Source organism: Rutilus rutilus (genome assembly GCF_951802725.1).
Source record: "Rutilus rutilus genome assembly, chromosome: 15".
In the NCBI taxonomy this organism is placed as follows: Eukaryota; Metazoa; Chordata; class Actinopteri; order Cypriniformes; family Leuciscidae; genus Rutilus; species Rutilus rutilus.
Genome location: NC_140220.1, coordinates 4,418,805 through 4,479,927, shown reverse-complemented (window position 1 = coordinate 4,479,927; position 61,123 = coordinate 4,418,805). Strand labels below are relative to the sequence as shown.

At 36.6% G+C, this 61,123-nt stretch overlaps 2 protein-coding genes across 2 annotated transcripts; one reads left to right on the top strand and one right to left on the bottom strand.

The window, feature by feature from the left end:
- Positions 1 to 2,996: 2,996 nt before the first annotated feature.
- On the top strand, positions 2,997 to 5,563 carry nkx2.4b (NK2 homeobox 4b). Its single transcript, XM_084432274.1, has 2 exons — positions 2,997 to 3,377; positions 4,753 to 5,563. Exons 1-2 carry the CDS (start codon positions 3,035 to 3,037, stop codon positions 5,310 to 5,312), a joined length of 903 nt encoding a protein of 300 aa, XP_084288400.1. The 5' UTR covers positions 2,997 to 3,034; the 3' UTR covers positions 5,313 to 5,563.
- Positions 5,564 to 6,388: 825 nt separating this feature from the next.
- On the bottom strand, positions 6,389 to 38,431 carry xrn2 (5'-3' exoribonuclease 2). The gene is made up of 30 exons (XM_084432891.1): positions 38,203 to 38,431; positions 37,548 to 37,675; positions 37,056 to 37,167; positions 36,313 to 36,424; positions 34,478 to 34,536; positions 34,273 to 34,362; positions 34,105 to 34,177; positions 33,843 to 33,893; positions 33,097 to 33,254; positions 32,938 to 33,012; positions 32,260 to 32,393; positions 32,126 to 32,183; positions 31,771 to 31,878; positions 31,592 to 31,636; positions 30,717 to 30,854; positions 29,822 to 29,863; positions 29,584 to 29,678; positions 26,557 to 26,692; positions 23,073 to 23,180; positions 22,864 to 22,953; positions 22,306 to 22,378; positions 22,129 to 22,212; positions 21,169 to 21,266; positions 20,930 to 21,009; positions 19,443 to 19,499; positions 18,959 to 19,027; positions 18,684 to 18,815; positions 17,130 to 17,287; positions 8,193 to 8,232; positions 6,389 to 6,688 (listed from the first exon to the last, which is right to left on the bottom strand). Exons 1-30 carry the CDS (start codon positions 38,275 to 38,277, stop codon positions 6,538 to 6,540), a joined length of 2,829 nt encoding a protein of 942 aa, XP_084289017.1. The 5' UTR covers positions 38,278 to 38,431; the 3' UTR covers positions 6,389 to 6,537.
- Positions 38,432 to 61,123: the final 22,692 nt, after the last annotated feature.

Genomic DNA, 61,123 nt, shown 5'->3' with positions numbered 1-61,123 from the left:
ACGGTGCTTATGTAATAAATGGGGTGATGGTTCTGGTTTTTGTGCATTCTTTCGTGTCACACGCGTTTTGAACACTATGTTGCCTCGTAACGCACAGTGTATCTTGAGTGTTTTGTGTTTTACCTGACACGTCACTGTGGATAATTAGCATTTATATTAGAAATAAATAATTAGCCTAATTTTTAAAGATAAATGAGCGTGATAGAGCAAAAAAACAAAACAAACTGGGAACATATTTGGTTAGACTATTAAACATGTAAACTTTATTTATATGCAAGTTGCACATGTTATAATCTGTCATATAATTAGCCTATATATGACGTATTTAAGATGTATATATTTTTTACAAGGAAAGAAAAAACGTAATAACATGCACAAGTAAATAATAGCTACATTTGGAGTTCTGTGGCAAAATAAAAACGATGTTCCATTTAGCGATAAAGAATAAATTAATAATAATAATAATAAGAAGAAGAAGAAGAAGAAGAAGAAGAAGAAGAAGAGGAGGAGGAGGAGGAAGAAGAAGCGCAAGCAGAAATTAAATAGATAAAAGTCCTCTATTGTCTATTGACATATTTTGATTCCAGATCATTTCAGAAAAAAATATATAGAAAATATAAGTTTGATTTAATGTTTCCCATTTCAATTTCGTTAGAGTTTTGTTTGAAATCATTTTTGTCATGAAAAAAAAAAAAGGTTTAGAAATAAAACAATATTTTGTCTTTTTATAATTAATAAGCATGAAACTACAGGCCTATACAATTCAGTTGGAGTCTTTATGGAGCTCATAAAGAAATATGCAGAGATGTTAAAACAGTTAGGCAAAGGCTAATGATTTTATTATCTTTCATTTAGACCTCATCTCAGATCACTGCAGGGAATTCTTCAGATGCTCTTTTTAACTTACACATTTTTATAAACGCGATTCCATTCAAATGCAATGGCAAACTGATTAGATACATGTATTTCCACACAGCCACAGGCTTTCTGCCTAACTATTAGCATCATTTCAGTCCTTCAATAACATTAATTGCGGGAGACAGCAGAAGAAAGGCTGTTTAAGTGCTCTGTCACTTGCGTTGGACCTTTCACCTCATCACAGGCTGGAATGCGTCCTCGAGCGCGCCACAGAGCCACATGCACACCTGGAGATTCACACACAGCCTTTGAGGACCAAATCAAGCAGATTCAACAAAGAAACTCTCGCTGTTGCGCGCTTTCCGATGTGGAGCCACTCTGAGCCACAGATATCCTTATCACCACTTTTTTAGGATTTCATTACAAAATACATCCAATTGCATATTTTTAAAACACAATTCCTAAAGCTAACAAAATCATAATCATCAATAACACGAACAAAGTAATAATATAGGCAATACATTCATGTCAGTTTGTTCTGATTGTATTTTACGCAATGATTTAAAATCCGTTCTTTGTTGTTTTGGAAAGTCTGCTAAATCTGCACAATTCCAGTTTGCTTTTTCACATTAAATGAATTTAAAATGAAGTCCCTTTAGCCCTGTCCTGCGTTTCAAATGTAGATAACGCATAAGATTGATCTACATCACTGCGCGCCGTGCACGCGCTCCGCTGACCCTTTCCACATGTTTCATGGCGTATTTGGAAATAACGCAACTGTTCCAAGACTTGTACTTTCAGTGGCTTTTTAATCATGATTTGTTTTGCTTTTGCTTTTAATAAATCTGAATCTCTCAGTTCTTTACCGTGCGTGTTTAATAGGTTACACGGCCCAGAGAAAAAGCGGGAATATATTCGTCAGTTTACGAAAAAAAAACCCGTTTCTAATGTTTAATTGGTAATGCTTAATACTCTTCCATATGGACTCATTTGAATCACAAGAACGTGCCAAAGTTAAGATAAGATAAAACAGACTGAATTGAAATGATCAAGAAGGAATTCGAATAAACACATTTCTGACCTGCTTTGGTTTTGTGAGTTCACAGAACATTTGCTTATGTTATTCTAAAACTACAAACTAGCACATATCGATTGATTACCTGGTATATTTTGTGCGCTTTCATTTCGAACTTCTGCCTTTGACTCCTTTGACTCCAAGGCAATAAATGCAGGAAATGCGAATATTCACAAATGTATAAAGTTTTCCCTCACTCGCTCTTTTTTAAAGGTTGCTCTGTGCGGACTGTGGATCTGGAAACACACTGCTGTGTTTTGTGCTTGTTGGCCATGCCCTCTGACTTCATATTCCACAGGGTTAAGAGGTCCTCCATTTGCATACTGAAAAATACCACACGAATTTGAAATATAACTGATTTCATCTTGTAAGTAAAGCAAATACGCGTAAGCAATCATTTACTAAACCACTATAGTTTGTAAAAACGGATTTCAAAGTTTTCTATAGATTAAAAAATAAATAATTTAGACTTTGTCATTTAAATAGAGCTAATGGCCAATTAGCTTTGGCTTCGATTTAATAAGAACACACTGAATTATAGTTCACACTGATGGTTTGGCGCGGAACGAACAGACCTATCACATCCTTCTGATTGTTTAGCATAAACTGTGAAAATGAAATTGTAGCCTAAACTGACGCATCACATGTTAAACTGAGCCCTCAAGTTTGCCTAAAGAGAAATCTCCGACGTTTAGAGGAGAATTCAGGTTGTGAGCGCCACTTATCATAATGCGAAAGCTTGGATAGATTTATGTAAAAAAAAAAAAAAAAGCTGACGCCACGCACTTGGAAGCTCAAAATGATACAAATTTGCGTTCTGATGGCATTCTTTGTGTATCTTTTGCTCCGTGAGTATTTTCTTCAATTACTAGGATGTCAATGGCTCGTTTGGCTCGTTGCTCCGCCCCTCGTGTTTGTCGTACAGCAGCAGTCTGACGGGAATAAGGCAGAAATAAGAGCGTCCAGGACTCGCCTCTCTCCAGCGCGCACAGTCGGAGCTCAGAGAGCGCGGTTACGCACGGAGGACACTTGCGCGTCTGGCGGTCGCACATCATCCACGGGCCTGTGGCAGCTTCAGCAAACTCGCTCGCGGGCTGAACCATGTCCTTGAGCCCCAAACATTCAACGCCTTTCTCAGTGAGCGATATTTTGAGCCCGATCGAGGAGACCTTCAGGAAGTTTGCAGCCATGGAGAGCAGCGTGAGCCTGGCGTCTCCTCTGTACAGACAGACTCAGGTGTCTCAGGCGAATCTTCAGCAGCACAGCATGGGCCACAACACCTACCACATGCCGCACTCGCAGTTCTCGCACAGCGCCATGGGAGGATACTGCAACGGGACTATCGGGGCCATGGGGGACCTGCCGTCCTACCAGGAGAGCATGAGGACCGGCGCGACCGCCACGGCCTGGTACGGCTCGAACCCGGAGCCCAGATACCCGACAAGTGAGTCAGATGAAAAGAATCATTCATTCTGTATGCCTTATCAGACAAAAAAGCTGTCACGTTCATTTATATATATATATATATATATTTTGCCATTTAGAATAGCATATAGAGAGAAAAAAATCCATTATTTCACTGTAAAAAAATATTGTTGGATTAACTTAAAAAAGTAACCTGCCGCCTTAAAATTAGGAGTTCATTGAAATTAATACAATGAAGGATATTGGTTTAATCAATAGAAACTCTAAATATCTGAACCACATAAATTATTTACGTTGATTTAACAAAAAAAAAAAAAAAAGAAAAAAAAAAAGTGTTGTTTACATACTGTCAAGATGTCATATTAATGAGGCTTATGATATTTGGCTTGCATCATGCATTTCATTCTTTAGATTATATAACATAAATAATGCATTGATTGCTCACACATCAGAAACCTAAATAAATAAATGGGCCTATTGATAGATAGATAGATAGATAGATAGATAGATAGATAGATAGATAGATAGATAGATAGATAGATAGATAGATAGATAGATAGATAGATAGATAGATAGAAATATTATTTTTCGAAGTAAAAAATATTACGTTTTAATGTACGGTTTACAAGAAAAATATTATTTCAGTCTTTCTACTTCAAAATTTCACCCTTGATTCTAGCCGTTTCCTTTTTATTTCATTTTATGCATTTTATGAGTGAAAATAAGTAAATCGTATGCGTTTTTTCCAGTGTACAGAGATATAGAATTTCCTTTAATTCTTTTCTCTTCTCTTCTCTTTTAAATCTCTTTATTTACTTAATTCTTATTTGTATTCGATTTCATTTATAGGCCTAAATAAGTGGATGTTTTGTACTTACATCTTCCGTAAAACAGCAAATCATTTAAAAAATGCTACAGGCCTATATATACTATAGAAAATGATATATTTCTACCAAATAATGAAACTATTTTTTGTTTCATACAAAATAATAGGCTTTTATGAGTTGAACTGTATAATGCGTCAAACACTTCAGATGTGCTAGTATACACTTAGTATTTTTTTTTTAAAGAAACTTTACATCTGAATTGTGTTTATAATAAATCGTCTCCTATATATTTTAGCATTTCCTAGTTGTGTGGTAGCAGATTATTTTTACGTTCATGTTTGTCCTTCATATGTTTTAATATTTTATCCTGTATGTTGCATTTAATTTATTTGATCTCTTATGTTTGATGCACGTTTTTTTTATCGAATGTTAAAATGTTGCTGTTGATATTTGACTATATCCTTTTTATGTAAAGCACTTTGAACTGCATTTATGCCTGAAAAGTGCTATACAAATAAAGTTTATTATTATCATTAATACTAATATTACTGTGCTTGTTCTCTCAAGTCTCCAGGTTTATGGGTCCCTCAGCGGGCATGAACATGGGCACATTACCGGGCATGGACGCAAGTAAATCTATGGTGACTTTACACGCGGCGCCGCGCAGGAAACGGCGCGTGCTCTTCTCTCAAGCGCAGGTGTACGAGCTCGAGCGGCGCTTTAAGCAGCAGAAGTATCTGTCGGCACCGGAGAGGGAACATTTGGCCAGCATGATTCACCTGACCCCGACCCAGGTCAAGATCTGGTTCCAGAATCACAGGTATAAAATGAAGCGCCAGGCGAAGGATAAAGCGACCCAGCAGCCGGACACCGCAAACCTGTGCGCGCAACAGTCCCCGAGGCGCGTGGCCGTGCCAGTGCTCGTGAAGGACGGTAAACCGTGTCAGAACGGCTCCGGCACACCGACACCGGTCCAGAACGTGATGGGCAGCGAGACTTTAGCTTTGGGATCGGCGGAGGATCTGGAGGAGATGTCTCCCAGTCCTCCTCTCATGACTGACGCTGCGCTCATCGAGTACACGAACAGCATGGTGAGCTCCAACCTGCTGTACGGCAGAACATGGTGACACTCCACACGTCAATCACCTTCATCACCCGGGAAACGGATCAATACGTGCATTTACACAAAGACCTTTTTTAAAACGCATTTTTTAAACTGATGCAGGACCCTCATGTGAATTGTATGGATTGTAACTTTAAATCATTATTGAATGAAAAGCTTCACGCGGATGAGAGTGCGTGCGTGTGTGTGTGTGTGTGTGTGTGTGATGAAGGCTAGTTTAATCCGACATCATTTTTGTTGCTTTGTAAAATACAAGCTGTAGATGAAGAGATGTTTTGTGTAAATATCTAACACTGGACAAAGAATGCTTTCTTGAAGTCTTTTGTAAGTTTAAAAAGGAAAACAATAAATATGAGTGCTGCAAATATGAAAGAAACCTTTTTTGTTCCTCAAATAGTTTGAGCAAACCAAGCGACAATTATTCGCATTGCATTTATGAAATCTCAACGAGCAGACTTGCGGAGATATACACTTATTAAAGATCTTAGCTGAAGCGATTTAGATTAAAAATAGAAATTATTGTTAGTTCATCAGCCCGAATTCGTGTTATTGTTAGCCATCAATCTTGCGGCGTCAAAATAATGTGTCTCAATATACAGCAGGATTTAGTTTTCACCGTTCATGATGTGCATTTTTTGTTTTGTTAAACATTTAAGAGAACATTATAACCCAAATTAATATTAAAAGTGTTTTTATTAAAACGTGTAAATTGACCTTTGGGTTTTTGCGTTGCTCAATCAAATTGTGAAAATCTTTTCATTGGTCAAAAATTAAAACTGAAAGCTGTTTATATCACAGATTTACTCATCGTTGTCATATATTCCATTGGACTCTAGTTTATTAATGTTTAATCTTTTAATTAATTCAATTTAAACACTCTAAATGTCCATCTGCATCTATAATTGCCAAGAGATAAGCTATGAATATTAATTTAAAGATTAAAATACACAAAAAAAAATTGGGCTCACCACAGCTATGAATTAGGAGCAACATTAAAATAAACCATTAGAATTGAGAATCTAATGAATGCCTAACACACACACACACACACACACACACCAAATAAATCAAACTCAGCAGTCTTGTCTCTTATGTGTATTTCATAAGTTTTACAGGCATATTCTTAAAAATCAGTACATAAGAACATTTTGTCAGTAAAACAAGAAAAACTTTACAAATCAACAGCCCAAAAAAGACAATGTTATGTTGGAATAGAAAAGAAGCAGCGTTCAGCTCCAGTTGTAGCGTCCTCCTCCTCCTCCTCCTCCTCCGCGGTGGTCCTGCTGGCCGTGCGCGGGCCTCCAGCCTCCTCGTCCTCTCTGCTGGCTCTGCTGGTTCTGCTGGTACGACTGATCCCAGCCCTGAGCTCCCTGCTGGAACCTGTGGAGAGCAAACATGGGGCACTTTAAAGTAAAGTAAAGAGAGTTCGGGAAGCTTCAGAAAAAAATACAACCTGATAGAGCAGTAACAAAAATAATACAGGTATTATAAAGGTAAAGTAGCTTATAAATAATACTGTTCAAAAGTTTGGGGTCAATAAGATGTGTGTGTGAAGGAAATTAATACTTGTATTCAGCAAGAATGCATGAACTTGATTAAAAGTGACAGACATGTAACAAAAAAAAAGAAAATAAATGCTGTTCTTTTGAACTTATTCATCAAAGAATACTGAAAAATAAAATGCAATCATCGGTTTCACAAAAAATATGTAGCAGCAGAACTGTTATTAACTGAAAATAATCAGACATGTTTCAAAGCATTAAAAATGTATTTTATATACATACATAAAAAATGTTATTTTTTTCTATATATTTCTATATGTTATTTAAATTGCAATTATATTTCACAAAATTCATTTTTATTGTATTTTTGATCAATTTAATGCAGCTTTGGTGAGCAGAAGATATTCCGTTTGTCATAAGTTTGTTGTTATAACATGTCTTATGTAATCAACATTTTTATTATTATTATTATTATTATTATTATTGAACTATAGATATTCCCACAATTTTCTTGAGATTTGGATAATCATATTTTTGACATTCACTCATATTTCCTGTTTTTTTCCTGGACATCAGAAAAACCTAATCTTTCATTAGATCATTTGAAACTGCAAAAAAGCTCAAACCCAAGGCAGGACAAACAGGCGTTCAAGCAGCGTTTTAAAGTTCAGTCTTTGATTTCCACTTCGCTCCTCCGCATCAAAATTCAAGTCTCCCGAACGCTACGAATAACACGTCCGTAACCAGCGCTCACCTACCCACTCCTCCCAAACATCTATCGGTCTCTAAAGAAACCATCGGGACAGACAGGCATCCCTCATTACTGACGCAGGTCACAATCTTCCTGAGGAATCCATAATCCCTCCTCCAGGTTCCTTGTGCGTTTCATTCGGCTCCGTCCTGAACGGTTAAAGAAACTCTGCTCTAATAACTACTGACCTAAGGTGACACAGGGCCACAATGGGCTGCCGGGCCCAAAAAGTTGAACCAAAAGAAGCTGATTAGTCCCTGAAGTGGTCTGGAGCCAGAATCAATGGCGGCTCTGTGCGGCCCCTGCGCACAAGAGACGGTGAACTGCGCCCGCATTAGTGCTGCCTCATTAAGCCCTGCAAACCTCTTTACCAGGACATTTGTTTAGCGTGCAGAGAAACTAATTCCAGGCCGGCCCCCCCAGGAAGAACATCAATAACTCGTATCCTACACAGGAAGACGGCGAACGGCGGGAGGGTAAAGGTAACTCGAGTCTTGTTTTTGTTGCTCGGGATTCTTGAATGCATTAAGAGACGTATAATACAGACCGTCACAGGTGCATTGTGGGAGCACCTTGCAATGACCTTCGGGACTAAATATATGTGGCCGTGAGTGTATAGAAAACATCTTACCTGGTGTACGGTGTGGAGCTGGCCGGAGTCTGCCAGGAATCTGTGAAGATGAAAACAGGCGATTAGAGTTTTATTAGTGGCGTTTACTAAAGCAGAACACTAGTTCATGCACATCTGCGATCTAGACATGAAGCAATAATCATTCAAGATATATGGGACACGACCTATAGAACACCACAGCAATTAACAGAATACCTTAGCAACTGCATAGCACCTTAGAAACACCCTGGCAACCACATGGAACACCCTAACAACCGATAAAATACCTTAGCAACTGCATTGCAATGCTAAAAAAAACACACAAAAAAACAGTGACACTAAGGTCTCAGTTTACGTTAATGCTTTAACTGACAACAAGCAATGTATGTTACAGTATCTATTCAACTTAGTTAAAATAACGGTTAACAACAACTGTTCATTCTAACTTCATGTTCGCATGGATCCATTAAATATATGTTTACAATTAACAATATAAACCTTATTGTAAAGTTTTAGAAACACCCTGGCAACCACCTAGAACGCATACCAAGCAAACAATAGAATAACTTGGCAAATGAATAACACAAACTCCTTCGCAACACCTTAGCAACCACTATAAAACTGTGCTAAATTAAATAAGCATTCACTAACAACCACTGAAACACCATAGTAATGCCCTAGCAACCACTATAATACTATAACTACCACAACTAACAACCAATGAAACAGCTTAGTAATGCCCTAGCAATCACTAAAATATCATAGCTACCACATAGCAGCACTAACAACCACTGACACACCTTGATAACACCCCAGCAACCACTAGAATACCTTAGCAACCACAGGGCAATGATAAAACCCCACTGAAAACACAGTAATACTTCACAACAATGTCTCATTAGATAATGTTAATGAGCAAAACATTTGTTACAGTTTTTATTAATCTCAGTTACCATAACATTAACAATACAACTGTTTATTGGTAGTTCATGTTTGCGTGGAGCCATTACACATTAACAAATGGAAGCTTATTGTAAAGTTTTAGAAACACCCTGGCAACCACCTAGAACACCACAGCAAGCAACCAATAGAATACCTCAGCAAATGCATAACAAAAACACCTTAGCAGCACCCTAGCAACCACTATAAAACTGTGCTAAATTAAATAAGCATTCACCAACAACCACTGAAACACCTTAGTAATGCCCTAGCAACCACTAAAATACCATAGCTATCACATAGCAGCACTAACAACCACTGACACACCTTGATAACACCCTAGCAACCACATGGCAATGCTAAAAAAACACACAAAAAACACACAAAAAAAAAAAAAACACATTACAATAAAGGTCCAAATAGTTTAATGCATTCACTAACAATGAGCAAAATATTTGTTACGGTTTATTTTATTCATCTCAGTTAACATAACGTGAACATCACAACTGTTCATAGTTCATGTTTGCGTGGAATCCGTGGACCCGTTAAATATTAACAAACGGAACCTTATTGTAAAGTTTTAGCAACACCCTGGCAACCACCTAGAACACCAGCAAATGCATAACTAAAACACCTTAGCAACCACTATAAAACTGTGCTAAATGAAATGAGCATTCACCAACAACCACTGAAACACCTTAGTAACACCCTAGCAACCACTGAGACAACTTAGTAACACCCTAGCAACCACTGAAATACCTTAGTAACACCCTAGCAACCACTGAAATACCTTAGTGATGCCCTAGCCACCACTTAGCATCACTCAAAACACCTTAGGAACATCTAAATATTCAATTGATCACAGAAGCACTGGGATAAAAAGCTTATAGTTCGGATATTAACGCTGATGTCGGTGGTAGCGATCAAAATAGACCAAATCACCTTTTGAAAGCAACTTGGCGCTTCAAATAAAGATTGCATCGATTACACCATTAGTGACTAGAGTTCAAACAGATTTTTTAAAATAACTCTGATTCATTAAACATCTTAAATGGACTACAGCAATTAACATTTTGTCAGAACCACTAGTAAATTATATGCGATTTTGTTCAGTTGTCTGTTCAGAATCATGATCTCGGTTTGAAACAAACAAAAAAAAAAATCGTGATTCTCAATTTGTCTAGAATCAGGAAGCTCTAGTTTAAAATACACTTAATTTACTTGCTTTAATGTGGAACCTTGAATTTAAAACTCCAATGATTTTCTGAGGAGGTGCCACAACTGTGTAAACAAGATAATATCTCAAATGCTGTATAAAGCACTTTTGAGTGGGATGTTTTTATTAAAATCAAACTGATCCAATTCCACTGACATTAGGCAGCATTTTCAGGGAGGAAAAAAAACAAACCAAAGCAACTACCACCACAAACCAAGCTACAGCGAACAAATAAAATCAATAAAATAAAATGCATTAACCTAATTTGTATCAGCTTCTAACTTCAAGGAAAATGAAGTGAATTGTGTTGTTCAGTAATATGAACAAGATTTAGTGTTGGGGGGGGGGTGGGGGACGTCAAAAGTGGCACATTTGCATTTCTTCCCGTGCTAAATGAAATAAGCATTCATCAGCCGGCGCTGCGGCGAGCTCAAGTGCTCTAGTTCCAGCGCTGCAGGTCCTTCACAAAGACAGACTTTAAAAAAAGTAGCAAGCAGCTTCTTTCCTGATCCACCGTTGCCAAGGCGATCACCAGCTGCGGGGCTCCGAGCTGTTTGTTTTATAGGGGCAGGAGCAGGGATGAGTGTGTGTGTGTGTGTGTGTGTGTGTGTGTGTGTTTGTGAGTGTGTGTGTGTGTGTGTGTGTGAGAGGGACAAAGACAAGAACTTCAGCCCAAAAGAAAAAGCTGTCATTTACAAATGTAGGCTTGAAGGTAGAGTAAAAGATGAAAAAAAAAAAAAAAAAACCCTCTTTGGAAGCCAACAGGATTTTACGGCTTTTAAAAGAATGACCTAGGTGTCGATGCAAAGACATTTACCATAGAAAATAATAATAATTGCATTTATAGTAATGCACTTGCAAAGAACGACTATGGGGTAAGTGCACAGATGGCTTTAATAAAGGGTCACGGACACCTAAAGCTAAATTTTTTTTTTTTATAGATGTTATCATATGCACAGGTTGCACATCAATTAAAAACAACAACGGCATTAATTAATTATAGGGCATTTCGCACATGAAATGGTAAACCCTGGGTCATCTAAAACTCCAGGTAAATGGACTCACACTGTTTCATAATCGACAATAAAACTGGGTATTCATAGCCTGCAGTTTCACACTGTATATTCCTAAACACTCTTATTTGCATACTTGCTGTGTCATTGATTGGATGAACGCAGCACGCGACCAGTTTACATAAACACATTGCGCATCCGACTACTAATTTTTTAAGTTTATACTGAATGGACTTTTAAAACTACTTTATAAAAGGTAAGAATAAAACAGTCTCCACTTAAATTGTCATGTTCTCTGTCAGCATATGACATTTTTCTTCTGTCATTGCAGCTTGTGTCAGTGAAATCCCATATAGCTTTATGCAAGTCCCATATAGCTTCATCCCATATAGCTTCATGCAAGTCCCATATAGCTTCATCCCATATAGCTTCATGCAAGTCCCATATAGCTTCATCCCATATAGCTTTATGCAAGTCCCATATAGCTTCATCCCATATAGCTTTATGCAAGTCCCATATAGCTTTATCCCATATAGCTTTATCCCATATAGCTTTATGTAAGTCCCATATAGCTTTAGCCCATATAGCTTTATGCAAGTCCCATATAGCTTCATCCCATATAGCTTTTTGCAAGTCCCATATAGCTTTATCCCATATAGCTTTATGTAAGTCCCATATAGCTTTATCCCATATAGCTTTATGTAAGTCCCATATAGCTTTAGCCCATATAGCTTTATGTAAGTCCCATAAAGCTTTATCCCATATAGCTTTATGTAAGTCCCATATAGCTTTATCCCATATAGCTTTATGCAAGTCCCATATAGCTTTATCCCATATAGCTTTAAGTCCCATATAGCTTTATCCCATATAGTTTTATGTAAGTCCCATATAGCTTTATCCCATATAGCTTTATGCAAGTCCCATAAAGCTTTATCCCATATAGCTTTATGTAAATCCCATACAGCTTTATCCCATTTAGCTTTTCACCGACACAAGCTGCATTGAATGCAATGTAAGTCGCTTTAGAAAAAAGCATTGGTTAAAAGTATACAAAGCATCAAGCTCATAACAATCATTACATAATCTAATCAAGATTTAAAGTGATTCAAATCATGTGTACGCCACTGTCAAAGATTGTGTTATGGGATTGCCATTTATCGAATGGGATTTCTCTGACAAGCTAAAAAACACAGTACAAGTGCTTAAATTGGTCGTAATGGAGATGTAAAGTTGAATATACAGAGCATTTTTAACGACATGAATCTTATATTACCATAATGTTTTGTCTTGTGGCTATACTTCTGCATATTTCAGCTGCAGTGTCTTGCCTCATTGATGACGTCTGTTGTATATGCCGTACTATACAAAAGCAGGACGAGACCAAATTTACTGTGGTGATTAACAGCATGCAACAGATGCTGTCAGATGTACTAGACATTTAATTTGGCAGCCAATAAACACCTCCAAAATGCAGTGTGAGATCTAATGACCAGAGAGAGAGAGAAAGAGGCTGGACCACCCACTTACACCTCCATTATCAAGCACTAATTCATCCCAGCTCATCTCACAACCAGTCAAACGAAAGACAAAATTACAGCCAATTCATCCTGCTCTCAATAAACACCAACTGCAGTCCACACACACACACTGAATGTTGGGAAGTTAAAGCCAGTTGACACAAAGCCCAAATAGGATTACGCATTAAAAACAACAGTAAACAGTGTTCTCATTAACTTAACACAGGGATTACATCGTCCCAGAGCGCAGACGTACACACACAGATGGACCCTGATCTCTGTAATGAGCCCGTAATGAACCTCTACAATACAGCTTATCAATATCCATAGAATGAAGACCGCAGGACTGTAATACACTAGTTGGTCCTTTAGCACCAGCTGTTTTGATTAGGGTTAACAAAAGCCTTCAGCGCGTCTCGGGAACTTCGCATTGAGCCGACACCGCAGGAGGGAGAGGGAGAAGGACAGCGAGCTGGGAAAAGTTAACGAGGATTTGGTCTCTGGCACACAGACACACTCCACTAGAGAAACAAAGCTCCAGTATAGCAGCATGGGAAAAAAATGTCACGAGGTTATCGATGCAACTACCTGACTGATAAAACATAAATTGCGGGAAAAGTGTCATTTTTAGACGGAACACAAAAGGAGATGTTTGCGGAAATGCGCATGCTGCTCTATTCGATGAATAGTGAAGTGAAGAGAGACTGTGGCTGTTTTAGCTCCAAGGACAAAAAGCAGCACCATAAAAACTGGATACATGACTCATGGATTACATATTGAAGTTTTATAATATTTTTTGTAAATAATTCAAGTCATTAATCTCAGAAAAACCTGAAAAAAAAAATCTGTTTCCATTACAGATTTGCACAAAACTTTTGATTAAAAAAAAAATATATATAAAAAACTACTGCGAAATGACGGCGTTTCCATTAACCGATGTTATGCAACTAAAACGTAATTTTTTCCTCTCGCGACAAGTCATTACAAAAATAAATAAAATAAAAATAAAATAAAAATCACATTTGAGGTGTTTCTCAATTTCTCATTTCTGCTTCGAGGTCTTGCTTGTGGCACCTCTATGAGGTTTAGAATCCAGTATCTCTGTAATTCTGTAAATTATGTAAATGTAAATGCGCAAAAACTGTTTCCATTGCAGTTGCGTGAAATATTCCTTTTTCGAATTGCCTGAAAAACCGCCTCATGCGAGCGGAAAAACTTTAGCGATAAACGGGAGATTTTGCGAAATTGACGTGTTTCCATTGGGCGTATTTACAATTTGCACAATTTAAAGGGTAATGGAAAAGCAGCTAATGACATATTTATGTGCGACTGCAATAGAGATCTGCAGATAAAAGGATATTACAGCTTAAATATCAGACAAAGCTTTAATTACTTTATGGCGATTTTTTTTTGGTCCATTTTGGGGGCAAGAAGACTCGTCCGGAGTTTTACATAAATCTGTGACACATTCAGTGACTCTGAGCTGCATTACATGAGCGAACGAAACAGTAGCTAGCAGACAAAAACAATCTGTAGTGTTAATTTTGAGAAAAAAAAAGAAAAAAAAATGCGTGTGGGGCAAGTGGTTTGTTGTTGTCTCGCTAATTGCTTCAGGTTCCTATTGGTTTTTGATGTGACGGATGATGTAGGAGAAGCCAGACTACAGGACTGTGCGTCAAATCTTCTGACACACAACCAAATTTGATCTCCGATGAAATTCTGTCCAACTCATTAATCGGCCGTCGTTGAACATGTCAATCTAGTGATCAAAGACTTCATTGAATCATTCATTCAAACAATTCGTTCAAATGGCTGATTCATTTAAGAATGAGGCAGTCGTTTATGAATGGGTCATTGAATCTTTGACTCAACTGATTCGTTCAAAACGCTGAATCATTCAGGAATGAAACAGGGCCGAGTGTTGCTGTGAGATGCGTTATGGTTCCGCTGTGATCTTTGTTTGGAAATATTTTCACTGCTGAAATAGAACAAATTCAATATTACATCTAAAAATGTAAGTGGTATCAATCATTATGGTATTTAGGAAGACAGCACTCTTGGTCATGTGATGTTGCCTAACTGTATCATTTGTTATAAATTTAAAAACTCCACATTTTGATTTTTTTAACCGCAGTATGTTTAACCAAGTTTCTTTGCTGCGCTAATTTGTTTTGATTTCGTACGACCTTTTTAACGATAGTACATTATACGCTATCGATCGCCACTTACACTAAATGTAATAAAATCAGATTCATTATTGCATTTTGGTGATTTTTGTTGTTGTCATTGACGTTTTAATCAGGCCACTTGTCCGGTCTGGCAAGTAAAATTCTCTTTCGCTTTCCCCAGATTCTCAACATTTGTCTCAAACGGTCAAATCCCGGCCAAAATCGTACAGTGTGAACCCGGCTTTATTCATAGAAACACGAATGGCGTTGAGGACGGTTACTGTGTTGCATGTTTAACTGGAGGGTTTTGCATCAGGGCCGGAGTGCACAGGCCACTGAAGAGCAGCAGTGATCAGCAAAACCCCCCAAACATCTATTTGCATCAAGTGGCAGCAGGGCGGCTTCCATTCGCCCACAGATGCCATTATTCATCAGCTTGCAAATTGGCACATCAAAGTGACGGCGGAGGAGAGCAGCGCAGGAGGCTGCTCACGAACACAGATCACTGTACACATCAAGAGCGACTCCTGTCCCTTGGTGTCACCAAACGACTGTATTAAACGCTGCCCAGACACAAAGGCCTGTCTCTGGACCACTGGAATACAAGTGGACTGTGTGAAAAAGCCTTATAGTATGAGCAAGGCTCGACATTAAGCCTCGTCATGTGCTTGTCCTTCAAACAAGTAAATCGGTCATTCACTTGTCGGAGTAAAAATATTGCTTGTACAGACATTTTTTTTTTGTGGTGTAAATATAATCTATTAAATATTCTCAGTGTTCTATCAGCATATTTGTGATATTTACCCTGGGTGCATTTTTTTTTTTACTTTATAAATGACATTTTCTCCCCTAATCATATTAAATGTATGCATCATCTTTCATTACAAATACTTAAATTTGGTCAAATTCAATTAGACTTGCCCCTTCAGAAAATCCACTTGTTTCGGACAAGCGTTAATGTGGAGCCCTGATAAGGAATTGCGTTTCATATCAAGTTAAACTAATAAATGATCTTGATTGTGTGTGGAAAACAAAAACGTGTGCAAAAAGATTAAACTGTAGGCTCATGCTGCCATGATGATCCAAAAAATTATCAAGATTAGCGAACCACCAGCAAATATTTGGTAAACAAAAATATTTTATAGCTAATTATTAGGGTTGGGTACGTTAACATTTAAACCGGTACCTAAAATTCGGTACCTTTTTTTTTACTTGAGGCATATTTACCTCAATAACTGTTAAGCCATTTGTAGAAGTGTCATTGACATTATGCTAGAGCTGCCTTGTCTGCCATTGTCTGTGATGCTTATAAATAAATGAAGGGTTTTGTAACACAAAAATTCTGTGTTAATTTTTTAGTAATCAAATGAAGACATAAAACATTAATTTAATTGATCTTTTATATTAAATTAAACTATTTTTTGTCAAACATGCAGCACAACTGAGCTTTATACTGTTAAAATTACAACATAGAAGAAAAAGTGTGATTATTCCTTAAATAAATTTGATAATCATTAGTATTAGTATTAAATTGAGATATCTAAAATCTATTGTACAACAGTTATATATTATCAAGTAAAACCAAACTTTTATTTTGACGGGTTGTGGTGAAGACCTTTGAGCTTCCGTGAGTTTCCATGATATAACGATAGTTTTTCTTAAATGAAACTGTAAAATGCTGATAAACTTCAGTGACTCTCAGAGCGGCTCTAGAAATGCATTCACGTTCTCATATATTGAGACTGCAGAGGCTGAAAAACACTGCGAGCATCACGCGTGCCTCAGTGTGTGTGTGTGTGTGTGTGTGTGTGTGCGTGTGGTAAATGAAACCGCACGTCTGCACCACTCATTCACACAGAGACACGCAGAACATGCAGGATTCGTATTTAAATAGTCTCGCGCCCAGATGCGTTCTCAGGCACCGAAATTTGGCACCAATTGATTTAATGTGAATCGGTACACAAATACAGTACCGAGTTCGGTACCCAAACCTAATAATTATAGGCATCAGTTTAAAAAAAAAAAATTTAAAAAAAAAAAAGTGTTCATGTGATCGTTTTTCAATTATCTTAAGTTGATTTTACTCTAGGAAAGTTTAAACTCACACTGGTTTTGAGGGTAATTGCCTCGGGGTGGACGGTAGTTTCCTTGGTTGTAGTTTCTGGGTGGCGGGGCATTGCTGTACTGACCGCCACTATGCTGACCCTCGAAAGACTGGCCACGGCCAAAATGACCCGCCCCTTGATTCATGCCCACATGGTGACTGAAAGAGAGGGAGAAAGAGAAAAAAATTGACATGAGTTGGAAGTTTTTATATGTTGATGATCAGGGTTTTTAGCCCCTGGAGGTTACACTGCAAGGATTTCAAAATTGAATATAATTTAATAAAAAAATTCTACATTTATTGGAATGTATTAATGCATTTATTTTGATATCTCTGGTTCATGGTTGGCTGTCCCCAAGTTGGCAGAGGGGGTCTTTGGGTTATTGTTATCATTTAATAAAACAAAGTATTAAAAATTGTTTTTCGTTAAAGGAATAGTTCACACAAAAATTTTAATGATCCCTCAAGCCTTCCTAGGAGTTTGTAATGGCATTGAATAGATCCTTAGAGAAAAAAAAAAACATCCATTTTTCATAAAAGTAATGCTGGGTTCAGACTGTGTAGACTGAACCAGGCATAATCCAGTGGGTTTAATAAATGCCTTCTGAACACGAAGTGATGAGTTTTTGTAAGAAAAATATCAGTTTTTAAAACTTTATACCTTTCAGCCGAAACTCGACTCTCTCGTGAACACGTGTGCGGCCGCTGCTGGAACCAGTGATCATAGTTTATAAAGCTTTAAATATGGATATTTTTCTCACAAAAACACATTTGCTTTTTCAAAAGGCCTTTATAAACACTGGACCCATATGGATTATTTGTATGATGAATGGATGTGCTTTTTGGAGCTTCAAAAACTTGGGCACTATTCAATGCCATTATAAAGCTTGGAAGAGCAGGGGTATATTTGAATACAACTCTGATAGTGTTTGGCTGAAAGAGGACAGTCATATACACCTAGGACAGCTTGAGGGGGAGTAAATTATGGGATAATTTTCATTTTTGGGTGAACTATTCCTTTAAATGAAATAATGCTGAATTATTTAGCCTTGGCTTATCAATTATTTGATAAATAAAAAATAAAACGAATATAAATGACCACAACTTAAATATAAATAGTAAATAAATGCATAATTAAAACTGCTTTTGGTGAGAAAAGATTGATAACTCCTGAACTAAAATATTTAAATATCCCTTAAATGTCAAATATTCTGACAAAGAAACATTGAAAATTAGAGGGTTTAAAGTGTAAAAAATAAATAAAACCCTTCACAGAACTATTTGAAGTCCAAGAACACCTGTCTGTGCCATCCAATCAAACTGCTTTCATTAAGAAATTAAGTCTTTGGTGAGCTTTCATCTGCATACATCTCCCCTAAACACCATGCATAATTCATCTCTCCTCATTGAAGCCTGAATTCACCAGATGTTTAATTAGCCCGTTTTATACAAACTATTGCACTAATTTGGTTTCTTTTTACACAATACCACTTACAAACATTAAATGCAAGAATTCAACCAAATAAACTGATGGATTCTATGGGATTTTCTTTACTTGAGCTTTCTGAAACCGGATTGGTCCAGGTGGGCTTGTTGGCGGTTTGGGTTGAATCCCAGTTGAGGTCTCCATGATCGGCCACGGTTACTCTGTTCAAAGTCACCTGGTTTCAGAACCTTGCTAGGGATCCTGGAGTGAGAAATTGTAATACATAAATATAAAATATTCAAACATCATTGAAAAGCCCATTCGATATATTCAAACTCGCTTTTATGCGATTATTCAATAGGTCTTGATATTTATGCATTTTCATTGAATAGTGCAGCACTTACTTTGCCCCTGGTAGGATAACAGCCTTGAACACAAAGCCATCATCATACTGCGGATCCTGAAATTTGATTCTGCCAACCAGAAACAATCACTATTTAAGTACAAACTTTAAGTGGAAACATCTCATTGCAGAGCCATTCAGATAAACTGCATCAGTCAAGTCTCAAGTTTGTGTTGAACATCTCTGGGTTTCATGCAGCGTCTGACCTCTAGAGGAACCAGTAAATATCAGCAGGTTACACTACAAATGTACAACCATGTTTATTTGAGATGGTCATGCGTCTCTCTGGAAGGGCACAAATATGAGCCCTTGAGAAGCTGATAGGGCTTAAAAGAACCAGACTGATACACAGAATAGCAACTGAAAGGGAAGGGTTGAAAGATGCAGACGCCTAGCAATAAATCAATACTGATCAGATCTGTGAATCAGACGTTATTTGATGCGCATTGGCGGATAATTGGTTGATGCATAAAACAAACTCTTACCCGATAGCACAGCTGCTGCGGATGTCTCTCAGTGTTGGGATGGGTGACTCCACTGGTCTGAGGAAAACAAAAAGGATGTTGTTTCACAGGATTTGTAAAGCTTTAGTCTCAAGTGCCTCAACAGACATTGTCCAGGTAATGACTAAACTAGGGGTGGAAATCTTTTGGTCCCTCACGATTCGATTCAAATTGATTCTTGAGGTCACGAATTAAAAACAATAGATTCTCGATTTTTAATCCAATTTTAATAGTTTACGGTTTTGTGTTACTTTTCTTATTTGACTGCAGGTAAACAGTTTAATAGGTCTAAGAAAAAAAGAAAAAAAGGGAAAGAAAAAAATCTCTGAATTAATTGTAAACCTTGAAATGGATTTTGTTTTTTAAGCTGACTGCAATCATTACACACACTACTGGCAGTCTTCTGTAATAAAGGAAGGCAGCCCTGATACAGACAGAATATCAACTTAGTACATAAATAAAATTCCTTGATAGAAAAAAATTACTTGTGCAAATATAGGCGAAATGAGGAAAATACGTGCAATATATTGCTACCAGATGAGAGCATGGTGCTTATTGTAAACCTGTACATTTGATCCATGTGTTTTTATTTATTTTATTTTTTTACATTTATTATTGTATTTTTTTTTTTTTTTTTCTATCTGATTTCTATTACCTCTTTTGGCTTAATCCTTTTATTTATTTATTTTATTCAAAAGTGTATCATCGCTATGGGATATATGTTAAGATGTCAATTGTAATGTTGACTACAATATAACAGTGGTGTTCAAAAACTCAAAATACTAATTATAAAAAACTTTTGCAAATATTAAACTGGTTAATAAAATGAAAATAAAACAACAGGACAAATACTATAGAAAAAAATAATAATAATAATAATAATTTATTATTATATATATATATATATATATATATATATATATATATATATATATATATATATATATATGAAGAGTTCAGATGCAAAAGCCTCTAAGTGCCATCTGAAATTTACTTCTAGAATGATTCTTATCAAGCTTATATATTTAAGTTCAATAATTTCACTTAAATGGCAATGCAAATTACCTATTAATTGTCATTTAAGGGAAATTACTGACCTTAAATATACAAGCTTTATAAAAATGATCATTCTAGAAGAAAATTTCAGATGGCACTTAGAGGCTTTTGCATCTGAACCCTTCATATATACACATATATACAAATTAAATCAACTAAGTTTTTCAGGTATAGCATCCTAGTTTTATTTAAAATGTCTTAAGAAATACTACAAAAATCAAATTAATGAATTAATGAAACAGATGGCAACAGGATAATCTAATATAATGTTACACATCCGATTTGCTCCCAAATGTTTATATGTGATATGTTTATATGTGATTCATATGTGAATTGATTTCTCTCCCCCCCCCCACCCCTAGGCAAAACACAAAGTCATCAAGAAACAAAAGATAAACGTGTTGTCTCCTTACTTATCTGGTAGAATAGGGTCTTCATCTAGATTTAATATACCTTGGATTCCATGGCAAAATTCTGCAGGGATCTCAGTGGCCTTGAAGAGAGAGCATTGGACATTTACAGACTGAGAGAATTTAAATGAGAACATGGCAGAAACAGAATCTTGTTATTATAATTATCATGATTAATCGATCAAAAACTGTCACTTTTCAGCTGGACGATAAGTTTGGGTTATATAGAGGAAGACCAGTACCTCATGAGATTCTGCACGGTAGAGTTCCTGGATGAAATCGCACAGGGGGTGGGACTTCCCAACAAACAGGACATCACTTCCCAGACTGTTCCTTCTCACTGAAAACAACCATCAGATGGTACAGAAAGATTACAACACCAAAGATAAAACACTTTAAAGCAGAAAATAATTTAACTCTTTCCCTGCCAGGGTTTAAAAAAAAAAAAAAAAAAAAGTTGCCAGCCACATTTTTGATAATTTTCTCACACACACAAATTTCTGACCCCCAGAATATTTTGTTGTGTGAATTATCTGAACAAGCAATATATCAAAAGAAAGAACAGACATTCTGCTTTTCAACAACGGTTCATGCATTCTTTTTTTTAAATCAACATTTGAAGTTTCATAAACAAAAAGCAACATTTTAAACAAATCAAAGACACTACATCTGGATGGGATTAATACCAATGATGATCAAAACACAGCTGGAGTAGATTGAGTTCAAAGCCTCACAGCCCTATAGCTCATCCTCGGACGACATTTCATTCAGTAACATTAGGCCGTTTTGATTTATATTCTGTTTAATCTTGATGATCGCATTATTTTACATATGCATCTACTTACATATGCTACCATTTGTTTCTGATTCTTCTTTGCCTGTTTTGATCAGGAGATTCAGTAGCTTTTCTGTAGCTCAAACGGTGGAGCGTTGGCGCTTGCAACGCCAAGGTCATGGGTTCAATTCCCATGGAAAGCAAGAACTGGTAAAAATGTGAACCTTGAAATGTAAGTCACTTTGGATAAAGCGTCTGCCAAAAGGCATAAATGTAAAAAGTAAATGTCCTTTTCGGTCAATGGCGGAGAAGCGTCGTCTCAAATGATGGAAAATTCCATCAATGGCAGGGAAAGAGTTAAGGACAGAACATGATCCGCAAGTATTTCTGCTCGACTGCTTATTGGCTATGAAGGTATATGCCTTACTCTCTTCTGGGGTCAATTCAGGGTAGACCTCTGCTAATGCTGCGCGTAACCTCCGCTCGTCCACAAACGGTAACAAAGCAACACCTGTCACGAGGAGAAGACCAAAATAAATGACTGAAAACAATACAGCACTCATGGTTTCTGTTCAGACTGTGAAGCTCAAGGCTAAGCACTGACCCTGCCAGGCATATTTCTTCCCATTCAAATCAATGGCAAAGTCATCAGGGTAGAAATCAATGATTGAGGACTCCTGTTAAAGACAGTTACAAAGAGAAAGAACATTTAGAAATTAATGGTCTTTACACTCTCGAATGTCTTTGGTGTTACTAGGCATAAAAGAAAAAAATTTGTGTGCATGTTCGTTTAATCATTTTTAAAAGACATTTAAATCATGTATTGAATAAAAAAAGTAAACTTTTAAATCGTATTTTAAGTAGAATTTCCAATTGCTTGTCTCATACATTTAATGATAGATATAACTGAATTTAAATAAATGTATGAATATGTTGACTAAATCTGCTGATCCATGCCTCTTTCAAATCAAATTCCCAACAATCAAAAACTTTCACTTGAAAGTCCAGTCACTTGACATTTCTTTGTAATTATTTGTGAAATTTAATAGCAATTTGAGTGAAAATTTTTCCTGAGGAAATCCTACAGCGTATATGATGGAAGTTTAATGCACTGTGAATGCTGTTTCATGTATAAGAAGTCAGAGGTAAATCTGCCACTCACTGGGTCAGTCATCAGAGCTCTCCATGTCGTCGGCAGAAAGTTTCCACTGGCAGAGGGAAATACACTCATGAGCTGCTCCAAAGGTTTGAACTGCAGATGAATTATGATGACATTGTGCAAATCAAGAGTCAACACATCAGGAACACAAGGACAAAACAAAAATCACCCATAACAGAGTTTGTGTGACCATGCAATGCGTTTCAAATTACCGGTTTGGTCCCTTTCTCGAAATCGCTGAACATGCCCTTGATGTCTTTGAAGTCGGAGGCAAACGGAGCATAATGAAAGGGAAAATACCACTTCCAGGATGCGCAACCCTGTGACAAATAAAAAAAAAACCCAGACACTCAGAGACAGTCTGTCGTACCACACAAAGACAAGTTAAATACATCTTCAGTTACTTCAATCAGAAATGCTCGATTTTGAAAGACCTTCAACCCAAGTCATTTTTAAGACCTCTTCCATTAGCCCTTTCAATGGGAGACCTTGATACACCATCAAATTTGCAGCTCAATTAACACTCCAGAGGGCATATTTAGGCCAGACAGTTTAAGAGAGAACCAAAAGGGCTTTAACAAAAGACACAAACACACTCATGAAACACCAAAATTTGTGGATTTAGTCCATGTCTATTCCCTTTCAGGTCATTAACATGCTAGCGCACTCAAACATTTACAATTGTTATTTTTTTTTAAGTAGATCCTGCTTTTAAAAATGTACAATCCCCCAAAAACTGATCCAAAACCAACCAGAAAAATGCATTAAAGAAAAGAGGGGCAGTTTTGTCAGTGTCAGACTTCTGCCATTTGTTTTCTACTGAGGTTTACAGTCAGTTAATTTCTGAAAATCAGTTCTTTCAAATGGTACATTACAATGAATCTTTTCTAAAGACTCAATGATTCATCCGAGTCATCACTCAAAGCTGTTTATGAAGTCCATGTGAGGCATTGTTATATTCTGTAAACATATGTAGGTAAATATCGTTTATTCATTTCAATTTATTTGCATAGCGCTTTTTACAAAACAGTTTCAAAAGCAGCTTTATAGAAAATAATGTTAATTGCTTAATATCTTTGTGCCTTTGTCGCAGATAGATAGATAGATAGATAGATAGATAGATATTCAACAATCACAATTGTCAGCTTAAAGCTCAAAATAAGTATTTAAAAAAAAATACTTAGGCTTTACAATACAAGCTTTACAATACAAAATGAATTATTTTATTAAATTAGATTTTTAAAAAAATATTTATGCTTCAAACTGTATTTTATTTTTTTATTATTTATAGGCCTTTGCACTGTATAAACTCTATAATAGTTTATTACCTTATATAAAAAAACCTGACAAATAAGCTCTCCAGTAATGTCTTGCTTTAAAATATTCTAAAATAAATATTCCAATAAATTTATGTAAAAATTGTTAGTGATTGTTTTATGATGTTACGTTTGGGCCTTTGTGATCGATCTATCTATCTATCTATCTATCTATCTAAAATATAATATATATATATATATATATATAAAAAGGGATCACAAAGGGCCAAACGTAACATCATAAAACAATCATTAACAATTTTGACAAAAAAAATTGGATAAATCAAGTTTATGAGAGAACGCATTTGGAAATCTCTTTGGCGCTCTGGTGAAGTCAGTGGCAGCTTTCTGCTTTACAGAGTCAACCGATCTATTAATTTCCTGCATTGGAATTGACATTGTCAAGTGGCAAAAGGTGCACGAAATCCATGCAATAGAAATTATACTTGTGACACCTCAAATGAAAAAATAGACACCCTAATATGGGTAAATAAAGGCCATGTGGAGATCTGGCCCTGAACATCTACCATTTGGCAGCGTGTGTGTGTGCGTGCGTGCGTGTGTGTGTGAGAGAGAGAATCAGCGAATGTGTGGCAGAAAGGAGCAAACGCATCTCACACAGCAGCGAGACTCCATAACGAATCTGTTCAGCGGTTCCCGTGGGACGGCTCTCATCCGCGAGCACATGGAGCGAGTGCAGGCCACGCATATATATAGAGCTCCAATTACTGCGGACAAATCCCTGCACACGGAGCTCTAATCAACCAGAGATCTACTGAAGAGAACGGAGCTCTAATGACTGAATTTAAAGCTAAAGATCAAGACCCTGCATTAAAACTCAACTACATAACACTAACTGGCTCAAAGAGCAGCGCAAACACAGCGCAAAGCTGTTTGATCCTAGATCTGATGAACAAACAGATGAAGCAGGGGATATTCTGTAACATTTCCTGGATCTATTTTAAAACAGAATGTACAAACTCATAAGTGAAAAGGAGAAAAGAATAAAAGTTAGGAAATAAGTGTGTAATTAGTGATGCACCGATCATGATTTTTCATTGCCGATTCAGATAAATAAATAAAAAAGCAAATTGGCCAATTCCGATTGCCTATTTTTTTCTTTAACCAAAAGTATTTGTTGTTTATTTGCTCAAGAACACACCAAACTGACCTTAAACAAAAAAATATTTGTAGCCATTTAAAATTAGAGGCAACCACTGAATGTAATCATGATCCAAACAAAGATGCTACACACATGTAGTATGAGCAGTTGTTTTTAAATTAAATCTAATTTAAATTATACAATTATTATGCAAATTCACTCTGCCAGTAGGTGGCGCTTATGGAACCGCAAGTGTTTCTTTGGTACTGGTGCAAGTAAAAGCAGCTGCGCTTATAAACACTAATTTATATGGATGTAAGAGGAAAAGAAAATGCCATCATCAAACTGAAGACCGTTTCCTTCAGAGATACATTCATATAAACCCCCCCCCCCCCCCAATCAATATAATATTTGTCTTTAATATTTCAGGCATCGTGGACAGTGAGCTTGCGTCTCTTCTCTTCTTTGCATCTGTCTTCGGTGTGTCTCATTTCTGGCCTGTGTTATAGTCTAGGTGACAGACTTTGTAATATTTCCACACAAATTGCATTTTGGAAAATGATAGCAATGCAGTTTGTGCGCAAGTCCGGAATAGAGATCGGCCACAAAAAAACAACAACGTATTTTGGGCAAAACCCGGCCAGTTCCTATTTATGGCTGGCAAACCAGTGCATCTCCATGTGTTATATTCATGATGGCTTCAGGAACTGAAGCTGAGCTGTGGACCAGCCAATTGTGAGCTTGTTTGTTCACCCAAAAATTCTGTCATTAATAACCCTCATGTCGTTCCAAACCCATAAGACTTTCGTTCATCTTCGTAACACAAATGACGATCTTTTTGATGAAATCTGAGAGTTTTCTGTCCCTCCATTGACCGATACCACATTGATGCTTCAAAAGGTTCATAAAGAGATCGTAAAACTATTCCATATGAATTGAGCGGTTTAGTCCAAATTTTCTGAAGAGACATTATCGCTTTATCTGATGTACAGATTTAATTTAAGGTGAGTAATTGACGATTTTCATTTTTTGGTGAACTATCCCTTTAAGGCTCACAATTGCATAAACATTGTGCCTCTTACTTGGTCTAGGAACTTTTTAATCTTTTAATCCATATTTACACAAAAAAGCATGCATCCATTATATAGGCATCAATATGCACATGGAGAGCATGAAGCGGAATATCCATTTAATGTCATGAAAATAGATGTAATAACTGGTCAACTCTAAAGACCATAACCCTTCAGGTTCAGGTGTGTGTGTGTACCAGTGATTTACCTGATAGTAGTACCTGAGCACCCAGCACAGGCCCTCCACGTACGACTTCACCACTTTCTTACGAAACTCATCGTCCGTCGCATCCACATCAAATTTGGTTTTGTAGTAACGCTGTTTCCAGCCGTCCTCCCATAACCTGTGAAAAACATTTATAACACCGTCACAGATACACACACGCCTCTCAGTTTGTTGTCTTCTCCAAAGAAAGGCCTGAACTCATTAAATACAAACCAGCCTCTTCTGTGCCAAATTGATCGGGTTCACTTTTATGCATATGCACGCCTATGAGAATTTCCCACTTTGACGGGCTCCATTAAGGGGCGATGGGAAACTTGTTTTCCACCTTAGCGCTGGTCAGGATATTTTGACATGCTCTGGAAACGCAGCTCACATAATCAAGGATGAGATGCATCTGTCTAGTGTAACCTCTACAGCGTCCCACCGGGGACACGGAAAACCTCCATGAATACCAATTGAACCCAATCGATTTAGACCGCGTTGGAAAGCTAATCACTGAAACATTTGCTGTATTAATCACTGGCTGTACGGACACGCATCATCGAGAGACTCCTGCACGACTCGCACTGAGATTTGTGTGAAGTTTGTGGAAGTCAAGTCACCTTTATTTCTATCGAACATTATAAAATAGATCATTTCAAAGCAGCTTCACAATAATAAACAGGTAGGTAACAAAATCAATGATGCAAACTTCATTAAAATTCTGCAGCTCTAAGATAATAGTGTCATTAACAACTAGTCAAAAAAAGCAGTCTTAAGGAAGGCTGGTATAATTAAGCTTGTTTTAGGCTCACCAGACCACAACTGGAAGGGTTTAGTAGGACTTTACATATGATACGCTCTTGTATTCAGAAACAGAAATACAAAGAGCAACAAAACAGAACAGTCTCAGAAGCATGCTAGAAAGATGGACTATTTCCCTAATTAATTAATAATAATAAATCAAATTAATAATACATATATATGTTTTTTTAAAGTAGTCTCTTCTCACCTCACCAAGGCAGCATTGATTTGATCAAAACTACAGTAAAAACAGTAATACTGTGAAATAATACAATTTAAAATAACTGCTTTCTCTTGTAATCGCCTGAAAACTTGTATGACAGCAAAAATCGCCTGGCTTAATACTATATTGGCATTAAAAGACAGAAAACTAGTTGATACTGCTGCATGACATCTTTCTCTCTTCGGACCACTGTAATAAATCTCCCAAGATTAGAAGTCATAGAAACGCTATTGTGGGTTTTTTCTTTTCCTATTGGAGCAAATGGAAATGCAAATATTATATTATACGTTTCTTTTCACCACTATAGAAATGTATCCAACTATAATGACTTCTGCTTCTGAGGACCCCAGAAATGTGAAAAGAGTCCATAGTAAAATATTACCAAAATAAAAATTACTAGACAGCTACTCAACATTGTGGACCATCCCTAAATACAACTTGTAATAACTGCTTTAATAACTGACTGCCTAAATAAATGCATGTTAGCTAACTGCATGATTTGTATCATCACAGGGTTCCCACACCTTGGTTAACTTCATATTCAAGGACCTTTCAAGGACTTTCCAGGTCCAATACCCTCAAATTCCTTGTAAGATGCATTGTTACAGTGTGAAAAACTATACAAAAAAGCTTTTTTTTTGCAATATGACAGAGATCTGATATTCTATTTGTCGTATTTCTGTTTTGCATTAAACTGAAGAATATTTCCTTCAGTAAAAGGAAAAGATGTCGTCGTCTGAGACAGCAGAGAGTAGCCAGTTAAGCAATGAGGTTTCTTTACAAAGATCAATTAAGAAATTAGGGTTGCTTAATTATTCAGTAAAACTATGTTATTGTGAATATTATTGTTACTTGTTCATCATTGTGTCAGTGTTTTATTCGCTGACTTTAGCTTTAGCTTCTTTGCACGAAGAACAACAGTGACGAAACGCGTTTGTCCGTTTAGGGCCACTGTAGAAACATGTCGATGTAAGGGGACCCGCGGTGTGTGTAGATAGAAATGGCTCATTCAAATGGTTCATTAAGTAAGGTCTTTATACACCACTGAAAACATGTTTATGATATTGCATTTCTGTCAATAGATCCTCCTAAATATTATACAATGCAAGGTAAAAAATAAAGCTGCATGGTTTGTATTGTTAATGTTGTGCATAATAGCCTACATTTTAAAAATGGATCATATACATCGCTGTCACAATAACAGCCCATTCCTCTTTCTCCTTTGTTCGCTGAGGTGGAGCGGGTAATGAAATATTGGTCTTGTAAATACTTTCCAGCATTTCAGTAATAAAAATAAAAAAGTACATCTTTAAAATGCATGCGAATTACAGTTAAGCGCAAGAGTTATCGTATGTATGGTGATCGGCAGAGATCAAAACGGATTTAAACAGTGAATTTTGAAGTGATCTCTTCTTGCAAACTCAGAAATGTGGATTTGGACGGCAATTAAAACTCAGAAATGTGGATTCGGACGGCAATTAAAACTCAGAAATGTGGATTCGGACGGCAATTAAATCACCACACGACCTGTTTGTCAATAAACAGTAGACTAGGTCATTCGGCCAGGGATTTTTACGCGGGTGGTGGGAGAAAAACACTGATATTCTGATTCGGAAGGCAATAAAAAAAAAATTCACAGACCAACCCATTTAAACAATGAAAATACCTTACGACCCCATGAGAAACAATTACCGTCCGAATTTGAGAAAACTTATTGCACAAAATAAAATCAAGCACTTCCTGTATCTTTGTACGTTAATTTTCAAAAACTGTCCAGGGCCTTGAAAGTTTTTGAATCTGACAAAATAAAAATAAATAATTCAAGGACCTGTGGGAACCCTGTGTACATGTCTGGACATATGGACATTACAATTTAGAGTAATTTGTTATCAAAGGTGATTGTAGAAACATGCATTTTCTATAAGGCTTCTTTGAAACGGTAAGTATTGTGAAAAGTGCTACACAAATAAACGTGAATTGAATTCCTAGAGTTGTGTTGTTACCTGACGACATCTTCTGGTTCTGGTTCGCTGTCACTGTCCTCGGCTTTACGTTTCACACCACGAGTATCCACGCTGTCACTGGTTTCAGCAACACTCTGAGAGGAAGGACAGCGATGCTGTTTATACACTAATTCAATGACAGTCATGTTCTGAGGTGGTTTGTCAAAAGCTTAAGCATAAAGCCCTTTCAAAAATGTTGTACAAAGAGCAGAAGTGAGAGAAAAAAAAAAATACATGCCTTCCCATTTTTGATCATGGCTCTCAAGGACTGAGCCGCTTCCTGAAAAATACATAAACAGCTTATTCAACCAAGGTGACAAAATAAGCATGAAAGTCATACAAAAGCAGCAATAGACTGCAGCAGACGAGTTCTGCAAGTGAAGAGAATGTGATTAACAGTAATGTACACGTCGCACAAAACACACAAATGAGCTCGAGGTTGTTTAAGCAACAAGATGTGACCAAAACTTTACGATATCGTATCTAATAGCCGAAAACACCCAAAATCCTACACCAATCGGAAACTACAGTAAAAGCAGGAATATTGTGAAATATTTTATTACAATTTAAAAATAACTTTTCTATGTGAATACATTGTAATTTATTCCTGTGAAGTAATGATGCTGAAAATTCAGCTTTGCATCCGTGTCACATGATCCTTAAGAAATCATTCTAATATGCAGCTTCATTTTTATTTTTTTTTGCATGGAAACAGTGAGATCATTTTTTTTGCCTGGATTATCTGATGAATAGAAAAACAAGAATAGAAAATAGCGTTAATTTGAAATGGCAATCTTTTGTAACATTATAAATGTCTTTACTATCACTTCTGATCAATTTAATAGATCCTTGCTGAATAAAAGGTGTTTTTTTTAATCTTACTGACTTGGAACAACGGTGTACATAATTTGCAAAGCTTTCTAGTTCATTGCCTCAAAAGAAAATGAAGTACATAATCTTGTATTTTGACTTTCATATACTTTGCCTTTTCAAAATTTACATCTTTGCTCTTTATAGAAGTTTTTTTTTTTTTATGTCTAGGGATGGGATGAAAAGACTGGTGTTCACAGCTGCGCTCATGTTAAGCTACTGTAGCCCATATTGACAATCACAGAGACAGTGTGAGGGCAGACCTGATTGCGCTGGTTGCCCTGCATCCTCATTTCATACGCGGCATGTCTGGCGTTCTGCACTGCCATGGGTCTGTCTCTGCTGCCCAGGGCCTGAGGGGCAAACTGACCACGAGGGACAAACGATGGACCCTGCTGCGCCTGGGAAGAGAGCAATTAACAAGTTTAAAAAAAAAACAGATATATGATTGTCCATTAAATATGCTGGTATTAACATATGATTTTGCTGGTAAAATTTAATTAAATCATGATTTTTAAGCAACTTAACCAGCAAATTGCATACCTACCTACATATTTTTTGCTATATTAATTTTTGTTATATTGATGCATACAAATTGTTGGTAACATTTTACAGTAAGGTTTCATTTGGTAACTGCATTGTTAACAGCATTTATTAATCTTAACGTTAATCTCAGCATTTACTAATACATGTATAAAATCAAAAATTGTATCTGTTAACATTAGTTAACGCAGTGTGAACTAACATTAACAAAGACTAATAAAGGCTGTAAGAATATATTGTTCCTAGTTAGTTAACTAATGTTTACAAACAAGACCTTATTGTAAAGTGTTAAATTGTTTTATAAAAAAATCTTTTGGGAAAAATAAATAAAAATTTAGCTTTATTATCCAGTCTTACTAATTGCCCCCATAAAAATCTGTTATTTGCATGATATAAATGCACATTCAAAGTGAGTGTGAACTATTCAGCCGCTGTCAGCTGAATTAAATGACCTTGTGAATTGATTCAACTCACTGGCTTTCAAAGGAAGTGTGGGTTTATGCATGTTGGGTTGACATTTCAAAAGGAATTATTACAAAACCTCTTTTTTTTTTTTTTTAAATTGCCACAACAACAAAAAGACATTTTCACTCACTTTCATCCGTTTCTTCTTTTCCTTCATTCTCCGCTTAAAACTCTCCTGCAGGATATAAAAGCCTATGATGAGCTGATGAAGTGCACATTTCTGTATCAAACTCAGTGTAATGGGTCAGAGGTCACAAGCCCTCAGCAACACAGTGTTGACAGCAAACAACATTTATTGTGCGGTCTCACATCGTCGTCTTTGCGCTTTTTGAAGATGTTGTCCTCGGCCACCCCTACGGCTTGCATAATGAGCTCTACTCGCTCGAGATGGACAAAGCCGTTTTCTGTTAAGTAGCCCTAGAGAGAGAGAGAGAGAGAGAGAGAGAGAGAGAGAGAGAGAGAGAGAGAGAGAGAGAGAGAGAGAGAGAGAGAGAGAGAGAGAGAGAGAGAGAGAGAGAGAGAGAGAGAGAGAGAGAGAGAGAGAGAGAGAGAGAGAGAGAGAGAGAGAGAGAGAGAGAGAGAGAGAGAGAATTTAAATAATTTTAAATGAATGCAAATTCATGTTGACTTCAAGTATGGGATACATGGACGTGTAAATATTCACCCCAGTCTTATGAACGACATCTTTGTAGATGCCAACCAGACGATCGATGGCGCCCTCTCTGTTTGAAGACAAACTTGAGTCAGAACTCACTGCAGCGCACAATGAAACAACAAAAGTGGCTTCTGCGAGCGTACCTGATCTCAAGAGATGGTAAGTGGGGCAAGAAGTCGTTTCCCACAAAGAAACACAAAAACACCCAGTCATCGACGCTTCGTTCGAAGTCAAATGGGAACGGCAGGCTGGCCATCGTTAACTCCCTCTCCAGATACTGTGGAGCAAAGAAACATTATATACAGACAAACTTTTTTTTGTACAATTCACAATAGCCAAGCTTTGTGGCAGCAAATTTTGCACATTCAAACATTTTCCTTATAAAGCATAAAATCTAGTTTATAATGAGCATGAAATCAAAATGGACAATTCTTGTTTTAACAGAATTCTATTAACTTGTGTTAATAAATATTGCAGTATTTATGCATGATTTATCCATGCACATTTTTTTCATTGATGCGTCCTTGTAATCTTGCAGCGACATCTCTTCTCTGATGATGAGGGCGGAGCAACCTGTCACTCACATGAGATCCACCAAACGCAAAGCACAACCATCCAATCAATTCCCCAGTCAAAAATCAAGCCCCGCCCTACATTTGTTCTTGTTCCAGAAGCCGTTTCACTCGGATATACATCACAATAGGGAAGAAAAGACTATTGCGCACTAACTTCCTTTTATTGACTTAAAACTAGCAAAATAATTGAATAATCAGAAAAATTTAGACAATGTTAAAAGCATAAAGCACAAAACTGGAACACACCTCTCGTAACACAGCCAGTCGGATGAATATGAACTCCTGTTCTGATACTGGAATTTTGTCTGCAAATTCATCATGCTGAGAGAGGAGACACAAAACACACGTTCACAATAAATTGAGGTAAAGTTCTGGGCGTAGGGACGGAGAGGACGAGGCTGTTACCTCGCCCTGTTTCTCTCGGGCCATTCCCTGACAGTCTTTGATCTCGTGGCCCATCTGATTACACAGGGCGCAGGGTCTGGGTTGGTTGGGTTTAAACTCTTCTCTTATAATGGTAAAGTTGGGTTCATGCGTCGCCAAACCCAACATTATCAAATCAGCTGGACAGGAAAAAAAAAAGAAGAGAAAGTTAAACATGTAATTAAGTTTACTGAATTAAATTCTTCTAAAGTGTTTTATTATAGACAGTTGCTAGAAACGTTTCAGATAATGGCAAATCCAGAAAGTGCAAAGATAAAACGCTTGTATAACAAACATGCAGTCAATTTTCTTCATAAATGTTAATAATGGCAGCTTTCAGTCAGATTCATATTTTGAAGTATCTTCTCTCCAGACTAATCAGATGCAATATGGGTTTCCTCATTCGTCCACTTAGTGCATTATTACTACAGACATCATGTTTTACGTCAAGTCCCTTTATATATACTAATAAACCCAAATAGATTTAATAAATCCCCCTCATGATTTCATAATCATGTTCTGTAGCTTAAAGTCAGCATGACATGACATCAAGTGAGCATATCACAGGAAGAGCAAGTTAGTGCATGGATGAATTTATGACATGCTGACGTTACAATTACATTTGGAAACAAGTTTAAGGACAAACTTTCAGAATTTTGCTCACTAAAGTCTAAACTAAATGGCCAAATCATTTTAATGCTTTTGAAAAAAAACAAAAAACACTTTACCATCAGCTCCACAGAGACAGTGATGCGTGTTTGGGTCGTGATTTGGCTGACCTGGAAAAGAAAACGACCCGAATGAAACAGACAAGTGAAGCCTCTTTGCTAACCACATTTTAGACTTCATATTAGGCTTATCCTAAAGCATATGTTGGATAGTTGTTTATTTAAAACAGAACACCAGAGGAAAAGGCTTCAAATAACAATCATACCACAAATCAAAGCAATATTTCAAAAGACCTTCACAAATCTGAGTTCTCAGCTGTACCTCTCTGTCTCCTGATGAAATCCATAATTTTATGCTCTCCTTCACCAGGAACACTGGCGTCCGACAAGAAAACCTGCAGGACAAAGTAGATATTTATTAATTATGTCCCACAGCAAAATAAATAAACTCACGTTTTAATTGGTTCATTTGTGTAGTCGTATGGCCTACTGTGATATTGCGCCACCCAGGATCATTGGTCAGTCTGTCTGAGACGTAATATCGCAAACATTTGGCCAAATTATCCATGAACTCGGTTCCCTAAACACAAAACAGTAGATGTCAATAGTGAAACCATCAGGATGACATGCTGTTTGGCCAGTACATAAGAAGTCACATAACTTCATTAATCCATCCAAAAAGTATGAACACTTACAGGGGTGATGCAGTTACTGTCAAAACGTTCTTTAATGCCCTCAGGTGGCAGGTAACCACCTAAAAAGAGAAGCATTAAATCAAGCAGGGAAATTAGAGAATCAATGCGTCACAAACACCAAATCAAATTTTAGTGCTCATTTAGTCCAACTTGAACATATTAGTGCAGGAAAGCAGGGATTCCCAAACTATTTGTCAGCCAAAACCCTGACTAAAAATATTTATTTGAAGTACACCCTAAGATTTTAAGGTAATATTTCAATAATTTAAAACATTTTGTATGTTCATGGTCCTCTGATGTTTGTTAATGGACAGATGATATGCAGGTAGTGTTGTCAAAAAATAGATATGTATTGATACTGAAATGACTCCAATGCTCCTTAATTTCTGCAATATCGATACACATACCAGCTGCACGTTCTCGCTCCCTCTTCTCTCCGTCGGCGAATTGGCACAAACCTGCCTAGTCTCATTCGCACCGGTTGAATAGTCATCCCCGCAGGTTTCACGCTCACACCAAGTGCAAGTGCGTGCTGCACTGATAGCGGCGCTCTCAAAGTCGCCTCTTAGCTCACGAGTGCCAAATTAACTTATTTTTCGTGGCTTAAATGGACAAATACATGAAAACTGCCTGACTTGCCGAGTATTCAGGTAAATACAGTCGGTTTTTGAACGTAAATAGTTGAGAAAAGTAACCCATCTTGTGTAACGGTACATTGGATCAGTGCATAAGCTCTTAAAGTGACAGCAGCCTAATAAACCTGCTGATGTATGTTGATAAAAAAAAACTAAGAAAATAATTCGCTGCTCTTGACCTTTCCTTTCTAACTTTAAAGGGGTCATGAACTGGCTTTTTAATATTTTTATATTGTTGCCTGAGGTCAACTTATGACGTTTGCTTGGTTTTTACATTCAAAAACATCAAACCGAACAAGTAATAGGCTATTTTCTACCCTGGTTTTTATGGGCGTGCCGTTTACTTGGAAGTAAACGCCCACTGCTATGATTGGATGACAGTTTTGCATATTATAATGAGTTTCATGTAATGCGTGAATCGGTGGGGCGGGGCTAAACAGGCAGTGTTGAAGTAGGCGTTGATCTTCCGCGGAGGCGGGGTTTGATACCCTTTGACCTCATAGAGGCCCCCTTTGAAAAACTTGTCGTTCGCTGTGCCTGGTGTCAATAAAAGCTTTTATTGGACTAACAAGGAAGTTTTCAGTTCTGAAACTTACAGGATATTCTTATAGTATGATGACCTCTTATATGTCTAAAGCTCAAGGAAAATTTGATTTCTCAGTTCATCACCCCTTTAATTGTAAGTATTAATCTGTATTTAATTTTTACAATGAAAACTATCCAGTGTTATTTTACATTTGAGACCCACCTGAAAATCTGTATTTATTTGTTAACGTTTGCAATTTGTTTATTTGTTCTTATTTTACCAGTCATTTATTTTGTAAATGTAGTTCAACGATAAAAAAAAAAGCCTCCCTTTGCTGCGTAAGCTATGACAACAAAACTACGGCGGTAAAATGATGGCGGTGTAGGCTATATGGCCGTTTTCCCCGTGGTATTGAATTATGAATATCGATATTTTTCAAGGTGCATGGTGGAAATTATAGTATCGTGACAACACTACATGCAGGTAAACAAAATATGATTTTTTTTAGGTAAGCTTTTAATTTTTTTTAAATCATAGTTATTTTAATTGTGTTTTAACAATTTAATTATAAGCTTTTCATCAAATCCTAAACCCACTGATTTCCACCCCATACCCAATAGGTTCACCAACCCCAGTTTGGGAATCCCTGGATTAGTGAATGATGTTGTTCTCACCTCTCTGAATAACTTCTTCTCTCATTTTCTGTTTTTCCTCTACAAGCTCCACCGCTTCCTTAGATGCCCGGAAACGTCTTGATCGCTGCTGGTTCATTTTGGCACGAGGAGCCTACAAACAATACCGATGAGCAGCACAAGAAATGCTTACTGAAACTGTCAACTACAGTGTGCATAATTCATGCAATGCACTATTTTAATTTTCAGAGCATTAAAGAAATGATGGACGGTCACGTTGTTTACCCGAGTCTTAAACCTTTTTTAGTTTTGGAAAACTGTTGACCAACTACATAGTCATATTTTTAACTGAATGTCATTATCTTATAGTTTGTGCATTTGTTATTCCAGCTATTTTCCATCATCTTCCAGGAAAAATGTATGAATTTATAGCTGTTATGGAAACACATTATGGCCGTATAATTTCCAGCTAGTTTAAAAAAAAAAAAAAAAAAATCATAATTTCAAAAATAAGTACTTTAAAGAAATTGAACATTTAATGAAAAATGAAAATATTGTTTCTAACACATAAAAACATGGTGGTTAAAAAACGTAACCATTTCACCACAAAGTTTGTAATAATTCCCAGTGGCTCACTCCTGAATTTATGTGCATTTTCAATACAATGATCCAGAATTGACTTGTTTTTCTCTACAGAGATGCAGCAGTAATACTGAGAGTAAGTGCTGTTTTCAAACTGGCCTAATAAAGAAGATATGAAGATGATTATGAAGGATGATACATACCACACCATCAATTGCCATGTACAGAACCCGTCTCGGTCGAACAATGTTAAAGAGACGGTCAATGTATTCAAAAATGGCAACCATCATTTCATCTTCATTTTTAGGTGCTGGCCTGCGAAAGGTTAAAAAAATGTTTTAATAAAGTCACTTAAAGGGAATGTGAAGTCACCTAAAAATGAAAATTGTGTCATTATTTACTCATCCTCAAGTTGTTCCAAACCAGTATAAATTTCTTATTTTCTGCTGAACACAAAAGATGATATTTTGAAGAAAGTTTGTAACTAAACTGTTGTGGCACCATTGACTTCCATAGTATGTTATATTCATACTATTCCAATATTCTTTCAATTAAAAATATCTTCTTTTGTGTTCAGCAGAAGAAAGAAATGCATACAGGTTTGGACCATCTTGAAGGCGAGTAGATTAGTCATTTTTGGGTGAACTATCCCTTTAAATAAATCAAAACACGTCAACAACGAGAGAGAATCTCACTTGTCCTCAGGATGTGTGCACGGGTGAATAATTCCATTCATGTCTAGATACAGGTTGTCAAACTCCACTTCATTTGGGTTCGGTTTGCTGGTATCAACTGGGATTTTAATTCCATTGTACTCCTTGGCCTGAAAATAAGAAATGTAGATATTACATATATAAAAGATATTAAACCTAACTGACCAATATACCTAGTCTTCATAGTCTAAAAAAAACTGTCCAACTACATTTATTTACATGGCAGAGCTGCGTTCAGAAGCGAGATCTGGGTACTTGAAGCACCTTCAGTTTCATCGGCTGAAAATTTGCATACTTCTCTGTGATTGGTTGCTCGTTCGAGCGGTCTCGCACATCTAGTCTCCCTAAAATGCGGTCTAGAAGAGATAGTAACCACTCAAGGTGTTTGAGACACGACCAGGAAGTCGGATCTCTAATTTAACTAGGGTAAAAATGTAGGCTATTCAAGCCAAAAAGATTAAATTTAATAAAAGTAAAACCACATACACTCAAACACAAAAACAATCTGCACACAAACGAACTCGATCACATGTGAGCGTCAGGACTGTAAAGCTTATTTCATTATACCCATTTTAAGTGCAAGTAAATGATTAATTAAATAAATAATCCTTCATATGCTATTGTGTTTGTGTCTTACCTTCTCCTCCAGACAGTGTACTACTATCGACGGATACTTCCGACTCAACCAGCGGAAAAAAGCGGGGACTCCCATCTCCCGTAAAAATTCAGCACTTTTAAACGAAAGAGCAACTTTAAAAAACGATTAAAAACAGCGAAACACGCAGTAGGAGGAAAACAACCAGCAAACACAGAGCACGCAGTTGATTTACCACAGCAAAAACTTCCGGGTCAGCCGGAAATGACGCAGAAAGAAGCCAACCACGCGCTGGCTAAAAAGAGAATTGCACCTCCAAATCAACAATCAAAACAATAAAATAAAAGAGTAAAATTGAGAAATTTTAACAAATAAATAATAACAAAACAATAAAACCTTATTATATATAATATATATACACCAGTGTTAACCACTGATCTATGTAAATGATAAATTATTAAAATAATATAATTTAATATATATATAGAGAGAGAGAGATAGATATAGATATATATTTAAAATCATTAAATCATTTATCATGGTTTTCAAAAATCATTTAGATCAGTGGTTTTAACTTAAAGTTGTCCTTGAGCACAAAGTAATGGAAAAGAGATACAAAGACTTATTGTAATTCTGAAGTGATTTTAAGTGTTTGGATTTTAACAACTCGTACTTATACAAAGAGAATTTTGTATCAGTATCAGTTTATGTCTTTTAATTGCATTTATTTCACCACACAGCAGCAGATTTCTGCAGCTCCTTTCCAATGCAAATGAGCATCATATGACAATCTATGGAGACTTGAAGTATTCAGCTGATTTCTGTGAAGAGCTGTTTGATCTTTGGTGATGCAAATTCAGTAGTTTGTCCTTGTCTTCATTTGCTCTTGAGTCTTCACATTACGTCCACCAATCCAGCGGCTTGTTCATTGATGAAGCCTCTTGTCACACAAACATGGACACACACAGACACACACACACAGACAAACATTTATGAAATTGAGGGTGAAATCACATAGGCTCATATAATTCAGCCCTCCATACAACCAGAGTAATAAGCAAACGTTTACTTAAACCAAAAACCACATTAAATGTACGCACAAAAAATGGACACACTGCAGAGTGCAATCTTTTATGATGTCAATCAAATCATGTTTACCTCTTCTGTAACTACATATTTCATCCAGAAAACAGCCTTCAACATTCCCAGGAAGATCCATCAGCATCCCATCAGCTCTTCAGAAGGCAAATAACCATCATAAGCAAGTCATTTTCAGTCGGAGCTAGATATGACACTTTCAATCATATAATTCTCCAGAAACATAACCCAAATCATGATTGGTCTGAATTGGTCTAAAATGTAGGCCTATGGAAAACATCAATTTTGAAGAATGTGATGCATATGCAGCTCAACATCTCAGCAATCCAATATACATCTGCCTATAAGTTAAGGCCTGTTCACACCAAGGACGAATATATATATATATATATATATAGGCCCATATCAATTGTAATTCATGTCCCAGTTACATTTAATGTTGTCATATATTTCTGCTTAAAGGTATAGCGGAGGATTTTTTACTTCCGGGTGGATCACCTATACTATTGGTCCTCCTAATTGTCAATCATTCTGGTGAATCAATCAAACTTATTCAAAAAGTGGAGAGGACGGGTCTTATCTAAAATTCGGAAAGATCCTCCACTATACAATAAACATTATAATAAACACTATATTATACTATAATATACTATAATAATATATAATATTATACTATAATAAACACTATAAACATTACATGAAAAAGGAACCCAAATGCAATTCTGTATTTTCACGTGAACAATGTTATTAATGTTCAATTTATTAAAACCAAGTATAAATCTCATCATCACATCAAGTTAGTGTTTTTAATCAAAAGTTAGATTATTTTCTCATTTGAGGAGGCACTGTCTTTCTTGCCTTTCAAACACCCCTGAACTATAATGATAACTATAAGCTATATTAGTGTCCACACATGCGGAATATTTCGTTCTGTTTATTAAAAAAAGTTCAATTTTTTAACTCCAGTTCTTTAAAGCAGGATAGATTCTGATTGGCTGTCAATGTTTTTATCGTTCATCAGCTGAAAAAAAACACACAAAACACACTTATCTTTATCGTTATCTTCCTTGGCGTTAACAGGCCCTAATAATTTCACTGCAACGGCAGTTAAACAGTTAAAAATATAGGATTCTTATTTAAATTTTCAGTTCATCGAACATTAAAGGGATAGTTCACCCAAAAATGAAAATTCCGTCATCGTCAACCTGTATGAATTTCTTTCTTCTGCTGAACACAAAAGAAGATATGGAAGATATAGAAGATATGGGTAAATTATCCCTTCAAAGAAATAAACGTCTGCTCTGCGACAGTTTTGTTTTCTGTGTTAAAGTTCCTGCATTTATTCTGCATTGCCTTTCATAATCGCACTGCTCCCTTGTGGTGGATTGTGGCACTTCAGGTGCCTCTCTGTACTCAATATTTTTTGTAACACTTTACAATAAAGCCTCATTTGTTAACATTAGTTGATGCATTAACTAACAAAAACTAACAATGACCAATACATTTTTACAGCATTTATTAACCTATTCATTTTATTTTAAATTATTAGGGCTTGTCCTGACTCATCATTTGGTACACAATTCTTATAAATCGAGATGAGGATTTTTCTTCATTAAAAATGAACAGCTTCAGAGCAAACAAACACATGTTTAAACCGAATCATCTGATGCTCACAAATACAATGAACGCATAAATTAATGAAAGTACTTCATAAAAGTATAATACATTTGCATAAATTGTATTGCATGAAAAATGTAAACACTCTAAGCATTTTTACAACAAATAAGCATTCTAAAAAGTGAACATAATAAATAGTCAATGTAAAGAAATAGTTAAACACAAAAAATATGTTTAAAATAAATAAACTGTTCACTACAATTACAATGTTGACAGTTCTGACTTAAGATGGGTGGTTAGTGTGTCACTAGAAGAGCTAAATATTACAGCTTGAAGAACAGCGTCCTCTGCTGGACAGCACTTTTCCTTACTTGTTTTGATGTCCCATCTCAAAATATATAGGTATATGTAACTATATTGAGTATCTTTGCAATGTACAGTACATTAACCCTGCAATAGATCGCCTAATAGAAGCCCATGTAAAGCAATAAAAAGTAGGAAATACACCAGACAAAAAACACATTCATAATGTATAGAGGAAACTGTGAACAGAATATTTTCTGAATTCAAAATCAAGTCATTTATCTCGTTTGGATTTACAACTAGTTTAACAGTGAACTTTTCTGTTGAGCATCAAATTCAAATTCTTTGTACCAATGAAATGAAATAAAATATCTCAATGGCAAATGTGCAAACAGTTGCTCTTTATAGTGGAGGACCCAGTAAATGATTCCTCATGTTTTATTGGCATTATTATCATTCAGGGCATGCAAAGTGTTTTGGCCTTTCAGTGTAGTACCGAGTTTGACCAATGAGGATTCACTTGCAACATCTCATTCTGGATTCATAACATGAACCCTGCCAACAATACATCTCTCAAAGGCTCCTGAATAGACAACCTTAACACTCACATTAACAACCACAGACCAATTACTTAATGAACACATAATGAGGTTCCTTAAAAATGAGCATACAGATGCATTTAGGCAGGAGCAGTTGCACGAATGTGCAATAGACAATCATTACATTATAAAATTCCTTTTTGGTCAATTCAACATGTATCCTATGCCTTTAATATAAAAAAAAATGATGCTGAATTATCATGCAAAATGTAATTTCATATTTCCTTTTTTTGATTTTGGGGTGAAATGACATGTTCTGGGAGATGTTTCAACTCCTCGTAAATTACACAATTACAATAAACATACGCAAAACACAGAGTTTTGAGACCTCTCTCTCTTTTTTTCACATTTACATGTTGGAATGCGAACACATGAAAAGCTCAATCTCAATTCACATGCTACAAAGGATCATTTTACGCACCCAAGGCTGAGAGCGGGCCTTGAACCTTCGGCCTCGTTCAGAATGCCTTAGAAAAGAAGCCCACTCAAGATGGTTTTTGTTTAAAAATAAAAAGGATAAAGAAAAGCAATCCTACCCAACACCCAAATGACATTCATATACCATCACAGTTAGGATCTTCTAACAGGATTCCATGTTAAATGAATGAGGAATTTGCATTCAGGATTTGTTGAGATGATCACCCAATAGTTAACAAACAAACATTGCAAAGAGCAAAATGTCCAAAAATCTAATATCAAAATTTCCCCAACAAATCTGCAGCTGACCGGATTTTAAAGCATCTACTAATTAGCAATGAAGGAAAACCATACATAAATAACAGCAAGATTTTGGTTAAATTGCCAGACTAAAGGAGATTTTTTGGGGGGATAAAAGCGTCAGTTTGACCCACACCAATTAAAGCATACTGTTCAGGTCATAATTTTGACCGAAAAAATATTTTTGATAAAATCTTGATGGCAGTAAATGGGTTCAGTGGAGCACAGATACAAACATAAATGGCAACAGCATAATTGCCCTTGATTCGACAGTATTACACAAACTCTTAATCAATGTAGATTTGGAATGGAAAATGACATATATTTTGATTGTTGTTGAGATAAAAAGAAGAAGAAGAAGAAGTGTTATTAAAGCCAATCAGGAAGGATTTGTTAATTAAAGCCAAGAGGACATTTGAGCAAATCATATATGACCCAAATAAGCGCATTTGCTTTTGCGAACTTGGCAAGACACTGGATAATAATAGTGTTTTGTTGTACTAGCCTGTTTGCTAACTTTTCTAACTTTGTTGAAATGTTAAAACTATTCGAACAAACAGCAGATGTGACAGGTAAATCTACTATCATTCTAACAAACAATCAACAAATACCTATTGACAAGTAAAAATAACACATCTACATAGGCTATAGGCTATAAAAATAACAAATTAAGCAAAAGCTAGTCAGCAGTCATTGTTGCTAAACAAATAGGCTTACGACAGTGCAAAGGGTCACTAAATTATCCGTCAAATAGGCTTCATAAATAAATGAATGGAAATGAAATATTGGCTATAGAAGAAATTATATTATAAGGTGAAAAAATAGATCGTGGAATGATATTAGTGAGTTGGCGGCAACCCGATCTACCAATCAAAACCATGTAGAGCGCCGTGTAATATTTTATTCAAATTTGATTGGCCGACGTTCCGAGAGCGTTGACTGAACTGGGACGCGGCACGCTTTGTGATGGTGTTTATGGCGTTCCGAACTTCCCATATGTGTGAGGAAATGGATGGAAACGAAAGGATTTTTTTTTAAAAGTAGGCTACCTTCATGCAACCAGGAACGGGCTTTTGAAAGTCTGTTTTCTCTTGCTCCACGATTGTTCAGAGGAGAAGCCCATGTCCCGGTAAGGAAATTAAATGGGAAACCCGGAATGGATCTAGAAGCGAGTGATTCTAAAACTCTTTGATCTTTAACGCTCCGAATCCGATCCATATAAAATTTTCCAGTCTGACTTTACATGTGCGTTGCGTGAAGACACACAAAACATCGAGAATATACAAACGGAGTGGCCAATTTTTTAAATAAATAACGTAAATTACAAATCAGTTTTTGTAGGCAGAAGACCAAGGGAATTCAGTTGATGAGAACAGTTAACATATTTCCTATTGAAACAGGATTTGGGCCTTTTCCCCTCTCTTTATAAAATCGCTGTGAACCTTGATTAGCTAATTGTCAGCTAGAGAGCATTTGATTGGATAAAAATATGTGAGGTGCAGGATGAGTCACCAATATTTTTGGTCTGTTGTACATAAGAAAGAGTGTACATTTTTGCACTTAAATTTTTTTTTACAAATAGTCAAGTACACTAGCAGCATATATATAACTATTTCATAGATGTAATGCTTTGAACGTTTCAGCAGTGTTCTTAACATTGGTTATTTTCGTTATGATTGTGTTTATTATCTTTAGCCAATAGTGCAAATAATGTTAATGTTTTTCAAATATAGTGACTTCATAGCATTCATGGTTAAGACTGAAGTCTAAAAACGGTAGGGTACGGCACAGAAACAGCAGTGCATTTCAATGCATCAGTGAAACCTGGATCTTTATCTTTTAGCTTAATTGAAAAGAGTGGGTTTGTAACAGGGCTCTAAAATGCTCTTCGTGCAGGCAGAGCGCTTTAATTGGGCTAAATTGATGAGAATTGAAAGCACTCAGTTGAAAGCAAGACACCGCATTGGCAGGCGGCCTGTTGTGCCCAGTAACACAAAAGCACAAGGGCTCTTACCTGCGCATTAGCATAGAGATGCCAAGGGTGAGGATCCGCCCGTACACGATTTTAATAATAAACACATTTTCCCGTTAGTCTCCAGCACAAGAGGGAGTCAAACATGTTCAGAGGCCGTTTGTCATGCATAGACTACTTCAGCTCATTTTAGCCATAATCCTGAACCAAAACACAGTTTTAGTTTTCAGCATATTTTAAGAATCTGATAAAAACTGAGTGTATACTTTGTTGATTGTGTAAGATTTTGTACTGGATGTAAGTACTCAAACAATGGCAAATTGCACAGGGTCACCCAGAACTCATTAATATAACACAGATATTAGGTATAGTTGTTACTATTTCCAGGTGGATGCTGCACAATGGTGGTGGTTGAGGAGAGATCCCCTGATATGATTGTAAAGCGCTTGTACAGTAGTACATATGAAAGCGCTATATAAAATGCCTCATTCATTCTTTCATTCACTATTTAGCTTTCCAGTGCAAAATGCCCCTGGTAATCTAATTGCATTCTTGGTTAAAAATGTTTAAGGGCTGTTAAACAGAAGTCTGCATTGCTCTGCACGATTTTATTCTTAGAGCCTGAAGGCCGCTACAAACGATGAGACATTATTCAAGGATTCAGGGTGAAAGTTCCAACTCATTTTAATGAGATTCTGAGCTACAGTCGAGTCAAGCTATGTCATTTAAAGTGCAAATAGATGTGGATCATTCACTTAACGGCTGCCTTTACAATGTAAACATTTTAAAGGAGTTTATTCTTACTGCATTTCTAACCATTATGTCGTTTTGCACTATTGAAAGGATTATATCGCTTAATTTTTGTCCAGCTGAGCTCTGGTGTGGAATAATGTCCCTGTCCTTCAGTCATCTCGGTGTCTTGTGTCTCTACCTGCTGACCTTCAGTAACAGAGGTCACATCTGAAGCATTCTTCTCAACCAGAGCAAATGTGTTGACCTTGTGTGGTTAGCATTTCTCATTCATTATTGTTCATCATATTTTCCGCATTTTTCACCTATTGGCTTTCTTAGTAAAATAGGTTTATAAGAACTTAATGCTGAATAAAGTGCTCTTCATTCATTCACTCATTTGTGACTGGCAAAATGTGTGATGTGTGTGTGATGTTGTGATTTCAGGACAAAATTTTTTCATAGTTATTGATAAACTTATAGAATTTAAGAAAATTATTTGTTAGATTATCTTCCTGCAGTAATGCACTTTGACGAAGACGGGGGGGGGGGGGGGGGGGGGGGGGGAATCATGCTGTAATATTGATATTGTGTGTTTTTTTTTTTTTACTTTTATAATTGGACAACCAAAAAAATATTTTTTTCTACAATGAGTTATATATCAGGTCAAATTTATGACATTAGCTATATATTTTTCCATCCACCTTTTTTTATGCACATTTGGATATTGCAATAAAATACTGAAATGCCAAGATGTGCATAAATTCAAAAAATGCGCATAAAAATGTATGTGCTCAATTGAGGCAGATACATTTTTTATCTGATAAGAAGACATGCACATAAACTACGATGGAAACACATTTACCGAATAAATCCCTTATTGCGCAATGAAAAACTCACGTGACTTTTCCTCAATAGAGGATGTGATCATTCATCGTTCATTCTGAAATGCCTGAGCCAAACATGTCTGTCATCAGTTCAAGGGGGCGCTGTAGAGCCCCCCACACACACCCGTGTACCAGCTTTGGTTCAGTCCTAATGGCTGACGATTCTAACATGTGAGCAAATTTTCAAGAGTTTTTGAGCATATTAAGGGCCCCAAAAGCCCCCGAAACCTTGACTAAAAAATATGAAATATAGCTGCAGGCAGAGATGACGGGCCACAGATATCTGTTTTATTACATATATTTAGTGCCAATTTCCCAGGAAGTGACCATTTGGTTCTCCTGAACACATGGGATAGAAACGCTGCTTCATTTGCTAATGCTTTATGCGAGATTCCAATTTTGTGCAGAAGTTCAATGCGCAACTTTGGATAGAAACATAGCTAATGTCACAAAAGGTTTTTTTTTTTTTAAACAGTTGGAGGTTAAAAGTTGGAACATGCCAAAAACACCCTCCTTTTGATTTATCTAAACATGCTTCTTTCCTTTCTAATAATTATCTTTCCTAACAACATTGGATTTGTATTGGGTATTGTAGATTGTTACCAGGGTGTTGCTATGCTAGTTGCTAGGGTGTTGTGGGTGGATGATTACTACATATATTTAGCTGATGATAGAAGGCTGCTTTTTGTCTTGTTGTTGGTTTGATGTCAAGGGATGTCGCATTGTTTTGCCTTGAAAATTAATGCAATTATAATATGTTTGAGGAGTGTTCTTGAGAGGAAGATAAGTGCATCTAAATGCTGCAGAGGTGGGCGAATCGCTCTGTTTCTCTTCATGGTCATAATTCTCTCATACGCTCCACAATCTGGCCAAATATTACAGCTTTGATGGACAGCTGGTCTATCAAGGAACATGCTGTTACATCAAGAATATGTGGACACTGAAGCCAAGTCAAGTGTCTGTATCTGCCTGTCTCAAAGGCTGCAGGATTTTGAAGCCTCAATGTCTTAATTCAACTGGTGTTTTGGTGATTTTTATTGGATGTAATTTATATAGTCAGTTCTCCTCAAGTTCATGGAATACTGTCACCTTTTATCAACCTCTTTTCAGACCTCTATGCATTTCATTCTTCTCACTTTTTTTTTTTGTCCAAACAATGAAAGTCGATGCATAGGAAGCATTTTTCAAATATCTTCTTCTAAATGATGACAGAATTTTTTTTGGGGGGTTAATGTGTGAACCATCCCTTACCACATTTAACTATGTTTGACAAGCACAAAGTGGCACAATACTCTTGTCTTAATTTGCATTTTGTCTTGATGTCTTAACTACCTTTCTGGGGCTTGAAAATGGTAGTTGCGTAGCTGTCAATGAAGAGACAGAAAGCTCTCAGATTTCATCAAAAAGATCTTCATTTGTGTTCCTGAAGATGAACGAAAGTCTTACGGGTTTGGAACGGCATGAGGGTTATTAAATAAAATGAGAGAATTTTCATTTTAAGGGTGAACTATCCCTTTAAGTATCTGCATCCAACAGTCTTACATGTTCGTTCTGTTTGCTTCCGCTCAGAATAACAAGATCACTGCAGGGTAAATCTAACAAAAGTGCTGTTAATGAACAATGGCACAATTCAGATATACTTTACATATCTCTAAATGCCCCATTCTTCATAAAAACATGGCAACGTAACTCAATTACAGCAGCATCTCCATGAATAATAGATCTGATCATCCTCCATGTTTTCTGTTTTTGTCTCGTATGCATTCTTAATTCTTGGATTGGCACGAAATGCATTCAGCACGCCAATGACACATTTATGGGACACAATAGCGCAGGTAGACCTCATTAGAACGGTGTGCATGTGAGATGGAGCCGATCCATCAGACTGGGGCTAATGGAGCTGTTCAGAAATCCTCTAAAGTGTTTAGCGCTCTTGCCTGCGTGCTCTCTATCGTACAGGTCAAGTTCTGTCTGTCTGTTCTCTCGGTAAAGGACCAACAGTGGGCTCGTTTTATGTTCTCTCTTCAACAATGAAAAAAATTATAGTAGAAATTGGATTGAACAAAATATTGACTAAACCTGTATTGTAAGTTAATCTAGCCCAGATCTGGACCATAGCAAAACATTTCTTGGTTACACTTTATTTTACAGTGTCCTTGTTACATATGTTACATGTACTTACCATAGTAATAACAGTAAATTATGCATTATTACATGCAACTAACCCTCAACCAAATCCTAATCCTACCCTAACCCTACATGTAGTTGCTTAATATTACTCAGTACTAAAATATATAATTACACTGTAACAATGACACCTTAAAATAAACTGTAACCTATTTCTTTATCTGCTTTTGTTGTTACATAAAATGCACAAATGACTTTATTGGATGATAAATCATCAAACCAATTTATTTTAAAGAATAATAACATATTTGCCCTATACCTTGAATGCATCGTAAATCGCTTTGGGTAAAGCATCAGACTAATGCATACATGGAAATGTTGATAGGTGGAATGATACTAACAATAGATGCAGTGTTGAAAGTGAAGATAGCATTGTTTGATCTGTTTGTTGGTGTTGATCGTGAATTTGTGTGAACTTGAGAAGAATTGCCTTGTTACATTGACTAAAAAGACATCGAGACTTCAAAACTATTAAGAAAAGTGAAGAGATGCAGCAGCATTCGAGTGCAGATCTAATTCAGCAACATTCAGACACTTTGAAGCATGTCTTAAGTGTCCAAATACATTTTAAGGCCACCATTACATATCATCAAAAATAATGTCAGTGAAAATGGAAAAGAGGCATGTCAGTCAAACTGGTTGAACTAATAGACAAGCAAGCAAACACGATTCACTCTTCTATCAAAACGTCTCATTGAGAAAATTGCCACATATACATGTAATCTGTCTGAAAACTGCACATATGAGCATCAGCAGATTCATTTAGTTGGAATGGATGGAGGATTATATCACCCAAGTAATGATTGTGTTTTGTCACACGTAGAAGAGACCGAAGTTATTACCAGAATCATTACGTGTGTGTGTGTGAGAGAGAGAGAGATCACTAGAATTGCAGTGCTTGAAATAATTATGCATGCAATTTTTCCAACACACTCATAACAATTCATAACTATTTTACATTTTGGTAGACTAGTGGCTATGAATTTGTACAATCTCATTCATACACTTCTGTATGATCTGCTTACGCCCCACTGACTGCCAGTTTAGGGTTAGGGGTGGACATTTATGTTTTTTTTTTTTTTATACATTTCTGTACAAATCACATTGATGGAATTCATGCAAATGGTGACCCCGTAACAGAGTTGCATTTTCTCATGAGATCAGGTTGGATTTGTCTCTCTTTACTAATGTTCAGTTAGAAAATAGTTAGTCATCTGTTCATGCAGTTAACATACTCTGTTGCAAGTGTGGACACAAATGCTTCTTTGCATTTTGAAATATGTCACAAGGCAGTTCATCATTGCGGACATTAGTGTAAACTCTTCTACTGCAGTCGATTTTCTCTTTCAGAAGATTATCAGTTCTTGTTACAAAAATGTTACATTATTGCATTTTTGCAATGTTGTTTGGGCTCCAATGTTCATCAAAATATCATATTTTGTGTTCTTCAAAAGAATGGAGGACGTATGGAGATTGCTAACAATGATTTAAATTTCATTTTATGGGTGAACTATCTCTTTAACCTCTGGTGCTGCTCTCACGGCGGTCAAAAATTATCGGAAAATGTTTTTTAATTTAATATTTTGTATTTTCTGGTACTAAAATATATTTATGGAATATGATCCATTTATTACCTGTTAATAATTTTAGAGCATAGACCTGAAAATCAAATTTCCAGTGTAAATCTTGAATGCTTTGGTGCACAGAGTTAAGTTAAGAGTTAAGTTTGGTCTCTTTTTAAAGACGACACATGGCAGATTATTGCTGATCTGATCTGATCCCTATATATATATCTGATGTATAAATCTAAACAAGTTGTGTTCTAAATGTAAGACTGATATCGCAAAAAATTAGCTTTCGGTACGATTTTGTTTGCGCGCAGTACCAAACGTTTCCACTTGATGAAATTTGCTTCCGATTCATTACCGATTCATTTTTGACTGCTCATTGTGACTATTTTTTTCAGGACCATTTAACCTTTTTGAATCATGTCCATGATTTTTTTTGGTTCACATAGCAAGTGCCAAAACCTATACCAAGTTTCGTACCATTCTGATGAAGTAAAAAAATTAACACAACAAACCGTAATTATTATTTTTTCTGTCAAAAATAACCAAACCGCACTAGAGAGTTAAGTAAGGTTAGATTTAAGATTTGACAGAGGAGATGATAATCAGTAAATTGTACATTATTGCAAAGTTGTTTGGGCTCCAATGTTCTTCAAAATGTCTTCATTTGTGTTCTTCAAATGAAAGAAATGCACATAGATTAGACTCAAGTTTTGACAGAGGGGAAGATTATCAGTGAGAGTGAATGGCTAAAATTGTGCATTATTGCAAACACACACACACACTCCATCTCTTTTCATGAACACACTTGAAATGGCGTTCAGAACCAAACCCGAATACCTGCGTATGTTGGTGCACAGCGCCTCTCACCCCAGCCAGTGAGTGTGTGCCCTCTCATTTATCACAATAGATCCCTCTGAGCCGTGTGTGTGAGTGTAAAACTGTCCCCGGGGGGCCGTGACGGGGCAGACCACCAACACTCCCGGCCGGCAGACAGAGTAAACAAACCCAAACAAAAGCGCAAAGGCACCCGAAGAGGAGTCTTTGTACCCTCCGACTCCAGGGATTTCCATTTAGCCCAGCAGCATTAGTGTGTTTCCTGTGCGCCTTCTTCCACAAACCCAGAGCTGCCCCCTAAACAAGACACTGGGCTCATTAGAGATAGATACCCTCACCCCTGAGCCCCCGTGTGCTGGGGTTATTGTGTGTCGCAGGCCTGCATGTGAAAACATATGTTTGAAGACGGACAGTAATGGAGGGCAGGTGCTGGGGGGGGGGGGTGTTGAGCTCATCCGTAAGATCGCTGAAAGGAACCAGCTGTGGGAGAGACGCACATTAAAGGACACTTTTCTGTTTAATGATGCATTGCTGGACTTTACATCTGGTGTTATTAAAAGCAATTTAATTAGCCGACAAATTTCTATTGATCATGCTTGGGTTTAGCAATGTAATCAAACCTCTGGAACGAAATATTAAACTTTGAGTTAGGGTTAGGACCGTTCTGCAATGAAACTTCAAATCCGTATAAAAAAATGCCACCATTGTTTATTAATTGTCTGATATTATTGTTATTCTATCCAATCACAATTATTTGAGATAACTGTAATAATTGTGTGGTTAAAATTTCAGTCATCCAAATAAGGGAAATATAATCTCTTAAAAATACCATCAAATGCGCATATTTGGCTCCTTTTCCGGTGTGGAAAAGAGAAACAGTGGAGTAAAGAATAAGGAATAAATAATAATAATAATAATTTTGTAAAATACACAAAGATCTTTCTTCATACAAAATGAAAGCTTGCAGGTATAATCAGACTGCATTTATATTATATAAATAATGTTATAAATATAATTTTTTAAAGCATTAAAGAAAATCATATGGGCCTGTTTTTATTTTTATTTTTATAATTCCGAGTAAAGCATTAAAATATATAACCTATTAGGCTTAATTACAGAGATTACAGAACAGAATTAAATTGTTAATTACACAATTAATCATTAGCATAAAATTCATGGTCTTTGCTCAAGTATCACATGAAATAATGGATAATGTTGATTAAGGATATTGAAGTCGTGTAGTGTTACTGCAAAAAAAATAACTTAGTTTATTGTACAAATAAATGATTAATGACCAAAAATTAAAATTATTTTAATGAATGCATTTTTTTTTTTGGCTTTGGTTTTGCTGTACTTGTAAGTGTCAGCATATGTGAAGTCATTTCCGTAAATCTTTCTGTATTGAATTAAGTGAAAGTATGCAAAATAAAGTAAAAAAATAATAATTTTCTGAAGAAAATGTGAGTGATCACTTAGACATTGAAGGAGGGACTTGAGCCATAGTGACCAGAATAGAAGATCTGGACCGAAAACCTATATTCTGACAGAATTTGTAATGCACGATAAATTCTTAATTAAAAATCTTAATTAATGCAGGCTGAAAAGGGCACTAAATGGCTTAATCTGGTTGTCTGTGCCAAGTACATGTGTAAATTATGACAAAATCTATGCATTATGCTGTAACCTATAAGTACATTTGTATTTATTTATTTACACTCTAAAAATTGCTTGGTTGTTTCAACCTATGATTGGGTCAAATATGGACAAACCCAACCGTTAAAATGTAATTTAAAAATGTAAACCAACAGTTGGGTTTGTCCATATTTGAGCTAAACATGCATGGGTTGAAACAATTTGAGTAATTTAGTACATTTTTAAACATTTGTACCATTTAGATTAGTTTTTTTCTCCAAGGCCAAATACTGCTTTCATGGAGATCTGAAATGATATCCAGTATTGATCGTATGTCTTTAGAATTCACAGTCAAACGCTTGTTTTCTATGGTGCATTTTCTTGGGATCTTTGGATTGTCTGATCTCTGCATTTTCCAATATAGTTCCACACGGCCAAAGCTTTTTATGTCCCTCAGAAGATCATTACTAAAAACATGTCACCCATTCCCCTCGTAATGGAGTTGTGTATCCTCTCACACGCCTGCACACACCTTCACCAGACGGACAACTGTCTCTTTGAAAATCAATATCAAAAGATGTGTGTGCTTTCTTAATTAGGGAACTAGTTCTTTAGATACAATTGTTGTTTTTTTTTACTAAAAATGTTTGCAATGAAGCAGGTTTTTATCATGATAAATGAAACGCACATAATAACTGGGTAATACTCTTTGTGTATCTTCCAGACATCTTGTTGTTTTGGAAACCAGAAATGTGAGTTTTATTAGAGAAATGTGTGTTCATACTGATCTCAGAGCAGTTTGTGAATGCCTGGATGGCGAGCAGTAATGATTTTCTGTTATGTACAGTAACAATAATTTTTCTTTCTTTAATATCGTTAGACTTCAACTTTTTGGGTTTGATGTGCTGTTTTTTTACCTTTACCTAATCTCGCCATATATTTGCCATAACAGATGTGATATGTTCCTCGTGTTAGAATTAGTGCTGTCACGCGATTAATCGCATCTAACATAGAATTTTGTAAATATATAATATGTGTTTGTGTATATATACATGTGCGTGCACACACACACACACACACACACACACACACACACACACACACACACACACACACACACACACACACACACACACACACACACAAATGCTTATGTTAGATGCAAGTAATCACGACTAATCGATTTGACACTATAGTTCGAATATATAGCTAATGTTTTCAAACAGCAAAATATTGTATTAAAAATTCTGATCAGTCATACTTAATTTTGATCTTCTAGTGAGGTTTTGCCCGACTATAATGACTTTTATAGTACAAAGCAGCAAAAACTATTGATTGATTGATTTATTGATTGGAAAATGTAGTCTTTCTGTGTAAAACTCACTGTTGCAATGTTGGTGTGTTAGTTGGTTGCTATTTCGTTCCTAAAATGTTCAGAGTGCATTTGATTGTGTGGTTGCTAGGGTGTTCTGGGTGGTTGCTAGGTGGTTTTTGGTGGTCCACATCAAGAGTCCCTCCTCAAGTCCCTGTGATATTCTGGTCTCCGGTATCTGTCAGCGTGGAAAGAAACAAACAGGGTAGGCATGCTTACAACATAATTGTGATGACCAGCCAGCAAATATAACGCAGAAAGTGCCACAATCCTCACATAATAAGTGACAACAGCAACTGTAACAGCCTAAAATAGACTGAAGCATGAAGAGACACACACACACAGGGAACGAGAGAGATATGTGTGAATGTGTGATGGATGGATAGATGGACAACGAGTGAAAGAGTGTGTGTAAGAGAGAGAGAGAGCTTCACTGTTGTGTCCTGTAAGTGTTCAGGTGTAAGTGATGCTACAGCTTATTTTAATGGCCACTTATAGGGTTTGCTCTTTTCCACACACCCGCAAATGCATCTCTAGTGCTGTGTGTGTGTGTGTGTGTGTGTGTTGTCCAGTAGTGTGCAGAATGCTGCTCACAGAAACAGGCTTTGGAAAGGACTGTAATGTTTAATGCATTGCATACCGCAGTCTACTGTATCATGTGGAAGTTTAAATAGTCGTGAGTTGAAAGATATAGCTTGTCATGGTCAAAGTCAGTATTAGACGCGTAATGTTTAAGTTTTGTTGTGGCCAGACTGTGTGAATGTGAATGCGAATCATTGTAATCAATTGTATATTTTTATTGTTTATTTTTCATGTTTGATTCAGTGCTGTACAGATTCTCTGGATTTTTCTTATTTCATTTTTACAATCTGAGAGAATAGTACATACTGTGGATAGTTATCATAGTTAACTAAAACTAAAACCATAAAAAAAAATCATTATATGAAATAAAATAAATGTTAACTGAAATAAAATAAAATATACAAAAACTTATTTCCAGTTGCCAAGGAAACATTTTTCTTTTTCATTTAGTTCTCATTTATTTCAACTTAATGCACTAAAATAACCAAAACTGAAATAAAAAATTCAAAAGAAATATATATATAAAAAAACCTAGTGCTGTCAAACCGATTTATGACAATAGCATTAAAGTTTGTATATGTGTATATGTATGTTTATATATGTACACACACACATATATATACATATTTATGTTAGATGTGATTAAGCGCAATTAATCAATTTGACAGCAAAAAAAGGAAAAAAAAAAGACGAATGCACAACAAAATTACTAAACCTTCAACTAAAACTTTTGCCTGCTCAAAGTCGCTAGATGACATCTGTTAGACACAATCTGTTTTCTCTCCTAATCCATGCTCAAATGCTGTATTTTAATATAATAGCCAAATGTCCAATAAAGCTTATTTACATATTTTCTACCAGACAATGGAATGAGTCTGACTGACTACATGTTAAACAGCAGTCCAAATAGTCACTAGATTTGAAAAAAGTCACTAAAGGGGTCTGGAAAGTATAGCTAAGTTGGCAACACAGACTAATAGTATCTCATCTGTGACATATAAAAAAAATCACTGGTTGTATCTAACTTAATCAGACTTAATCTAACTTTACAGCCAATCAGAAGTCGCTCCTCTTCTGACGTCATGACTGAATCTTTAAGAGTTTCCTATTGTCGAGAGGGACATTGAAAGGTCAGGACCAGTAAATGAGGGTTTAACTAAACATCTATTAGTGTAACCCGGGACACCATTCCTGCTCAAACAGGGAAATGTAATTGGCATTGTTGCAGCAAGCTGTTTAGTTGTCGTGCTGTCGGGTGGAAGTGCTAGTTTGTCTTTATTAGAGGATCACGTCTTGCCTGTTTTTAAATCAGAAAGAAAGAGTCAGGTCAGCCAGTGTGGATGTGACAGATGTGAGGGATGAACTCAAACAAATTATTCAAACTGCTCTTAGGCCGAGATGTCACGAAAACAAGAGCTAGACGCTCAAAAATTAAGGTTCCAAAAGGGTTTTTTCGCAGAACCGTTGTTAGATCCTCAAAGAACCTTCAGTGAATAGTTCTTAAAGGGATATTTCACCGCTGGAAAGATGAATGTGTATTTAAATTGGGTCATTTTTGTAGTATAAATGTGAAATTATTGTAGAAGTTGGTGCCTTCTTGACTGAGAAAGGCAGAAAATGTATTTTTGGCTCATGTGGATGAAAGACAACAACTCCCAGAATGCACTTGGATGCGCTACGAGGCCACTCCCAAGCCACGCCTACCGGTTACAGAGGGCAGTATCTGAAGAAATGATACAACTAGGCTACTAGTCGACTCGAAACTGAAAAGACGGCGTTTTATCGTGAGATCCCCCTATGGGCGGGTTGAAGACATGCGGAACGAGCTCCTCCTACTGGCTGTAGTCTCTCGCCTCTGGACAAAGCCTCTGATGATGACACTAAATGACGATTTTTGCGTCATCTGAGGTTTTTTTTTTCCTGACACACAATACAGAAATCTCTCGTCTCAGGGGGACATGAGGGAGGGAAGCACGGTCATTCGAAAATACTACCGGGTTTCTACTGATACAAAGCTTAATGCTAATCGGTGAAGTATCCCTTTAAAAGAACCATTTTTGATGTACATTTCGCATATGCGTTGCGATAACCTGATATGTACATGCGTTATTTTGTTATTTTGCATATATTGTGCAGCCCTACAGTTTAGTGCCCAGAATATCATAGATAATTTGGGGTGACACTTTTGATTTGGACCAGTAGTAACCTTCTAGCAGCCACCCAGAAGACTCTAGTAACCACCTAGCAACGTTTCAGAAACACCCAGAATGCCTTATTAACCACATAGCAAAGTTCTAGCAACCACCCAGAACACCAACTAGCAACTAGCAACCTATGATCTATCCACCTATAACAAACTATTAACCACCTCGAAACCGTCTAGGAATCAGAACACCCTAGCAACCTTCTAGCAACGTTCTAGCAACCACCCAGAACGCCCTGGAAAACTAGCAATGTTCTAGCATTGTGGCGGGCAACATTAGCATGAGCAAGCACTCACATTTTCTTCAGATTTGTCTGTTTAGACAGATATATTTATACGACTATTGAACGAGACTCACAGTTGGGCTTTCAACAGGCGTTCATTCATTAAAAGTGCTCTGTGTTTAAATGTACACAGGAGCCCGTGTGTGTGTGTGTGTGTGTGTGTGTGTGTGTGTGTGAGTGAATATCTCGTTGAACGTAAATGGCAGACAGGGTCTCGCATTTTGTTTTGTGTGCAGCGACTCATTGCATTGATTCATCACGTCACTCGTCTTTTTCATGTGCCACTCATTCTCTGTCTCTCCTTTATGAGCCCTCCCCCTCAATGAGTGTGTTTCTTATCTTGTCTCCATCTGTAGCGCCGTTTCACAGAGCACTCTGAGAGCTGAAAGACCCGCGGACACCTGGAGGTTACAGCATGGATGTCTTTTTTTAGGCCTGGGAATCTCAAATGAGGGACAGCTGCATCTTTATAAGAGGCTTTAACCTTGATGCAGAATGCCTCGCTCTCCCACCAAAAAATGACATTTCTGTCATTTATTCACCTTCATGTTGTTCTGAACCTGTATACATTTCTTTCTTCTATTTTTGAACAATATCCTGAACAGTCTTTTCTACGGCAGAGAGAGCTCAACATAATACAGAAACATGCTGCAAATACTCACAACGCGACCGAATACAGAAACATGCTGCAAATATTAACAACACAATGGAATACATAAATGCGCTGCAAATACTCACAATGCAACTAAATACATAAACGCGCTGCATATACTACATAATACATTTGCATTTGCAATACAAATACATTTGGCAGATGCTTTGGATAAAAAGCATCTGCCAAATACTCACAATGCAACTAAATACATAAACCCGCTGCAAATACTCACAACGCAACTGAATACAGAAACATGCTGCAAATATTAACAACACAACAGGATACAGAAACATTCTGCAAATATTAACAACACAGTCGAATACATAAACGCGCTGCAAATACTCACAATGCAACTAAATACATAAATGCGCTGCAAATACTCACAATGCAACTAAATACATAAACCCGCTGCAAATACTCACAACGCAACTAAATACATAAACCCGCTGCAAATACTCACAACGCAACTAAATACATAAATGCGCTGCAAGTATTCACAATGCAACTAAATACATAAATGCGCTGCAAATACTCACAATGCAACTAAATACATAAACGTGCTGCAAATACTCACAATGGCCCTCATTTATCAAAAGTGCGTACACCAAATTTCCAGCGTACACCTGGCGTACACCCAAAACCACGGTGACTTTGAGATTTATCAATATGGACGTTGGCGTACGGCACGCTCAAATCCTACGCCAGCTCAGGAGGTGGTGTACGCACGTTTCGAGTGCGGGAATGCGAAGAAAAACAATTTCTAAAACCACACAACGCACTGACAAACTAAAAGATATGATATATTATGACCCACTGTAAAAAAAAACAACAACATAGTAATTATAAACTTAAGTGTTTATTTTTGTGCAACATGGACTTCAATGTTTAATTTGTGTGACTTTACCAAAGCATTTGAATTGTAGGCATATGTATTCCTTAAGTTGCGAGCCTGTGCGCTTTACCTGACGTTTCAAGCCTTGTTTATACTTTCGCCTGGCTCCGCAGCGCTAGTCTCCGCAGACTGCGCGCGCAGCTCCCCAAACGGACGAGGCGTTTATATTCGACGCGCTCGCCGTTGTACTATTCTTTGAAACGATGGTTAGGCCAGGGTTAGGCCCGGCAGGTGTGCACGGGGTTTAGTAATGAAAGGCTTTCAATGACCAAAAAAAAAAAAATTCAGACTGACAAAATAATAAAAATGACATTCTTCTTCTTTTAAATAATAATAATAATAATAATAATAATAATAACGACATTCTTCTTCTAAATAACAATAAGCGTCATTAATAATAAAAATCTAGAAATCAATTTTGTTTCTTTCCACTTCCCTGGTTTCGCTTTCTCTTTCTCAAAGAAGTTTCTCTTCTTTGCCGTCTTCCGTGTGTCCATGGCGTAAAATGAGGGCGTGGGGGGAGCGGAGACTTGAATATATAGGGGCGTGTTATTCTAATGATGCTCGTTTTCAGCTGCGGCATTTATCAAGGGCAGGTATTGCGTACACCTGGATTTCAAAGGTACGCACAGCTTCATAAATCAGGCGATGAGAGGAGTGTAAGCATAATCTTACGCCAATATATACGCCCGTTTCTACGCAAGAATGATAAATGAGGGCCAATGTAACTAAATACATTAACGCGCTGCAAATACTCACAATGTAACTAAATACATTAACGCGCTGCTAATACTCACAATGCAACTAAATACATAAACCCGCTGCAAATACTCACAATGCAACTAAATACATAAACGCGCTGCAAATACTCACAATGCAACTAAATACATAAATGCGCTGCAAATACTCACAATGCAACTAAATACATAAATGCGCTGCAAATACTCACAATGCAACTAAATACATAAACCCGCTGCAAATACTCCCAACGCAACTAAATACATAAACCCGCTGCAAATACTCCCAACGCAACTAAATACATAAACCCGCTGCAAATACTCCCAATGCAACTAAATACATAAACCCGCTGAAAATACTCACAACGCAACTAAATACATAAACCCGCTGCAAATACTCACAACGCAACTAAATACATAAATGCGCTGCAAGTATTCACAATGCAACTAAATACATAAATGCGCTGCAAATACTCACAATGCAACTAAATACATAAACGCGCTGCAAATACTCACAATGTAACTAAATACATTAACGCGCTGCAAATACTCACAATGCAACTAAATACATAAACGCGCTGCAAATACTCACAATGCAACTAAATACATAAACGCGCTGCAAATACTCACAATGCAACTAAATACATAAATGCGCTGCAAATACTCACAATGCAACTAAATACATAAATGCGCTGCAAATACTCACAATGCAACTAAATACATAAACCCGCTGCAAATACTCCCAACGCAACTAAATACATAAACCCGCTGCAAATATTCCCAACGCAACTAAATACATAAACCCGCTGCAAATACTCACAATGCAACTAAATACATAAACCCGCTGAAAATACTCACAACGCAACAGAATACAGAAATGTTCACAATGCAACTAAATACATAAATGCGCTGCAAATACTCACAACACAACTAAATACATAAACGCGCTACAAATACTCACAACGCAACCGAATACAGAAACATGCTGCAAATGTTAACAACACAATCGAATACATAAACGCACTACAAATACTCACAACACAATCGAATACATAAATGCGCTGCAAATACTCACAATGCAACTAAATACATAAACGCGCTGCAAATATTCACAACACAACAGAATACAGAAACATTCTGCAAATATTAACAACACAATCAAATACATAAATGCGCTACAAATATTTACAATGCAACTAAATACATAAACCTGCTGCAAATACAACGCAACCGAATACAGAAACATTCTGCAAATATTAACAACACAACAGAATACATAAATGCGCTGCAAATACTCACAACTAACTGTGTAAACTAACTAAATATGTCTTCTGATGCTATATGATTACTTTGTGTTGCAAACTTAATTTAAGTCATTATATAAACAAGTTTGAATGTGTAAAGTGCATTAGTAGAGTGGAAGATTGTCACTGAATAACGTAGTCTGTTTTTAGATTTACTTAAACATTAAAGATATAGGCCATCATGTTATCTGAAATAATCCAAATAACACCCTTATAAAATAATGGACCCTTTAGTATAATGCAACTGTTTTTGTAGAAACGTATATATAACTTAAATACATCAATACGGAGGGCAAAGAATGAAAGCAAATATTTGATGTCCAGCAAAATCTCTGTCGATTTCCGAGATCCAACGAAGCCTCTAAACCACCGTTTCAGTCAGTTAACCTCAACGATTAAAATAAGAACAACAATAATGCTGATACTAATTTGAATAATAAACAGGCTGTATACAGAGTGCTTGAATGGATTTGCGTGGTTTCAGTTCAGCATAACACTACTTGAATAAAACACACAGGATTAGACTGAATGATCCTTTATGCGATGGATTATTTATTTATTTATTTGACGCCGATAACACAAAAGATCTTAACCCGGCAGTGAGATGTTTCCACAGAGTTCAGCTCCTGACGCGCTGATCTCTGCCTGCTTTAAAAACACAGAATTCATCATCATTTGCTCAAGAGCCTCTACTTCATTGTTTCCATCTCATCAAACCTGAAATCCCTCTAAAACCCACAAACACTTGTATTCCAGCGAAACGGACAGATTTCCTGTGCTGTGAATTG

Bases quoted from the DNA above. Each gene is read 5' to 3' on its own strand.
- nkx2.4b (XM_084432274.1), top strand. From the start codon at position 3,035: ATGTCCTTGAGCCCCAAACATTCAACGCCTTTCTCAGTGAGCGATATT. The intron at 3,378-4,752 runs GTGAGTCAGATG...TGTTCTCTCAAG, and splicing joins GGAGCCCAGATACCCGACAA to TCTCCAGGTTTATGGGTCCC.
- xrn2 (XM_084432891.1), bottom strand. From the start codon at position 38,277: ATGGGAGTCCCCGCTTTTTTCCGCTGGTTGAGTCGGAAGTATCCGTCG. The intron at 36,425-37,055 runs GTATGTATCATC...TATTGTTTGTAG, and splicing joins ACATGGCAATTGATGGTGTG to GCTCCTCGTGCCAAAATGAA. The intron at 31,637-31,770 runs GTGAGACCGCAC...TATATCCTGCAG, and splicing joins AAAAGCGCAAAGACGACGAT to GAGAGTTTTAAGCGGAGAAT.